Source organism: Pteropus medius, unplaced genomic scaffold (genome assembly GCF_902729225.1).
Source record: "Pteropus medius unplaced genomic scaffold, Ma_sr-lr_union100, whole genome shotgun sequence".
NCBI classification, from domain to species: Eukaryota; Metazoa; Chordata; class Mammalia; order Chiroptera; family Pteropodidae; genus Pteropus; species Pteropus medius.
The window spans coordinates 9434420-9506508 of NW_024344241.1; the positions used below are offsets into that span (position 1 = coordinate 9434420).

Genomic DNA, 72089 nt, shown 5'->3' on the forward strand with positions numbered 1-72089 from the left:
AGCCTGAGGCCTAAGGAGACCCTGCTAGGTCCTAAGAAGGGAACGATGAACATGCTCAAGCCTCCAGTGATAAGCCAAAGGCAGTTTTTCTTTATTTTCTTTCTCAGTTTCTTCCTTTTCTGGGCAATAAAAAGGAAAGGGAAGAGGAACTTCCCTCTGAAGTCTTGGTGATTTCTTGTTAAGTACATATATAAATACAAACATGTTGAAAGCACATTCTTAATAAAATTATTAATAACTCAGGGTCAGGATGGGAGGAGTCATCTAGTGTGGGATCCCAGAGTTTGATTCTTAGTGTGTTCCCTATTTTTATGACTAGATGCTGGTGTGCAGAGCAGCTTTCGTGACCAGCTCTGGTTGTGTAACACGAACTGTGTTTCCCTGGGTGCCCAAATACCTGAGCTCAACACACCTTTGATGTTGCAGACGTGACTCCCTTGAAGGTTAAGGATTTCTCTAAAAGAAAATTTAAAAATAAAACACAGCTGTGTACATGCTCATACACACACATGCATACCAACCACTAGAAATTATAGGTTGTATCTATGTACGAATAACATGAAATAGCCCCAGAAGATGGAAGTGGGGTTCCCTGCTGAGAAAGAAAAAATCAGCGCCCAGTAAATTTAAAAAGCTACTAGTGGGAAATCATCCTCAGGGGAAAGAATAAATGCTGTTGAGGACACGTCAGGATACCTGAGGTTAATGAAGATACTCTGAAAAACATTTTTGAAGTCAAAGAATTCTCTTGGGCAGAGAGAATATATGAACAGGGTAGTCTGTCTATGACCCAAGAAAGGTAACTTTAGAGAGCAAGCATGAGCCTTGCTTAGCCCAGGGAAAAACTGGAGGATGGTAGGGTGTGCTGTGAAAACAACATATGGAACATCCCCCCTGCCCAAGACTTTCAGCTTCATGTCCATGTTCATAGGACAATACCTAATGACTAATCTAGCCTCCCTAAAATCTTTTTAACTAATTCAAAAGATATTTTACTTTATTTCATATTTATTCAGATATAATTGACACACAACATTGTGTAAGTTTAAGGTATACAATATGTTGACTTCCAAAATTTTGATAATGAAAGAGAGGTAGCCTGGCTAGGGGATAAAATTAACCTTCATAAAGCTAATGTTTCACCTTCCACAATAAATTAAGAAATTGGACATTTGAATTCTACCTTGCCATGAGTCTGGCTCCTGGGAGTCTGTTCTGAGTGCATGGATAAACTTGAAGCTTGGCCATACCCAGGATTGGCGGCCCTAGGTCTGGCAGTCCCCTTAAATCTAACCTTGACATCGCAGAGCTCACACACCACTATTATAGAGCAGGAAGATGCATGAACCATGGAAGGAACCATGGCGTTAGAAGCAAGATTCCAGATAGCATCAAGGCCACTCCTACACATTCTGTCTGGCATCAAGAGTACTTGCTTCTCTCTCTCCAGCCTTCTTTAATTCCTCCCTGGCCCTTCTTCATCTCCACACTGTGACCTTGTTCAGGGTGCCATCCTCTGTCACTTGGATGGCTATAACAGCTGCCTCCTGATTAGTCCCCAGTGTGGACCCGCACATTGGCCCCCATTCTCCACTCGCATAGCAATCATGGTGCTTGCTTGCCTAGCACATTCAGCGAGCAACAGTCTCCCTGCCCCAACTCTCCCCCACTCCTCCCACCATGCACACACACCCCTATCTACAGAATGGCATCCACACTGCTTACAAAGCTCCATACTTGGGAATCATACCTGCAGGAAGCTGGCAGGGCATCTGACCTCTGAGCTTGGTTAGCTACAAGAGCTGGTATATGAAGTAAACCAGTTACTGTACAGCAGGTACTAAGTAAATAATAAACGGCTGTGATAATAACAACTTAGATGACAGAGCCTTTGCTTGTGTCTCCATCAGCTTTGTCGGCACCACTTGCCATCGCTGCCTACCCCTGCTGCTTGCTCTAGTCAGTCACATGGTGCTCGCTCGTGCTACCAGGCTAATACAAGTTCTGGGCCTCTGCTTGGACTCCCCTTCTTCACACTGTGACCAGCTAATTCCAGAACTTATGCTTCATGTGTCACATTAGGTATCACTTTTTCTGAGCTGCCTTTCTGGAACACCACATCCCTCACCCCAAAACTGGAGTAGTATTTCTTCATTTCCTTCCCTACACATAACACCAGGAACACCTATACTGTTCTTTATGACTCACTGTGTAATTGCCAATTTTCCTAACTGCCAATCCCACCAAGTGTTTCTGAAAATCAGGAGTGTATCTGTGCATCCTGCCTGAATCCCACAGCACCTGCTGTGATGAATATAAAGTAAATGTAGTGAGTACAAGTAAATGAGCAAATAACTGAATGAGGTAGAGGTAGGTGCAGGTGGCCCACTTAAGTCTCCTCCACTGTTGGCCATGACTCTCAGTTCCAGGCTAGAAAGGATGTGTGCAAAAAAATCACAGAAAAATTACCCTAAGAAAACTTCCATGACCACGTCATCTGACAAACCAAGGCCCCAGAGCAGCAGGATTGTTCCATTCCCCACCTCCAGTGTGACCCCAAACACCTGGTATGGTCGTGGACAGAGAAGGAGCTTCTATCTCTAACATCTAAGCATGGTCAATACTATCTTAACAGAAATGTCTTGGGCTTCTAGCTCTGGCACATGGGAGTATTCAGAGGTGCCTACAACTGGATTACCTGTGCTATACCCTGGCAAGCCTGCTGAGTCAGAATAAGCATTTTAATGCCCAAAACTGATCAGTGCATATCATCTCACGGCCATCAAGGCCTGTTGTCAGCAGAGGGAGGGTCCTCTTCACCCCAACACAGCTCCCAGCTCCTCCCCTGAGCCCCTTGGCAGGAGCTTCCAGGTATTAGAAACAGAAACTTAGAACACATGGCAAGCCTGCCACCTACAGTCAAAGGGCCCATGTATACCTGCCTTCAGTTCAAGCCAAACTTATCTTTGAAATAAAAAGTTAAATTTCTGTCCCTCCCTCTACCCCTTCTTTAGACAAGGAAAATTTAGGAAATTGACTTAAATTACTCTTTGAGCCAGTTTGTGTTTTTTCAAATTAAAAGCTGAATATACAATCAGAATAACTTCATTCAACAATGTGCAGCAGATGTTCACGGAGTGCCTGGGCTGCGTTACCTGTGGTAAATGCCGTAGTTCCAGGGGTGCCAGCTATTCAGTTCCCACGCTGGGGAAACATAACTCCAATATCTGAATTTCTTTCTGTTTAATTTCTCTCACTTTCCTCGGGTCAGCTGCACTACCTTCTAGAGGAAAAGAGTAGCCTCTAAAATAAAACCAGTATGATCGCTGGAGGAGCAGACTCTGCAGCTGCTTCATGACCTTCATAGGAAGAAACATGAGGTGCGACATCCACACCTCAGCTAAGGAAGAATGAATTGCACATGAAGTTAAATGTGGCTAAGTTGCCCTTTATTAACAAAAATGTGTAGCTTTTGGTAAATGCCACCACGGAGAACACAAACCATAGATAAAACACACACCAAGAGGTATATCCCAAGCTGGGGAATTTAAGAACACATGAGCAGAGTTCACACAGCACAATCATCACAAGAAGCAATTGTGATCACTAGGCAGCAACCACAACAGTAGAGCAGGGCCCTGAGACTGCTTTAAAGGCATTGAAGTTAAAGTTAAAGAAATAGCTGCAGTAGAGAAATTAAGGTAAAAATATACTCTCTTGCTAAAGAGTATAACAACACGATTATACATGTATTTAGTTTAAAATGAAAAACAAACAAATTTACAAATTACATCTGGATACTTAAAAATAAACTTTAGGTTGCTTTTCTTTTTGGCAGCACCAGACTAAACTCTGTGGTTTTGCAATATTTCAGAAACTTCAGGGACATTACAGTCTTCTGAGAAAGGCCCAGTACTTCAGAATTCCTGGTGTGGCTGTGGAAAAAGAACATTACTGGCAACAAATATTAAAAATATATTTTGATGTTCATAAATGTACACACATATTTAAGCATTCAAGCTGACATCCTAAATACTCTTTCAGTTAACATATATACATTTCTTTTTGATTGAAGGGAAAAAATGTACTTCATAGGCAAATTGTTTCAGCTGTAGATGGATAATTCTATGGTCATGTTTCCCTTTTTCATTGTGTATCTAGGGCCCGTATGAGTGTGTAGAGTCAGGTGACTTCATTCTCCCTGTTCCCCAAAGGGCTCTCCTGTGACATATCCTATAACTGCATGAGGAAACTGCTCTTTTTATTCAGGGGCTCTTTCTATATGTAGAATCAGAGAAATGGATTGCAATATCTTCTTAGGGAGAAACCGAGTATATTTTTTTCATTTCTTATGGTTCTGCATGCTTAAACAATCTGAGCTGGTATAAAGGACTGGATCACAGAGTTGCTCACAGCATACAAAGATGCCTGCTGCCCTAAGCTGCAAACTATAGATGCTCTCAGGCCTGTTGGCCCAGGCATAAATGTGAAATTTTATCCACGAGAAAGCATTATTGGAGCCCAAATCAGAAACTTTAAATAGCTCAATGATACTGATGCTTTTCTCTTTGGTTTAAAAGCAGTTATGACCAAACATTTTCAACTAAGAGGCAGACTTGATTGGAATAACAAAAAACACCTTGTCAGAAAATATTTAATGAGGTAGCTGAGATCAAATATCAAATCCACAGCATATACAAAGGTGCTTAATATGTGCTCAGGCATTTTTAAATGTATTTTTTAAATGCAAACTGCTAGAGTGCCTAATAAGTGCTCTTTCTTCCTAATTCCTAAGGGTGCATGCAAATCTTGAGAAGTGAGAAGAGACCCCTTGAAGAGTGAGAACAGCAAGAGGTTAGGAGTTAAGTGAAGCTGGAAGGAGAAAGGAAGGGTGCTCTGGGCACACAGCTTTGGCTGAAGTGGTAGTGCTCCCCCATGGAACTAAAATGTAGTCAGTACCACAGAAAACACACTTCAAATAGAACTCTGGGACGGGATGGGCTGAAAACCCAGCCTTGACCTGAGGCAGTAGGGAGCCAAGGCCTGGGGCACTTTCATTAAGGTAGAGGCAATGCTCAGAGCACCAACCCCACCACCTTCCAAAACCCTGCAACTACCCTCAGGAAGGAGTCTGGGCCTCCTGCTGCCCTGGGTTCTGAAGGAGGCTTCTGTTTTCAGCTGCTCAGCCCCCTGAGTCCTCCTCCCTGTGTACTCACAGGTACATGCTGCTTCTGAATGAGCAGCTTTTCAGATGTCAACTTTAAAGCCTTCCATGTGGAGTCCTGGACAAAGGGAAATGTGGAGACACCAATCCTGGCAGTGTGGATTTTGTCTTTTCCAGCACTGTTCATACATTCACAACATGCACAGACACATTCGCACAGAGGTGCGCGGCAGTGTGGGCAATAGGGCAGCATCCAGGCAGTGCAGCGGGCTTTGGCTAGGCAGGAGTGGGCAGAGTAGAGGGGCCTGAAGCAGGGCTGGGTGGGGTCCTGAGAAGAAGCCTGGATCCACCTTCTTCACCACCCTCCCTTTCCTGTCCTCTGAGGTGGCAGCCAGCACACCAGGAGGCCCAGCGGAAAGGCAGGCACCAGGTTGCAGTGTTAGGTCTCTGTAGTATAGTTGCTGTAGGCCAGAGGAGGCAGGGCCTGAAAGCTGCTCCCCCTCCATGCACCAGGCTGGGACTCCATGTGCCCTTGCTCTTTATATTTACCCAGAATGTTTTTGGCTTCTTCCGTATCCCGCAAAGGGCTCTCTCCATATTCTTCCTTCAGCCACTGCCGGTACTAGAGAAGTTGAAAACAAAACTCAAAATGTCACACACACACTTGCATCCATGTAGACTTTAACCTATTAATGGTACAGATTTTGCCACATGTAAACTGGGAAATAAATGAGCATTGAGCAGTCATAGCTCTGTGGTTGGCCAGTCAGTGTCAAGCGAGAGAATCGCTGCTTCTTCAACATTTTGGCCTGAGGACACGAAAACAAATCAAACCAAGAAAATGACATTTGACCCAAAGGCAAAGAAACAGAAGCTGACATGGGGCCTACTGAAGATGGTAAAGGGCAATGTCCTGTGGCCGCAGTTGGTGAACAAGGGATCAGTGATGACTTTGATGGGGATGCATGTGGGGCATCCTTGGACCAGATGCCCTCTGCGGGCCTTTCCAATTTCAAATCCCATGCTTCTAGGAGTGTACAGGAAGACTGAAGCATCTTCCCAGGGGCTAATGCCTACATCATCGAAGGCCCCTGAGCATGGTTACCTGATGGACTTCATGCTTCTCAAATTCCTGTAGCTGTCTCTGGAAGCCCAGGTTGGGGTTGGCACATGACCTCCCCGCACGCACAGTGTGCAGGGCATCTTCCCAGCCAAAGTCAGTGACGGTCATGATGTATGCGATCACCAGAGTCACACTCCTGGAGACACCGGCCAGGCTGTAGGGCCAAGAGAACGCCACATGGGCAGGGGAGGTTTAGGGTCCACAAGTCTACTTCCTGATCCATTTGGAGCAAGAGATTCTGTAGACCTTATTTTAAAAAATCTTCCTGCCTTGGATTATGAGTGGATGGCAAACCAACGTTACCTGGAAATTACTCAGAAACATACAAGCTTCTCTTTATTACACTAGAATCTGAGGCATTCTTTATCTGTTAGCCTCATTTTTTATTGATTTTCTGCTGGCTGTTGCTCCAGACACTTCAGTGTTATGATTCTCTATCACTCATGAGTTAGTCTTCAGATACTCCCCATTTCCTTGAATAGATAAAATAACTAAAGCACAGCAAAGGAACTTGAGGGGTTTGAGATCTATGCAAGAAATCCATTTATAACTTGCAGCAGTTTAGAAGGCTTTACGTTTAAAAAAATCTGGCTTTCTTAGATATGTGAGGGCCAAAAATATAACTTAAAAAACCTCTTAAATATAGAAGCCATTACCAAATATTCTGTTCTTCTTGAATAACTAAGCAGAGCACCACAGCGGGCATACTCCATGTGTGCTCTGAGATTCAGGGTCAAGGTAGATGCTCTGCAGACAATAACTGTTAATCATCTCTGGCAGGCTGAGAAAGGAGACGAATTTTAAATACATATGCAAATTAAGGTGGTCACAGAAAGGTTGTGCTGCGTCAGACTCAGAGTGCTCTACCAACGGTTTAAGATGGGGAAGTTTAGCAAATTTCTCATTTTTAGAAAAGCCTATCTTCTGATTTACACAACTGTAAGAAATATAAATTTCTAGAATATCAGACACACAGTTAAATATAAATAATAATGATGATAATAGTAATAATAATAGTAAACCATTCTCAAGTAGTGGCTCTTCCCTTAGGCTTTATAGTAGAAATAATGAGAGCTTTTAAAAAAATACACCCTCTTTAACTGCAACCCTGGAGATTCTAATTCACCAGGAGCCCTGGAAGCCCAGGCATAAGAGCTCAAAACTCCCCTTTAAATGGCTCCAACGGCAGCCTCCAAAGTGCTTTAAAGCAAAGGTAAATGATGTTACAAAACCTACAATTTGTATTTATAACATGCCCTACTCTTTTTTAAAAGTGAAATTAAAAATCAGTATTTTAAGAACTGCATAAAACTGCAGAACACCATTTTTAAAGCAATCTATCTATTGGCCCTTAGAACAAATTTCAATTTTCATGAATGACTCCTCTGGATATCACTCAATAGATTCTGTCATGGCAGGACAGCCACCAATCTTAGCAGCAACACTCCCCAGGAGACATCACTTAGCACTTCTAAAGAGTTTTCACTGCAACAGCAACCTCTTTGGGGGAACTTAAAAGATTGTTAGTTAATATCAAGCCTCATTCAAGACAGAGAGGGGAGACGTTCAGCCTACACTTTAACAGAGAGCAGAGTTCTGGCTCCAGAACATTGGCTGCTGGTTCCCTAGACAAATTAGTTATGTTATTAGGATGACTATTAGAGGTAGTAAAAATGAGAGAGCTGACACTCACTGAGAGCTTACTATGTGCCAGGTTCAGTGGTAAGAACTTTATGTGTGCAGTCCTTGGGTTATGTGTTATAACAGCTTTCTTTACATAGCATATATATACACATATGTGTGTGTGTATGTGTGTGTAGGTAGTAGGGTGTGTGTGTATATATATATATATATATATATATATATACACACACACACGTGCATGCATGCATATATATGTGTGTATATACATATACACACATACATATTTCCACACACACAAACTATGGCTGATTGAAGGTGGGTAGCTGTATAGAAACTGTTTAATTCTAAGAGTCTGTTCAGATCTTTTCAGAGCAAAGCAGTAATAAGCCAAACATACATGAATGCCTGAATCTACAAACAAAAAAGAAGTAGTCATTTAGGTGTTATAGTAATGTAATACTAAACTCCCATATATGCGATCAAATCTCTGCAGTGTTTTGAAAGACCACTGAAGTTTCAGGAATGTGCTTACAAAATATGTACTCTTTTTCAGGAAGCTGTTCTGATTAAATGTTAGAGGTAGGCTAGAAAAGGAGATTCTGTTGTCTAGTAACCTTGACAGTCTCTACAGAAATCATAACTGTGAAAATGAAAATCCTAAGTTAAAAGGAATAAAAAATTTAGATTTTCTTTCAACAAAAGCAAACAATGACTAACAAACAGGAGGGGTCAGGTGGGATGTGTTTGAGATTTAGAGGGTAGAGAAAGCTATTAGGAGATAAACTAATTAATTACACAGAAAACTACTTGATGAGAAACTAAGCTGAGCAGAATATGATAAGCATTATTAGGCAAGAGGCATACATACCAGTGTACAAGACAGCCCTCTCCCCTGAGTCGGCACTCGTGAATAAACTTAATACTTTCTTTGAAATGTCTTGATCTGGGGGTGGAAAAAAAAGAGAGAAGTGGCATTTCTCTACCCTAGACATGATGAAAAGAAAAATCCACCTGAGGTTTCTTAAGGTCTCATAGCTCCACAGCTTCCCATAGGTCACACTATGTAGGGCTGGAGTGGCTTCAGCCTTGGATACATCACACACAACACTGAGGGCAAGGGACAGCCACCCATCTTCTGGGCTTTTCAGAATTTCTCTGCAAGGAATCTCTGAAATACACGATTGCAAGTGACTGGTTGTGGTGGTGGCAGGGTGGTTTCTGCCCAGCCCCATGGTCAGAAATACTCAGCAGCCCACCAGGGACCTCACACCAATAACCTGAACACCAGCTATGGACATTCGTAGCCATTCAAGTGAAGAAGGTGCCCACATCAGGCAAGCTCCCATTGCTTTTCATTGTCTTCTACCTTTGAATGGCCTATAAAAAGCAGCAAATCATTTGAAGTTGCCCATGGACTAAATTCATCTCCCTGTAAGCTCTGATTGAGTACTGACTCTTACCAGGGACTTTGCTAAGCTGCAATAGATTCAGGGATGAAGCAATCTAAGTGCAGGTGCCCAGATAGACTAGAACAGCAGGCAATAGAGGAACTGTATAGGTGCATGCATGCACACACATTCTACGACCAAACGCAGGCATGACGTTGTCATCAGTGGAATGTCTAACCCAAAGATGCCAGACTCTCACCTGAAATATAACTACCAGAGGATTGCAAGACATGCATCTGTTAAATTTCCCAGGGACGAATGGACGAATGCTTGTAAGACATAAACTTGCAAACTGACTCAAGGCATTGCAATTCTATTCCCAAAGATTGGCTTAGTATAAAGCAGTCAAAAAAAAAAAAAAAAGATTCCTGCTGCAATCCTGAAATCTGAAGTGTTAGTAATGAAAGAGTCCCCAGAACAAGGGTATGGAGCAAAAGCCCACGGAAGTCAGGTAGCAGAGTCATGTGGAGGGATGTGAGCATTTGGGAAGATATGACCAGCAGAAACCAGGCCAGGTAAAGGTGCTACAGGTAGGAGTAAAGGTTCAGTGTTCAGCGATTCCTCTCTCTCAAGCAAAACCAGCAATCTGGAGTTTGCAGTGAACTCTTCTGATTTTAACATATCAAATGGTGGCAGAGTATGTTTTTATTTGGGGCAGCAAGGTGCCTAGTCCCTAAGAATATCCCATCTTCCATCCAGTTCTGGCCACAGAGAAGTTAAAGGGAAAGCTGTGCTATGGGGACTTCTGGAGAAGTTTTTCCTTCCTGATTAAAGGAACGCTATCTATCTCTGTTCCAGGCTTCCTGCCAGGGAACTGGAAGTGAGCACCATGCTTAGAGCTGCATCAGATGTCTTGTAACCACAGGTGACAGGTTCCTGAAGTAAAAGGGCAGTGGGGTGGAAACAGGGACATCAGGGAGCTAATGTGCAGCCCAAGAGCATCCAGCTTCAGGCTTCTTGGTCAGGGCGTTAGGTAAATAAATATCTTTATAACTTAAAATACTGTCAATCAGATATTCTGTTACTTATAGCCAAATATAATCTACCTGATATCAGCAACTAATTCAACAATTTTTAAAACACGGAGCCAATTCTTCTGGCTTAGGAGTGGTTACCAGCTGCTCATCTTCAAACTGCTTCATGGTTTATGCAGTGTGACTTATTCTTCTCTGTAGGCCAGTGCATACGGTAGACAGGTGGGGTGGGTTTGACTGTAGATCCCAGGACCAGGATAGGCAGCCCAGAACCCAGAACACACCCCTGACAGTAGGCTAGCAGCTGAGGGATGCACGTCTTTGTCCACTAGGCCAGCCACACTGCGGCATCCAAGGGTTTTGGAGAGGCCTCTCCATGCCTGTCCTTTGTGGGTCTCTTTCTGGTCAAGGAGAGCTGCATTTGAAATAAGACAGGCAGGGAAGAACACAACTACCAGAAAATAAAAAGCAAATCTAGAAAAAAATGACAATTACCTAAATAACTGAATAAATCACAGATTGCCTCAGAACACTGCAAAGGTCACCCAGTGACATAAAAGTTACCAGTGCTCCACCAGGCAGGCAGGCAGGCCTTGGTATTTTGAGGGACATGGTCAATGTTCTGGAAGTCACCAAGATCTTACAAAGGTGACAAATGAATCCCTTTTGAAACGTCCAAACGGGAACAACTTCTTATATCTGACTTTTACATCTGCACATCCCAAACCACATGCACAATGAAACGCAGGTCTTAAAACCTGTGGGATGTACCTGGGTTCAAGAGTCCGCTTTGCCACATCTCAGAATAAGAGGATATGGGCGTGGTCAGCTGGGCAACATCCAAACTTTCCAAAGCCCAGAAAAAGTGTGTGAAGGAGTTGAGGAAATAGTGAGGAGGTACCCCTACTCCACCCACTGCAAACCCTTTACTCTCTCAGCTCTCTCTGCATCAAGCACTAAGTCCAGGGCAAATTCATGGACAGTTCCTGTCCACCACTTTGTTGTGGCAAGGGCTACAAAGCCCCAGGGCAAGCATCTCTAAGAGGGCCTGCTCACAGCCCTGGCTCAGGAGCATTATCATACCAATGAGGGACGGCTCAGAGTCCTGTCATGAAACTGACTCATAAACACATTAGGCATGAGGCCAAGCCAGGCAGACATTCCTAGAAATGCCTTTTCCAAGAAAAGCCAGGAGACAGGGTGTTTGCTACTGCTTTGGTGTACTCCAAGGAGTGGGGGATTATTTCCAGGGAAGCTAATGACATAAGCCTAAGCTCTGGTCATTAAACTCCCTCCTCCACAGTGGGAAATACCCGCGACTCTGGTCCTGATATTGCTCAATCCTCCAATGTGAAGCAGAAGCACAATCTGAAGCACCATCCCACCACAAGCTGTTTCAATGAACATAGCTTCCCTATTCCTGCTCTTCATTTTGCTTCTCATTTTGTACCTTTACTTCCATACAAAGACATGTGGAATAAGTTCTGTCCTGGGAAAGCCAACTGGACTAATCCAGAAAGAAAGTGCAACCTACACGTGTGTTACAAACTCACCTGATAATGCCTGCTGCTGCTGAGAACCTTAAGGGAACACCCTGGGTCAGGCAGAAGGGCACTTCAGATGAGATGTCCTCCTTAGGGGCTCAGCCAACAGCTCAACAGCTCTGCGACTGACCCTCTTCCTCTTCTTCCTTCTTAGTTTGTGCTAGGCTTCCTCACAGACCAGCGCATCCCCAACCCTCCCTCTCTCCATCTAGAGGCCCAGAACCAGGACTAGACAGGTTTTGACCTTCGGAGAGCCCACAGAAAAGATGGTGTGTGGATCGAGCAAAGCCACACCATGCAGTGCTCATTTTTTGAGGCTGAACAATTTCTTCTTACTTGAAGACCACAGGGCTTGGTGGCTATGATCCCCACTGGGGGAAATGAGGCAGTCCTGTCCTGTTGATAAGGACTCTGACTGCATGAGCCCAGGGATCTCGCCAAGTGCCCTGAAGGGCAGCTGGGGTTACCCGCAGCCAGCCATACTGACAGCATGTCACAAGAATCAGGATACTTTTCCCTCCCCTCAACAGAGTATAAATACGTGTGTGTTTATACATGTATGCATGAAAGCAAAGGAGAAAAATTCAGAAAAGGCAAGCATCCTTAGATTTTGTTTTCTCTCAGAAAAGAATGATTGAAAAAAACAAATGGTTGAAGTGTTCTATCTGGCCCCAGGCTCTGGAAAGTAGGCTCAGATCAGAGAGCTGCTTTCTCCTGGGGCAAAATCAGTCCAGGCCCCCCAGTCCTGTCTGGTGCCCTCCAGCCAGAACACTGACTGTGAAGCCCTCACTCCACCCAGAAGCAAGTAAGAAGGAATGTTCTTCACCTTTACAGACACTGGTAGGGCTGTTTTATTAGGTCACAGCATTAAACACATAAAACTCACATTTATACTAGTGATTCTCCAACTTTTCTATTTCCTGCACTGTCAACATTTTTAAAAAATTGGGAATGTGTGTGCCATACTTTTCTTTTTAAATTATTTTCATTACATAAGTTTCAGGTATACATTATAATTTGACATCTGCATACATTACACAGTGATCACCCCCAAAATCTAGTTTCTATCCATCACCATATAATTAAGCCCTTCTTCCCCCTCTTTCACCCATCCCCAACATTCTAAACCTCTGGTAACCACTGATCTATTCTCTGTATGTATGAGTTTGTTTTGGTTTTGTTCGTTCGTTCGTTCATTGTGTTTATTGGCTTTTTAGATTCCACATGAGTGAAATCATCTGGCATTTGTTTTTCTCTTTCTAACATGTCACTTAGCATTATGCATTCAAAGTCCATCTACGTGTCACAAGTGGCAAGATTCATTTTTTTTTTTATGGCCGAGTAATATTTTATTGTATACATGTACCACATCTTCCTTATCCATTCATCCATTGATAGACACTTAATGTTGTTTCTATATCTTGGCTATTGCAAATAATGCTGCAATAAACATTGAGGTGCATTTACCTTTTGAATTAGTGTCTTCATATCTTTTGATAAATACCCAGAAGTTGAAATAGCTGGATCACATAGTTGTTTTATTCTTAATTTTCTGAAGAATTGCTATACTATTTCCATAGTGGCTGCTTCAATTTATAATCTCACCAACAGTGTGCAAGCGTTCCCTTTCCTCTACATCCTCCTCAGCATTTGCTATTTATTTTCTTTTTGATAACAGCCATTCTAACAGGTGTGAAGTGATATCTCACTGTGGTTTTGATTTGCATTTCCTAATAATTAGTGATGATGAACATCTTTTCATGTACCTGATGGCCATCTGTATGTCTTCTTTGGAAAGATGTCTATTCAGATCCTCTGCTCATTTTTCAATCAGGTTGTTTGTACCTTACTTTTCATTTTGGCAGATAAGGTTATTTAAAAAACAAACTAAAACTAACAAACAAACAAACAAAAAAACCCCAAAAAACCCTCTCTACCATCTACAACATCATTTCAGAGAGAATAGTTCAACACTAAAAAAACTTAGGAAGACATACGCTAAAACTAAAAATAGTGAGTTTTTTAAGTTAAATAAGGGAAGTTTTATGAAAAAAAACACATTTTCCATGGACTGCAAAGTCCTTAGGAGTCCTGTGTGAGCACATATGGGTGTTCTCATGTGTGTATGCACATGTATGTGCACCTCTAGAAGGGCCACTAAGGACTACCTAGCTCTGATCTTGCAAAATTGCTTTTTAAATAATGAAAATAGAGAAAAATACAAATAAGAGCAAAGGAGACATCAGCTAAACTAAAGAAATATACACAAAAAGATAGGGAGGTGGAATAAGGCAAGGAAGTTTTAATGACATTTTAAATATAAATTCTCTGTATTGCTAATGACTCTTCTCCTCACTGAAAAATCTCAAGAAATTTAGAGATCTGCTCAATTCTCTAACCACAGAATGTCAAAAAGGCTCTACTGTAACAATGTAATGCTATTGACTTCACAGCACAGACCAAATTCCCCTGGACTTGATAGAAGATTAAAAAAGATAACTACATTCTTAATGATGTCTAAATACAAAACACCAATTTAATAAATGTTAAAATAAGAAGAAATAAAAGAAGCTACTATACATCTAACTATCCACTCTCAAAATACATTAATACTCCTTACCTGAATAGACAGAAAATATAATCTTATCCTTGGAAATGCTTAGTATTCATAAAAAACACTTTTACTTATCTCACTTGGTACTATAAAAATTGTGATAGGTATTTTACAGTGAGAGAAGTAAGGTTAAATAACTTGCCTAAGAAAGCATAGAAAGGAAGCAAATGTAAATATTTCCAAAGCCTTAATTCACCAAACCACCCTACACTAGCCACTTGGGAGAACATGTAGTGTGTGCACTTGATACAAATTCTAGGATGCCTCTAATTGTGACAAATCATGCAAAATGCAGCAGCCTGGGTCTGGGGGGTTATTACAACTATGAGAACTTGAACTTTCACATTTCCTGACTTTGCAAGGCAAGGTGGTAGGGGGAACTGAGCTAAAATTTTAATGCGTTAAAATTACCTCAAACCAGGTTTATGCATATTAAGTTCCTGGAAGATAAGATGGGGGTATTTGTAAGCATAAGGCCAAGAAAGAAACCGACCTTTCTGGGGAGTTTGCAGCAACTGAATGCCAAGTGAAAGCAGTCTCAAAAGGTCATAAACCTCTAACTAAGCATAATTAGCAAGAAGAATTCCTGTTGGTATAGAAATTTGTGGGTAAAGATTTAGGATATAAAATCTCAAAATCCAAAGCTGGAAATAATTTTAAAAATCTGTAAGTTTAAAACACAAGCAATACAGTTTTCTGAAATTTATTTTGTCATTAAATGTAGGAATTCTTAGGCATCAGGAATTACAAGTGCCTAGACTAAAGAACTACTAGTTCTAATTTGGTTACCCAGAGTATATATTCCAAGTGATAGGCATGATTCCTCTCACTTTGTTAAGCAGAGCATTAAGAGTATTTATCTCCTGGCCACCCACTTTGGTTGATGATACAGAAGTGAAGGTTCATTTCAGTCTTCATAGGCTCCTAATATTTGCAGGCTACCCAAAGTGTGGTAGGTCACATAAAGAGTCAGTGTTCTGCATGCCAACATTAAGTTAATAGTCTGATTATATCATGAAAGCATATTTGCTGTTCGAAGGCATGCTATGTTTTTCAGTGAAATATTTGTAAAAGGTAAAGAGAAACTCAAGCTATTTCACGAGTTATCTCTTAACATACAAAGTACACTCAAAATTCAAACTTAACTCCATAATTTCCATATAACTTAGTACAGCAAGAAATATTTATAGAATCATGGACATTTACATGCTCAAAGCCCTACTTACACATAAGCTTTGCTATTACTAAGGGATTAAAACTAAGTTCCCCAAAGAAGGACCTATACTCATAACTAAAACAGTAGAATGTCAGTTTTTCTGTCTTTCAATGAGTTATGATCTTGACTTTGTTTTTCAACTGAAACAGAGATCATACTATTGTAGGACTTGACTCGAAAGAGCATCGATGGTGCATTCTCCACATAGTCCTATCATTAGACCCAAACATAAATGCTGTAATAATTAACTATTGGAAACTGGTTTCCCACACTTACGCTTTCATCCAGGTACAAGGAAAGGGTTAAAAAGGCAAACCATACATTTTAACAAAATCATTGTACATATTTTGGACAGATGAGAACTAATTCAAATCTTATGAGTTAGTCCTCTGGCCCCAAGGTAACTGTGTTTGTGCTAATTTTGCCAGAAGATTTGAACTGACCCACGAGACTGGAACTCAGAGAAGCGGCTGTTGCATTCTCTGTCACTCTGGTTTTTCCACGTAAGCACATCTTCCAAGTAAATGAAGCAGGCTTCCTGAGCATCAAAACTTATTTTCAACTACCTTTTCTATAACTCTCAAGATATAGTAATATACTTTTATTTTGAGTAGAGTAAAATTATACTCTTATTTTTGAAAGTACTTAGAGTTCATAGAGAATATTTTCACATACATGATCTCATCTCCAAAATTGTGAAGGCAGGCCTTTTTAGATGAAAGACTTGAAGTTTAGATGGGTTAAAATGACTTGCCTAAAGTAGATGAAACTGGTTTTATATTTGAGATATCTAATTCTAGGTCTACTGCTTACTTGTCCATATAACGCAGGACCACTCAATCAATGCCCAGTCTTCACTTGGTAAGTCAGGGTTATTGTCCTGGTAAGTGCAGTGCTTGGCTCCTAACAAAGCTGAGAAGCCCTGGGGGCAGCTCAGGTACAGGTGGTCATCTACCTTGACAACAAATATCCAGAATGTATTACAGTTTGATTATTCCAAAGAGTCAAATTTCCAATCAGGTATTGATATATTCAATGTTAGAATCTCAGTTTGAGATAACGGCAAAGCAACCAGTCTAAAAATAGCCATCAAAACACAAGCAGAAGATTGCTGTGGTCTTCAGAGAAAGGCAGTGGCTCACTTCCTTCCGTACACACCATGCCCTTCCAACCACTTCTGTTTCTTGACACGACCAGTAACCAAGGAAGTTCTCTAATGCTCTTCCCCTCCTTCCAGACCTAAGCTACTACTGTTTTCCTATTGATCTCAGAAAAATCCTTCTTCTACCACCCTCAATATTAAAGACTGACTTTTCCTGTGAAATATGGAGAGTTAGCATGGAAACACAAGCCCTGGGTAGAACATAATTGCCCCCACTTCTAACTTGGCCCTGCCCTTTCCTGGTCTAACGCTACACCACCTTGTCCTCCTGCTCAATCCCCTCATCCTTCTTCACTCCAATCTATCCTAGGTCTAGCCTCATTTTTTTCAAACAAGGAGATTCCCCCCAAATTATTGCATAAACTGTGATTTCACTGCAGCAATGAAAAATCAAGGTTGGCTAATGTTCCAATTTGACAGCTTTCAAGAGAGGAACACTAAACATAAGATTATGCGGTCTGTACTTATATAGGATTTGTAGGCAATAGAACTCAAGAACCATGAAGGATAAATCCTGACAAGCCTATGGACTCCCAAATTCACAAACGGCACCAAAGCTTATAGTTTCTCTGATGAAATGCAGTGACATGTAATTCTAGGAGGGTCACTGTGTCTGACAGCACAAGGCTAGACTGAAAAGCTGAGGTTGGGGTCTGCGAGATACACCGAATGGCTAAATATTTTACTTCTGCCCCCAGCCTCTCAGTCTGCATGGTTCAAATCCACGCTTTAGTAAAACTGTTATCTGCTCCACGTCATGATCTTTCTGGGTCATTTCTGAAAACTGAAGAGTGTGAGTGTTAAAGCTGTAACTGCTGTAGGTCTCCAGAGGCCTGACCTTCATTCTGCCAAAGCCTAATCCTATGGGTCTCTATATGCTGCTGTGATCTGGAAAAGATAGCAATTACAAATTTCAGCTGTGAGGAATAGAGGATTGGACTTTCCTAAACCAGAAAGTTCTATTCACTCAACTCAGACAGGCTTTAGAAGTATGCTGTCCCACATGGTGGCGACTAGCCATATGTGGCTATTGAGTACTTGAAATGAAGCTGATCTAAACTTGAGATGTGTTGTAAATGTAAAAAAAGAGCCTTAATATGAAGACTTAATATAAAAAAAGGATGTAAACTATCTCATTAAAAAATATTGAGCATGTGGTTGAAATGATAGTACTTTGGATATACTGGGTTAAATAAAACATATTACTAAAACTAGTGTCACCTATTTCTTTTTTATTTTTACTTTTTTTTTAAATGTGGCTCCTAGAAAATTTAAAATTACATGTATGGCTTGCATTTGTGGCTCATATTCTATTTCTGTTGGACAGTGCTGCATTACACAAAATCTAACAGCTTCTTTAAGGGTTTGCTTCTAGAGAAAGGATGAACATGCTAAAGGTTTGGTTTGAGGTATCCTTTTTAAAAATTAGATTCTCCTTTAGACATCTCATCAGTTAGAGCAGAGTAGAAGGATCGGCAAACAAGAAGCACACCTCCAGCTACAGTTCTGCCCAACTCAGCAGCATAAACTTTTGTGGGCCTCAGGGTCTCTCCTGGAAGGCAGCAGCTATGCACAGCATCAAGGGTCCCATTGCCTCCAATAACTTCACTGTCCTTTACTTATTTGACTTTACTGTCTTTAATTCATTTTTAGTATCTTCAAATAATACAGAAAAAAAAAAAAAACTTACAGGTTTTGAGATGGTGAATCCGCTGCTGGAATGCACAGGTACTTAACCCCCTGTAGAATGATAAAAAATAAAATAAAATAAAAGATGCTATCCAGTACAGAAAAATATTTAAAGGAACTATTTATTCAGATCAAAAAAATAAAAAATAAAAAGGAGAAGTTTTTTTACTCATCTTTTGTTGCCAAGGAACGAAGAAAAACTCTTTAATTAAGGTTCCTGGTTATTTTCTGTGGTCATGTGTACAAATATTCATGTTCTAGGTTGGAAACAGCTTGTAAACAGGGTACATCAAAAGAGTAAAATAATTGAGTACTTTCTGGTAAGTGTCAACAATTTTCAGAACTATCATCTCAGATGCCTGTTCATATATTCCACATTTTTTAAAATCTATTTCACTTAGAATCCAGTGTTATTAAAAACCTTAACATGATGACTAAAAACTATAACGTTGTTACAGTTTTCTATGTTAAATTTTAGTATGAGGAGAATTACAGTTTCACTGGTGCACTTGATAGGAGCTTTTATACATCGAAAACAATTTTCAGAGGAGTAAAGTTTTGTGTACTAAACTAAGTTTTTTTAAAATAATGGACAGTTCGAAAAAACAAACTTCATATAGTTCTCTAAAAAAATCTATAAAAATGTTAATGTAAATTTATGCTGCACAAAAATGCTAAATGAGTTTTATTAAAGACCTGCTTGTTTCTTCAAAAGGGCTTAAAGTATAGTTTAAAAGGTCTTCAATGTCAAGTGAAAGTACAAAATCTAGAAACCTCTGCAAAAGAATATGGCTTCATGAAAACTAAGAGGAACCATTTTTGATCCCTTCTTCTCTTGATAGCCTACTCTCATAGAGTCTTGCCACCATGTCATGAATAAGTATGTGAGTGTGTGTATGTGTACATATCAGAAAACAGAAAAAAACTGAAGAGAGTCATAAAATAACATCCAGAATTTTTTGAATTTTTTTTGTAGTTGATCATTAAAATTTTACTGTTAACTCCTATCATTAGGAATTTCTGTGCTGTATTTGCTAATGTAGTCTTGTAAGGAACATCTAAATTTGTAGCTGCCCCAAACCCTGGTACAGATCCACATTTTGATACTTCCCCACAAGTGAATCCTACTTTCCCAATACACAATCCACACAAACCACATTTCTCAATCTCCTTTGCTATTAGGGTACAAACTCAGGACCTGGTTTCATCATCTGACACACTTACATGAGCTAGATTTGGAAACAGGACATAGAAAGAGTCAGATGGGTTAAGAACACCTGCTTTGCAGGTGCAGGTGGCGGCAGTGTGGTAGCAGATCTTACTGAGCCAGTTCTGTGATGTGGTCTGGGTGTTGTTCCTGGAACCTCAGATGAAATCCTGTTTCTCCAGTTCCTCTGAGGAGACCAAAAGCTCTCAACAAACTCATTGCTGCTGAAACTGGCTCAGAGTAAAACCTGTAGTCTGTAACTAAGACATGAGTGATACAATTCCCCCTAATGTCTCCCACTATTTTGAGAGGTTGGAAAACATTTTTTTTCCTTAGTTCTTATTTACATATATATATATTTTTCCAGCTTGATTCAATCATTACATCTTCTAACGAAGGCTCCTTTGAGTCTTGAAGATGATGAATTTTACCGTTGCTTATCCATACAGAACACTTCACATAAAACCAAACAGGCTTTAATATGCCAAAGGTAAAATTTAAGGCTCAGCTGCTAGAATAAAGTGAAGCAGCAGATTCTCCCTCTTTCAAGTCTCGCTTCATCATCCCTAACTGCCTCCTTCTGTCTGTACTCATTTTTCCTGGACTCTGGGCACTGTGCTCTATCAGAAACATCAAGGCAGTTGTCTGAAGTTCTAAAGAACCTTCAAACTCAGAGAGGTATTAGAGCAGTGGTTTAAAGGGAAATAAAATGGAAAAGAAAATGATATTGTAAAAAATAAAGGCATTTCACTCCTTTCCTCCATCGAGGCCAAACAAGCTTGTTGGTATAGAGACACACACTGATCATTTCATACATCCACCATTGAAATGACTCATTGACTTTTTTCTTTTACACTTAAATGAGACTTGGCTGTGGGTCAGGGCCCAGAAGCTTGTGAAATTTTTTCCTCCCACACACTTCCTCACCTCTTTCAGATTAATACTTCCAGAGGGATATTTAGGTTTCTACCTTCCCCTCCATTGTGATCATCAGTTTGAGCAACATAAATTAATCAAGGATGCTGAGGTGGATCCCCTCTAAGATAGGATGAAAATGCCTGCCTGTCACACACACTGAGTGACAGTCACTTAATTTTAAAGTAGCAGAATCTAAAGTCAGTCCAGCCCATATATTGGGAAGAAAGAAAAAACAAAACAAAACAAAAAAACGGAGAAAAGGAAGAGAATGGTCAGAAGGGGAGGCTAAAAAGCTCTTAGCTGATTAAAAGAATTCATGATAAACGTCAACAGCGGTGCAGTTAGAAAGCACTGTGCTTCCTTTAAGAGTCCCCCAAATGGGGTCACATTCACCTTCACGGTGCCTAATGCTCAAAAGGAAAGGAGGCCAGCCCTATAGGGCAGAAAGATGGTAAAGGGTATCCCTCCCTTCCTGAGACAGAGGAGGAAGGGGCAACTTTGGTCCATGCTGGTCCCCTCACCCTCACTAGTGGGATGGGTGTGTGGCAGCTACAGCTTCCCATCTATAAAGCTTTTAAGGAAGAACAAAGTAGTTCCTGGTCACAAGTTCGGGGATCCTCTACAGTTAAGGCTGGACAGAGAAAGTATAAAACATAAGATTATGTCCTCTCAAAGATCCAACACTAACTTTCTTTGGAATGGTGCCTGTCACATAAAGGTAGGCATTCACTAAATGTTTGTTGAATGATGAGAATAAGGTGAAAAACAATTAACATGGGAACACACTATAAGAATAGTGTAATGGAAGAAAAATATTGTAAAATGCCCATGTCTTATCCTGATGATCACGGAAACAAGAAAGCTGGACTTTCAGCCATTCCATGTGAGGGCACGTTGCACAAACATGCTCCAGATATCAGTCTCCCGCCTGTCTACTCCAATGGGATGTGCTAAGAAGCATCTCACTGTGATCTACAATAAGAAGGGAACAAATTATGCAAATGCAGTATAGAAAGGAGTCAAAACTGTCAAAAATCTTCAGCTGCTCACCGCCTAAGAACATGTATTTATCTTGGCTTAGTCATTAACAAAGCACAAGAAGTATCTCTCTTGGAGGCCACAGATTGTAGAACATAAAGTACTTGAAAAAAGGCTTCAGATGCCTGCACATGTGTATAACACATGGCAGTTAATTACTAATTCAGAAAGCAGCAAGAGTGCTGGCAGCATGAAGGATCTCAACGCTACCAGAAATCTGGACGAACTTAACTTATCCTAGGATTAACGGACTGGGTCCTGCAAATGTTTTGATGTGATGTGGAATAAATTTTTCATTTAATTGGACCTAAACAACAGACCATTCTCTAGTGCTGAGGTTTGTAGAGACAGAGATGAGGGACAGAATGTTTTTAGCTAAGTTATATAAAGTATAGCAAACCTAAAGTAAAGAAAAAAAATCTGAAAAAATTCCTAAGTTATAAAAATAGCAGGAGTGTTTCCATCAGTATAGCATTTGCTATGCATTATCTACTACTTCATACTACCTCAAATATTTTTTAAAAACCCATCAAACTAAAATTGGTTACCTTCTTTTTAAAATAAAATTATTACTAAATAAATAAAAATTCAGTAATTTCTATGATGTTTCAAAAAAGTGATTACCAGAAAGCCAATTAACATTGAACTTTTAAGGAGTTAATAAATGTCAAGTTACAGGCTTCAATTTAGATAGCTGAACCAAGACAGCACTGAAATATAAAAATAACTCAGTTAAAGGAAAGAGACTCAGACTGTGCTTTAAGACCGTTGTGATTTCTATGAGGGACAAAGAGCAGTCGATTTCTTCTGACAATATGGCATTTTGAATGGCTTAACATGTTCAGCAAATTGTACCAATACTGATAAGATGAGGACCACAGGGAGGGAAAAGGTAGAGAATTAAGAAAAAGCCTCTTATATACACTGACCACACACACTAAATATTCACAATACCAAGCAACACATCAATTAGTATAACATAATGTAAAAAGAAATTAGGAAAATACAGAAGAGTTATGTGAAATCTGCCAAAGAAAGTTTTTTGGATGAAGTTTTGGTATTGAGTTTTGAAAGAAACAATAGACATCACTTGGTTGAGAAAAGAGTTTAGAAAGTATCCCAGGGGCTCTTCTTGAACAAATGGTTAAAGTTTTCTAAGTGCACATTCTCAAAAGTTCTAATATTGTTCAGTTTTCTGTTTCAAAAAGCATAGTAACCACCAAAAGTAAGTTTTTGCCTTTCTTTGGGCCTGAAACTAAAGATACACCCAAAACGGTATGTAGGCAAGGACTTAAAAGTAGGGTGAAGATTCTGATTTCAGGACTAGTAAAGAGATCAAACTCTCGCTTGTTTCAAGTACAATTTCTAAAATTCACTGTTCTTTTCTTTCTGAAACATCATTAAGTAAGAGTCTTCTTAAGAACCTAGTTGACATTCTACTTTTCGAAAGATAAGGCCCTTCAGAATCTGTTTTATCTCTCCCAGAAAAGCTAACAAAAACTAGTTATGGAATACAATTATATTCTCTGCAACAACCTATTCGAAATCTAAGAGAAAATATAAGTAGAAGAAGGTGGTGCTCGCTAAGGGTCCAGAGTCCGGAAATTTCTGCAGTGGAAGAGTTATTTTAGTTGCTAATAAAATTGACATGCTTAGAAATCTTGGTTTTTCATCTTATCCCAGTACCACTTAGCAACATAGGAGGGGACTCTTCTATAGAGATGATATATATTTTTTTGAAAATCACATTTACGAAGTATCAGGATAGCATGCCGAATTGGATTTTGCAGTTCCTAAACAGTGAACTTTTTATTAACAATGATCATCTAACACCCATTAACAAGTTGAGTGAAATAAACTGGGGACCCTATTCAGAGCTAATTTCACAATATTCCCAAAAAATGTGACTCCAAAAAAAAAAATTTAATTTAATTTAAATTTGGGCTGTTCCACACCTGACCGGGAGCAAGACCATTGCTTATACAGTAAGTCCCTCCTCTGAGGTTTTGCTTTCCAAGGTTTTAGTTACCTGTAGTAAACCACAGTCTGGAAATAGTAAATGAAAAATTCCAGAAATAAACAATTCATAAGCTTTAAATTGCGTGCCATCCTGAGTAACATGATAAAATCTTGCACTGTTCTAATCCGTCACACCTGGAACGTGAATTTTTCCTTCAACCAGCACATCTAAGCTGTAGACGCTCCCCACCCATTAGTCACTTAGTGGCCCTCTGGGTTATCAGATCAACTGTCAAGTTATCGCAGAGCTTGTATTCCAGTAACTCTTATTTTACTAACTGATGGCCCCAAAGCACAAGAGTAGTGATGCTGGCAATTAGAATATGTCAAAGAGAAGCCGTAAAGTATATGTGTATGTATAGGAAAAACTATAGTGTGTGTATGTATAAATGTATATATATTTATTTATATACACACACATACACAAGGTACTATCTGTGGTTTCAAGCATCCATTGGGAGTCTTGGAACATATACCCCTAGGATGAGGAGGGAGGGAACTACTGTACACTATCACAGAAAACAAAAGTCTCCCACTTGAGACTACTTCTGCATTTTTTTGTGGTAAAATATAGATAATATACATAAAAATATACATAACATTTTAGCCCTTTTAAATATATAGTTCAGTGGCATTAAGTATATTCACATTTGCATCTCTACCATGCATTCTCCCCAATTTTTCATCTTCCCAAATGGAAACTCTGTACCCTGTAAGCACTAACTCCCCATTCTCCCTACCCTCAGCCCCTGGTAACACCCCTTCTACTATCTGTCTCTGTGAATTTGACTACTTCTGCCCTTTTATATAAATTTAAAGGTGATTTGATCCTGAAAAAATTAGTCTGGCTCCACTCTTAAAGACCAAAGAGACAGCAAGCACTGACTTGAAATTGCTTTCAGATGTAGGCTAGGTATGAAAACCTTAGTCTCCTTTACCAAAGCCCCTTTGCATAGTGTCTCTCTCCAGAGAAAGCATAGAAAAGTTCTATCTAGTTTATGTATGTGGAAGCCAAATCCAATACCTGGCACATTCATTTGATTATTATTTCCCCTCAATTTAAGAATTTTCACATAGCCGATAACATTTTAATGGGAATAAGTAGACTACAAAAGTATATCCTCAGTAAGATTATATCTGCAGAAACTTACATGTCTGTCAACTAAGAACTAGAAGTTAGCATAAAAAACAAAAACAGATAAAGTCCAGGGGGTAAGACTGTTGGCTACCTCTCTTTTTAGCTGTTCGTATATCCTAACAAAAATCTCAAAGAAATAACTGTAGAAAATGACCACAGAGGATAACATAGCCCTTTGGTTATTAATGCTACATGACACATGGTTTTTAAGTCCAGGCTCCAAATCAAAGATGGATTCTCCTAAGGTGCCTATTTGCCTCTGGTTCTTCTTGCACCAGCTAAATTTAGGAGACACGACTACAAATAACAACTTCCAAGAACTCTGTGGTGCTTGATGGGTGGGGAGGGGTGGTAAGGTCAGAGTGGAGAGATAAGATTTAGCCCTTGGTGTGATTTTGTGAGAAAAAATGCAAATGAGAAACCTCTAACACCTGTTGACTTCTTTCAGGTTAGTCAAAAAATGACATACATTTGACTTGCCAGATCACCAGATGAGGACCCAAAAGCTTATTTTTGCTCCAGCTATTTCAATGAAAGGCTAAAGTGGGCATAGTCAGCACATCGGATTTCCTTGAGCCAACAAGGGTGGGTTATGGGAAGACAGCAAGGGAGGTTTAAGCCAGCTCCAGCCTACCACCGAAAGCCTTCTCTGTGATTTCAGTTCTGTCCGAGGACTTGCTGATATACCCAGTGTGACTCATGAAAACAAAGCCAGTTTCAGCAATGTCTCCACACGAAGTAATTGCATAGTATTACTTAATGTTAATGCTAAATGTCCATATCAAAAAATTATCATGCATGAAAACCCGATGCTTAGAAATCAGCAGGAAAAATCATCAGTAGAGATACTTCAGAGGCATTCTACAGATACCAGGTGTAAAAGATACAAAGGTAAATTTTTATCCAATCATGTGTGTTACTGCAAAACAAAACAATCAAACAAAAAAACAAACAAAAATCAGGTGCTCCTTCCTGCCTACAAAGTAAAGAAGACCCTCTCTAAAGTCTAATACTTGTCTACAACTTACCTCCTGACCTCACCTGCTGTCTCTCTGCTACTTCCCCTAGCACACCATCAGGCCTTGGCCTGTCTGAGAGTCTCTCCAAATGTCCTATACTTTCCTGCCCACCCCTCCCCAGGGTTCCTGAGGTTTCTTCTTTCTGGAATACCCTTCTCCTTCAGGATTCTTCCCAGGAGCACTTCCTCAGTAAAACTTCTCCCGATGTAACCTGCCAGCCTCTACAGAGAGCCTTCCCTGACCTCATTTCCCTCCCCTCAGAATGACTCCAGCTCTCTGTTCTAAATGTCCCCACAACACATAACACAAAGCCAGCAGGAAGGCACTAGGAAGCCAGCACAGAGGACAATAACTTCTTGGAATTGTCAGTCTTTCCCATTAGACCCCAAATTCCATCAAGGCCTAGATCCTATCTTAGTCACCTTTCTTTCTGTATCCTAGCACCTCTCTCTTCCAAGATCATCAATGAATGGTTGCTAAGAGAAGGACAGACTACATGGGAAGAGAGATCTACTTTAGAATTTTAAGCATATGGCCACCAATCCAATATGCACTTAGAACACTGTTCCCACACCAGACAGAGGCACCTACTGTTGGCTCCAGAGTCATGGTCCAGTGCAGGCAGGCCAGGTGCAAGCAGTCTTAAAGAGTGAGGCCTCCATCTTTAGTTTTCTACATGCTCTAAATGTTCTGAGCAGAATTTTATGAATGGTCTCACTAATAATGGAAAATTATAACTAAGGTGAAGGCAGGCAAAATAATCAAAAATTTTCAACTCTTGCATTAAACTGTGGACTAAATGGCACCAAGCTTCAGATCCAACGTAGGCTCCTAGAAGATGCTGGCCCAATCACTAAGTTCCATCCCAGTTATGCTCCTGGCCACCTGGCCATGAAGACCAGAGTTAGCAAACTGAGACCTGTATTTAATGGGACAAAACCATACCTGCTTATCAACATATCATCTAGACTCTAGAGTTCCTTTTACACTCTAGGGGACAGTAGTGTACAGCCACAGAAACCTTAGGGCCCACAAAGCCCAAAATATTTACTATCTAGCCCTTGATAGAAAAAATGCCAAGCCCTGGTCTAGACAGTAACATTTTGTAAAGTCATTTTGAAGACTTGGAGATCATTTTGTGTATCACATTTTCCTTCTATGTTTAAGTATCTGATATACCACACCGTTTTCTTAGAATTGCAACATTCTTAATCATCAGCGTTGCTCAGTTCTCTTCCTTTTTCTCTGCAAGAGAGAGGGACAGAGGAGTTTCCCTCTAACATGGGACTTTTTAAACAAGGAAATTAGATGTAACATGTTAAATACTAAATGCAGTTGGTAGGTGCTCAATAAATGGTAGAAGGGAAGTCTGTTGTCAGTGGCCTCGACCTCAATGGCAGTACTCAGTTATCAGCAAATATAGTGTCAAACAGACCAGGCTGCAGAATGCTGACAGCAGATGAGTCAAGAGAACCAGTGGAAAGAGCGATGCTCACTCTTCTGTTTGTTTCTTAGACCTGGACAAATACACTTGCCTGAGCCATCTTCACTTTCTTGGCAAGAAGATGACTGACTTCTTAAATACAGCTCTCTACTCAGGGAGCAAAGAGCATTGCTTGGAACATCATTTGTGGTTTCTTTTACAAAGTACTGAACAAATGAGTTCTCATACTCCCTCACTTAAGATAAAATGATGAATCTACTGCAAGGTGAGTTAATGACTTTATAGACTGCCACTTGTCTTCAGGCTTGGACACAATCCACAGCACTTAAAATTTTTCTAAATAACAATTACAATCCCTTGGGCCTAATGTCACATCCTCCATGTAGGATTAGACCTTGGAAATAGTGTTGAGAATGAAGGAAACACTGACCCAGGGCAGGGAATTGCCCTAAGAGCTGGCCAGTCCTTTGTGGGTAGGGCTAAGATGAATGACTTGCAAAGGCTAGATGTGGTAAAGGCCAATGTGTGAGCTGCACAAGAAGGGCCTCGGAGCTCAGAGCAGTGAGAAAACAGCTGCAGGTGGAAAGTAAAGAAAGCAAAGAGCAGTAACTCTCTCATTTCTACTGAATATAAGGAAGAGCGTCCCTCTACAATGCAGGTGAATGTGGGTTATTAGATTGCATTGAATTTCTACGTTTCGTGGTACATTCATATAAAGCAGGTGTGAGGTGTTCTATTTCCCAAATACAAAAGAGAATGGGATCATTTTCCCTGCTCTGCTCTGAGGATTAGCAGGTCAGTGTTCCAGGTACTTCCTTTGAAAGGGCTGCACTTCACCAAATCCTCTCTCCCTCATGGCTGACACTGAAAGCAATCTAATGGGCTATTTTTATTTTGACAGCTGTATCCTCTTGCTCTGGGCACAGAAGGAAGTCCTAGGCCACCTTGGTTAGAGCCTGTGCAAGGGGAACTCACAAGGTGAGAGAGGGATGCGGGGAGAGTGTACACAAGCGTGTGAGCACACCAGTCACCAAAGAGGCCAGAGGTTTCTCACTAGAGTCAGCAGGACCTTAAGATGACTGGTTGAAACCATTCAACCATGATGCCACTGTAAATGTAGGAACAGTAGCAAGAGAGGCTTCTATTAGAAAAGATGGGACACCTTGGTTTAAAGGAATGCAAGGTGACAAAGGAATGCAATGTGGTGATAACTGAAAGGAGAGAAATAATTTCTCAGTTTTTTTTTTTTAAAAAAAACCAAACACTTGGAAACATTATTCTTTGTTAGCTATGAGATTTTTATTTTTTTCTTCAGGGCATAGATTCAAGGCATTCTATTATGCTGTTTAAATTAACAATCATATGGAGTAGATTTGGAATTGCCTTCTGCTTGGGTGCTATGGGGTTGATCTCTTTGGCAGTGTATTTCATTAAATAGGTAAATTCAAGTCGTATCAATCTCACCATTACTAGGCCCTGATTGCTCTAAAAACTGGTACACCTGGAAATGATCTCTAAGTTGCTTTGCTTAGGAATAGTTTCTAAGATCAGAAGTCTCATGTTAAGGTCTAGGCTCTAGACAACTCACCCCATGATCATACAACGTCAAGGAAATTTCCCTTTGCAGCCATTAAAATGATAAAGGGATGGTCCAATGGCAGCTTTCCCACATATCCTTTCCTTTCTCTGGCAGCTGGCTGTGGTTCTCACCAAAGGAGACTTATAGATTACCTCCCTTTAGTTTGGGAAAAATGTGAGAAGCAATCAAGCATGTCCACAAGTTGGCTTTCAAAGGAAGGAGGCTCTAACTCAGAGTCCAGACATCTACTTCCCTTCCTTCTCCCTGAGCTGTAAGCAGCTATGGTGAGGCTAGCCTGAACTGTCACCTTGCATTCCTTTCATTTTCCCATTAGAAAAGGGCAAGAGTGAATTGAAGATGCTCTACTCCATAATGAATGTTGAAACAACACCTGTACTAGTTGTGGTGATAACTGAAAGGAGAGAAATAATTTCTCAGTTCAAACCTGGGTTTAACACTAACCTCTGCCCCAGCAAAAACAAAAATCTCCAAAACATCCCAAGAGTCAGATCACAGAGAGGAGAAAACACTTCAAAAAGCAATGTGGGCACAATCTGACCTGTTCACTTAGCCTGCACCAAGATGATGACACTAGCTAGCTGCCACTGCTTCACTCTCAGGCTTTTAAAATCAGTTTGGATCACTTCCCTTGCAGGTGTGGCAGGCACCAGGTCCACCTGCAGTCCCTATCAGCAATGAATTATTAGGAGCATCTGAAAATGACAAATTTGCTTAAACTAGTCTTCAGTAAATGAAGCTACATTTAAGTCATTTTTCTTATGGCTAAAAACAATGATGCTTCCCATAGAATCATTAACTCTGCTTTGGATCTTAGCCAACCAAACACCTGGTTGAGAAACCTCTGGCCTCTTTGGTGACTGGTGTGCTCACACGCTTGTGTACACTGTCTCCCGATCCCTCTCTCAAACATCTCGTTGCAGACTGGAAGACCATGCCAAGGAATTTGCAACCCACCCAGTCCTCCTGGGCTAGACATCCTCTGCCATGCCATCACCACCAGGGTGCCCAGAATCTCTCCCCAACCCCTGCCACTCCAACTGTTCTTTCTGACCATTACTACCTAGCAAACCTCTGTTATCCTTTAGGATGACACCAAAGTGCCAACTCCTTGGCAAAGCCTGGCACAAGGAGGATAATTGCTGAAAGCCACATGTCTTGTCTTATACACGCAGTGGTATGGGCAAGGATATTCACTCCAGCTCTATCTGTAATAGCAAAAAAAAATTAGAGCCAACCCACATGTTCAGCAGAAGGGTAATGGTCAATTATTATATATCTGTGTTAACAAATACTCTGCAACAATTCTAAAAATAAAGGAAGGTTTATATGTATGCACAGAAAAAGGTTCATTGTTAAGCAAAAGGAAGAAGTTGTAGAATAATATCCACAATATGATACCATTTAAGTAAAATTAAACATCAGTTATGTATTTCTGTATGTACATATTTAAGTGTGTAAATGTACAGATAAGGGTTTGAAAGGGCTATATCAAACTCCTAAGAATGGTAAAAAGAAGGAGGATAGGAGAAGAGGGTGGGAAGGATGAGTTTTACATTTTTATATATTTTTATTTTTTATGATGGGAGTATGTTTTTGAATGAAGAAAAGTAGAGAAGGAAAGTAAGCAGGTGGCTGAGCCATGCTCCTGGTATTGTTGTAGTGATGGGTAGATTGCATTTGAATGTTCAAGCTTGGCTGGAATGGGTTCTGTGTTTGGTAACAATGTTTCCCATGGATTCATGTGCAAATGGGTGACATCAGCCAAGCTACATCTTAGTCATCCATGGTCAGTGGATACAAAATACTCATTTTAGTCATCTTAATCTTCAGAGGCAGAAAATAGGCCCAAGACACAGATTTCAAATGTATAGGTTTTATCTTCACTATCAATTATGTTCTACTTCTGCTTGATTGTTTCAGTTAAATGAGTTTATGTTCTATTTTGGGATTCATAGAACCCCTAGTTATGTAGCTTAAAGCATTCGGCAAGATATCCTATTCAGATTGGCCGTTGTTTCCAGTATGGATGATTTCAGTTATTTTACTAGCTTTGCACAAACATCACACTGTCAAATTGCTAATGAAGTCCAGGGCCTTTGGAAAGAAATCATTGTTTGACCTGGAATGGTTTTCAGATTGACAGTTGTTTCCAGTAAGCCTCAGTCGTGTTCATCTCTCTAGGAAAGTTCCTTTGATGCTGCCCAAGTATCACTGGCATCTGCTATACCAAAAGGCTTGCAGCAGCTTTCATGTGTTGAGGTAAATTTGTTTGAAGCCAACCCCAGACTTAAATAGAAGTGACTCAAATAGAAATGATTATGGTAGGTATCGAAAACTGTCTAGTAATTGCTCTTTCTCGAATCAAGCTGTATCTGAGTTCCTTGTGTGTGGGCATTCAAGTGCAGAAGAAGGCAGCTCTATCTGACTGCTGACCACTCTGTGACAAATTCACTTGCAAATGGAGTTCTAAAGCCAGAATAGCAGCATGAATGGACTAGAAGGGCCTTGAAATCCCCTAGTCCTTCATTGATTCTAGAGAGGAAATGTTTTTTCATCTTTTAATGAAAGAGATCTATATTAACCTTTCACCTGGCTTTCTAGAACAGAGTCCCCAATCCCCAGGCTGCAGACCGGCATTAGATTTTCATAAGCGCATCAGTCCCTGGTGCAAAAAAGGTTGGGGACTGCTGTTCTAGAGCACCCTGTACTTTAGCTATGGACCTTCTCTTTAGTACTTATACTTACTGACCAGTGTCTCCACATAACTGAAGACTTCTGCCAAATCCTCTTCCTAGATTTTTCCTCTAAGTCAAGTCCCAGTTTCTTCAGCATTTCCTGCGAGCCTCTCTGTCATCCCTCCTTGCTTGACTTCCCTGTGTGATCAAATACCGAGCACATTGTGCACCAAGTGCTGTGTTCCTGAAATGGGCTTGCCTAGTTTGCATCTCTCCCAGTCCTCAAAAGAGAATATGCCAGTGGCAAAATCTGCCAGGATTGTCTGTGTGGTATAGCTGGAGAGATTGTATACATTGACACAACAGCAACCAAATAGCCAGTAAGTGCTGAAGTACATGGTGTGGATGGTAGAGGTTCTGTCTGTTTATGCAAGATCCTCATGGACTGGCCGCGGGGAGGGGTGTGTGTTTTGAGAAAGACTTTGTAAAGAGAAGTGTTAAGGCAACCTTGTAGGACTAGTATAGTTTGGTTTAGTCTGGAGCTGTGTCTCAAGAGTAGTCCATCTAGGCTGGTCAAGAAGGGGGAAATAAGCCCTAGAGCCATTGGAGATGTGTTAATTATATCAGCTAATTATAGGGTGAAGTAGGAGGTCAGCATGGTGAAGTGAAGGTGGTGCCATCTTCAGTTCTCCTCTTAGCTAAATTGAGAGTTATTCCTTCACATTCAGCAAACATTTATTGAGTAGCTACCTTGTAGCAGAAATTGGGAATAAAACACAAAGAGAAGTAAGATATGAGAAGAAGCAAAATACATAGAAATCCTTACAACAATACAGAGTTGTAAATACATAACAGAGGCAAGGATCCCTGGGGCACCCAGTAGAAAATAGCAATTATCATATGGCCTATAGGTCCTGTGACTTGAAGGTGATGGCCAGGATGGACCCATGAGTCCTGAGAGCTGAGGACTGGTATGGTCACCAGGTGGAAAAGCAGAACTGGTGGTGATGCCCCACAGGTCTGACTGTGTGGCCGCCAGAAGAGGACCACAGGCAACGAGGCTCTTTCTCTTGAGCCAGAACATGACCCCCTATGATTTGAATGTTCCCTTAGCTTTTCATGATCTGGCTATAAGATCCCTGAAATCTGAGACAACATCTCAACCAACTCTGCCCTTACCTTGAGCATGTTGCCTTGGCTGTGGCAAATATTTTAATTTATTATTCACTGTCTGTATCTTTGGTGTACTGTCTTCTATATAGGACTAAGCTTCTAATACAAACCAAAGGTAGCTGAAGGATCCTTAAGAGATCAATTAGAAAGTCACAGAAGTGTCACAGGGGATTCTTGGTTGTAATACTTTAGCAGGAGGTAATCCTGAGTAGAGGCTACAACAGCTCTATAACACAGAACATCTACTGCTAATCTGACAAGTGAGTAACTGCACAAACAACCCACATAAATGAAGCTGCATTGGATTAACCATATCATCTGGCTTCACAAATTACTCATGATTAATAAATCATTCTTGGCACAGCTCTTCTTTTACCCACCCTCCACTTCCCCGCAATGAGCTACAAATGATCAAAGATATGATTTCCCACTTTAAAATGAAGCTGAAAATTATGTGGCCCTTACTTCATCATCAGCATCTTCAGAGGGGACCCTGTGTACCAGACCCAGGCTGAGTGCTGGAGAAGACCAAAGGAATCCAAATGCAGTACCTACTGGCAGCAGGCCTGAGACCAGCTCAGGAGCCTGGACACAGGCAGTGAAGAGCTAGGTAATCAAACAGAGGTTAAGTAGCCATTTGGTATACTACAGAAGCTATCACAAAGTGTACAACATTCTTGTCCCAACAAAGAGTACAAATACAGATATTACAGAAAAAAAAAGGGAGGCAGCCCTGAGTTTGGAGGGCACTGGGAGTGTCCTTCTCAGAAGAGAGTTGGGCTGAGCTTTGAAGGGAGGGAAGGACTTGGGTGAGCAAGAGAAGGGTGAAAGAAGAAGTGCATAGACAAACATAAAGCATAGTTTATTATACTTCGAATGCCATTTAACAGCTTGGTTCTGGTTTATTTTACATTTGGGAAGCCAAAAATACTTTTGAGAGAGAGAAAAGGGTGAGTCACCAGACAGATATGTAGCAGGGGAACTAGGCCCTTCAGGAGTCCCTCAGTCTCTCAGCACCACCATCTAAGCAGATTGAACATCTTACCTTGGTGACTTTCCTCATAAATAAAGGAATAAACAAAAACAGTGATACAGACATATAGATAACAGTACGTATCAGAACCATGAACGAGTGGTGGCCAACTACAAAAATAAATAAATAAATAACAAAATTAAGTTTTGAGCCTAGACACCTCAAAAAAGAATTGCCTTTAATGTTAAAGGAAATATAAAACAGAATCACCAGGAATAAATGTCTGCCTATGAAAGCATCTTATTCTTAAAAAATAATAATTAAAAATCCCCCAATTTAAATGGTTCAAAATATAAAAGTCACAACTTAAAATGGAGAGAATATCTAAGCTAAACATAAGCTTAAAAAACCTATCTATACATACAATGCTGTGGTTTAAATATATGTGTATAAACTACATCACACATGAATCCATGGCAAACACTGTTACCAAACAATATTTTTTCTATTTAATCCTGAAACATACATTATTTAAATATTAAAATTCTTTGGGTTATTAGCCCAGCGAAGGAATGAAAATACTTTTTAAAGCATTTTCATTAATAGTGAAAAATAGTTTTGTTTCCTGCAGGTGCTCTGGTTAAATACCCAGAATGAAAAATGAAACAAACTCTGAAATTTTTACAGTAGAAAGATAGAGTTCTGTTTCTTTTTTCAGGGGAAGGAAGAATGCTTTCATTACTCAATATTACTTCCTCAGCACCTACAAACAATGTGAGCTATCTGATTTGAAAAAGCAAAATCTTTGTGACAGGAGTTTTTACTACCCCTCAAATCTGGAGCAATAAGTATATGCTGAAGACACAGCTCACAATAAGGAAACACTTGACCAAATGCAAGCAACTTCCCAACCGAGTCCTAAACATGAAAACAGACGAAGGGTTTTCCCTGCTTAAATGCTATAATTATAGTTTTGGGCTTAATTCCTTTTGAAATCATGTATGTAGCAATGATTTTCTTTTCCCTCCTGGCTCTGCCACTTGCTAGCAGCTGATGTGAGCAAGCTGTCAGGCCTGATTATGAAGGAACCAAGACAATGCCATCTGCCATGCTGGGCTCACAGAGTTTTGGGAGGATGGAACAAGACATGTGTGATCTTGTAGAGTCAGGGCTACACCAGAAGTCATGTCTTGTCACTCTCTACCAGGCTCTCCTGGTTGGAATGCCACCAACCAGATTTCCCAAATTCCCAGCCATTTCCAAAGGCCCAGACAAATGCCTGGTCACTACAAATGTCTCCAGATTCACATGGCAGAGGAGGGACCTCATTCTTTGAGCTTCCATAGCCTCTGTTCCTACTTGATTCCTAGCAGCAAGGGTAAGCACCAAGCCAGAGCTCTTTGTTCACTGGGCTATAATATTTATAAAATATTTATACTTTTAATTAATTAACATTTATAAAATAACCATAATATGTATCTTGTTTATAAACTAAGCGCTTTGCCAGGGCAGATACTGAGATTTACTCATTATCTCCAGCACCTGTCCTGGGGCCTGGCATGTAGTAGGAGCTTGAGAAATGAATAAATCATTAACTCCCTGCCTTCAAATGGAAGAACTGTCTTGACAAGAGACTCAACAGTGTGAGGAAGGCAATTGAGGCAAATAAAACAAAACAAAAATGTTGCTAATTAAAAGTAAAGAAGAATAAAACTCTGTGCTGGTGATGGTACTTTCACACACTGCCAATAGGGACATAAATGGTATAACACTTTCCAAAGCTGATGTGACGATATCTACTAATACTGCTAGCAAAATCAGAAGCATCTGTCAAGCTCTATGAGAGGACCCAAAGTAGTGAGGCACTCTGGAAAAATCTCAGGCCTGAGAAAGAAGATCCAGATTTCCATAAAGCTACCAAGAGCAGCTGTGAAATATGAGCAGTCCCTTCATGTCTCTGAACTTCAGCTTTCTTGTGCAGCTGGGATTTCTACGTCATACAAAGAGTAGTAGTCATAAAAATGGAGACAGAGCTCTTCGGATTTTAGTTTAGGACTGACCCAAGTGAGTATGTGGGTCCCCAAGTTTCTGCCAAGTTTCTAAGAGTCTTAATTCTGAAGAACTACTCTTCAGATACTCTTTGAAAGAAATAATAATTGAAGCCTCAGATCTCTTTCCCTTAGCTGACCACCTTGCCTCATGGTTCAGAGGATAAAGAAATCTGTATCATCCATTAAAGACCACCTGGCTCCACTTGATGATCAGAGGCAAGACTCAGCCATTCTACAGACCTGAGAACAGTGCCTTTCATTTTCTTCTGCCTATCAAGAAAAGTGTTAGACCCTGCTAACACTATGTTGGGAAACTCCAAAAATTACCCTAATAATGGAGAATCAGATCTAATTTGCTAAAATCAACCAAGTTCCTTAAAGTCCTTCCTAAGGAGAATCAATAAATGCATAATAACTAAATATATTTTCAGCATATTCATGAAAATTTTCATGTCAGGTGCATGTTATAGTATTGTCATTGGCCAGGTGTTACAACAGATTACACTCAAGAAGATGTAACAGGCACAAAAACTGCGTAACCTTCTATTCTGCCTATTCTAGCTATACCAGGTTGTCACAACGATCCATCCTAAGGCAGTCTCAGTTGGTAACAAGATATGGTTTGGCATCATTTCCTTGACTCTAATCCCCTCAGCTCACCAGACATGTAAGCATTCCTCTGAACAAGCACCCTGTGCAGGAGACTCATCCTATACTCCAAGGGGCAGCAGGCCTCTTTCCAGGGTCCTCCTTAATCTAGATTCCCACGACCATATTCCGCAGAATATGGTTCCATGGATGTTATCAGGTCACGTGTCACATAGCATGCATACATGCAAACTGGTTCCCTGCTCATAAAGACTGATAAATGTGTGCCTTCAACGCAAAACTTGAGAACCTTTATTATGTCAACACAAGCATGAATCTTCTAGAGGAATTTAACATGAGCATGTTAAATTCCCTAAATTTATTTATTTTTTGCAAAGCATCACATCACAGTCCTACTGTTTTGACAGTCTATCCTTTGAGAATCCTTACTAAGCCCTGACCTCTGTTCTAGAAACCATATTGAAACACAATATGACTTCCTTCTCCCACTTAGCTTCCATCATAATAAGCACAGACCTAAAGATTCTAAAATCTCTTGATAATTGATGGTAAGCATGCAGTGCTTTTAAACCTATTCGTATGTTTGCTGGAAATGATCCAAAGAAGTACCTACAGTGTACTACCTAATACACAGATAGTGATATGGCAGCAGGACTCGCAGAACTCCTATGTGTAAGTGACAGGACTGAAGCCTTTTGATATCAGATAGTAACTACCTCCCTACTTCCAGCCCAGGACCAGACTAGGGCTGCCCAGAGTTAAGTTAAGAGCCATTCAATAAACGTACATGGTTCTGAAGATCTTAGAAAATGAAGGAGGTCCCAGCTCTCTCCTCTCTCATTCCTTATCCCTGCACTCTTTATTAGGGCCCTTCATCAGAGGATCAGCTCACAGATCTGGAGAAATGAATTGAGGTTTATTTGTCGTCTATGGTTCTGTGGTACTATAATGTTTAATAGAATTACTTATTAGTCCATGTCTTCATTTGTTTTATACTAACTGAAATGTGGCAGCTCTAATGGCTAAGGAAAATAAATAAATTTAAAATAAAAGATACATTATCTACTGTTGCATAGTACGAATTTAAATAAAAACAGCTTGAATTAGGATTATTTCAAAATGACATTTAAAACTCCAACACCCGGCCCTAAAATAGAAAAACACAATACTCATCATAATCACACATGCATTATTTTCTAAAAAGAGGTAACTTAAGCTCTGTCAAGGCTAATATACAGAAATCGATTCTGCTCCTGGCCAACAACTCAGGCAGATATACCGTTTATTCGAAAGCCAAAAACACAATGACAGCTTCTACTCTGAGTCTCTGTACCAGAGAAGCGCAGTAACAATTTATTTCATTGTCTTTCATACATAAATGCAAACGGCACATAATCGAGCTTAAATGGAAAAAACAAACAAACAAACAGGAAATGACCAGCCTGAAGGAAATGAACAGCCTTTATTATTCTAGATTCTAAAATCAGAGATAATTTTGAAAGGAATGAAATGAGTTTTAAATGTCCTTAAAATCCAGAGGAAAATAAATGCAGCATCAGCTTATCCTTTGTCACTTAGCCAAAAAAGCCAAACAGATGTACAATCAGAAAAAGAACCCTTCCATCATGCCACAGACAGGGCATAGACATAAATGTGGCCTGAGTCAGCAATCACAGGAGCATACTGGTGTCAGAGAGAACACAGTCGCCTTCGTTAATGTCCTATGCACTCGAATGGAACACAAATGAAAACATGTGCGCAGCTCTCTTACCTCTAACATAGGCCTGGCACTATCGTGGACAGACAGAATGTGTGTCACCTTATTCTTGCTCAACTGCTCTGCATCTCTGGCATCTGTCATAGAAGAAAGAGGGTGGATAATTCAATATTTTCTCCAAAGTTTGGCCAGGAAAAACCACAAAATGACTTGCATATTTCTTTCTTGAAACTCCATAACTGACCATACCCAGAATAATCTAGATCTAAGAAGTTTAGGGCTATCACTTTTATGTATTTTGTAGATAATAAGTTTATTTCTGATTGACACAGCTTTTGATACAAAGTGGTCATATAAAACTTGAAAGGTATTTACATTAATTAACACTGTAATCATGATTATTGCTGTTGAGAGGAAGAGAACCTATGAGATCATTTCGTAGTTGATATTTGTTAAATTTTAGACACAATAAAACATATAACAATAAAGATGTTTAAAATATTTTTTAAAATTACCTCTTAATGATTAAGAATCTAAGTTAAAATTAAATATAAAAGGCTCACTTACCATATAAGAAATAGGAACCTGCCAGAGATTACTTTACCCTTATGTCAAAAGGAAGGATGAATAGGGTTAAAGAAGTACAAATTAGTAGTTGATAGATGGTCGGGGGGCTGGGAAGCACAGCACAGGGAATGTAGTTTGCATTAATATATTGGCTAAGTGGAAAACCAGAGGAGAGAAGGAGTAATTAGGGGATCATTTTATAAACTATATAAATGTCTAACCAATGAAACTAATGAAAACAAACCAATAAACAAACAAACAAACAAACAAATAAATGGAGGGATGAGTGCAGATGCAGACTTACAATATCTATATTCACTTTAGGGAAAAAGTAAAAGTAGAATATTCTCTAGAAATTCCAAACACAATTTTCCGTAAGTTATCAGTTGGCTGTTAAATGATCTGCAAATGAAACTAATTCCTTTCCAATGCACCCACCTGTAGAAGACAGACTGAATGAATCTCCGCAAATTGGAACCCTTCTTCTAATCTAAGAAACAGGAGTCTGGCAAGATACAAGATGTTCTTTTCCCTCTATGTCTCTGTCCTGGCCTGGGATGAGTTTTTTAAATTGATAGAGGGTAAAATGGACCAAAAGTCAAATGTTTAATTATGTTTCTGGAGCATATTTAATGATATGAGAGAATACTCAGGCTATAACATTAAGCACAGGAGAAAAACAGGTACGAAACTATAAATACAATAAAAATACAATTTGTTAAAACACATAAAGACATACATATACATGGGGGTAAAACTGCTATAAGAAATTATAATAAAGTGGTAATCTTTAAGAGAGGATATTATAAGTGTTCTCAATTTTTTTCTTTTTAAATATATTTTTGTATATATTCAACATGAGTGGTTCTAAAAGTTTCACATACTTATGAACTGTCTGGGGGACTTGTTAAAAAAGCATATTCCTGGGCTCCAACTTAGTTCAAGGTCTATGACAGGGCTGAGGAATCTGCAGTTCTAATAACCCTTGATGACTGAGCAAAAACTAAGAACTCTGTTCTAAATATTCTGCAATAAGCACGTACCACTTTTAAAGAAAGGAAAAAAAAAACTCTGAAAGTAGTATTAAAATCTTGGTTTTAAGACTCTCTTCATCACTTCAACCACTTCAAGCTTCAAATTCAGATGTGCACAGCAGTCATCTACCTCACACATACAGGGACTCAATTCCAACTGCTTTCCCCACTCAGCTATCATAAGTTGCAGCATCAGTGAGCTTTAAATTAGGCAGCAATTAAAATCATTTAGGATCCCACAGGCAACCAGTTTCCACATAGTCACCAAAATGCAATCTTCCCATCACCACCCATATGCATTTGAATTCATAAGAAGTGAAACAAGATAAAGCGGAAGCTTTCAGTGCTCACAAAAGAGTCCCCACACTCCCTGGCTCGAAGGTGGGGCAGAAAAGGTGGGAGAGCCAGAGTAGCAGTGGAGCTCTCTAAAGCAGGTTTAGGACAATCTAGGACAGAATCTTCCAGATTCTGATTCTGCTCAGGATTTAAATTTTAAAGATCAATATTTGTTTAAATACACTTTTCTTTTTTAAAAAATAGTTTTATTGGGATAATTCCCATACCGTAAAATTCACCCTTTTAAAGTGTACAATTCAAGGGTTTTTAGCATATTCAGAGTTGTTTAACCACCACCGCAATCTAACTTTAGAACATTTAAGCACTACATATACTTTTGTAACACAGATTAATATAAACGACAACAAAAAAAATGGTTTTGATGTAGGATTATACATTTGTGACTACAGAAGACTACTTGATACCACAAATGAGACATGTGACTACTGAACTCCAAAGAAAATGGTAATTACTCTTGGACAATGCTTCCTTTGCTCTGCATTCCTGTTTTACTATAGTGTTATCCACATTGATACACCAGTTTGGGATTATCCTTTTTCATACACACAGGCTCAGTCCACCTATTTGAGTGTGTGTAAAATGTTTAATCAAAGCTATTGGATGATGACTTTGGACCTTTTATTCTTTAAGACTACAAGTTATTGATGGTTCTGGATGGCTGCCTACAACCACTATGTTAACAAGCTATGAACGCAGCTGATAAGATTCTGGCCATGGGGTTATCAGCTTGCTCGCATGCATATACATAAGCCTGAAAGTTTCACACCATGTCTCTCTAAGCACAGAATCATAGAGGAGGAACTTAGTCTTTTGCTGCTCAAACCAGGGTCTGCCAAGCAGAAGCATGGCATGACCTGGAAGCATGATGAAAATGCAGATGCCCAAGCTCACTACATACTTATGCAATCACAACCTGCACTTGAATAAAAACCCCAGGGTGCCAAATGCCAGATTGTTGGGGCAAGATGGCAGCTTAAGTAAATGCTGTGCTTGCTGCTTCCCATGACCACATTAAAATTATAATTATAGAACAATCACCCTGGACAGTCATCTGAAGACTAGCTGAACAGAACTAGGCCAATTCGAGACTGGTAGAAGGGGAAAAGATGGGAAACAGCTGGCCCCAGAACCATGTGTGGTGGATGAATATCAGGAGGGCTATCTAAGCAGCAGCGGTGCCCCCTGCGAAATGAGAGGCCCCAGACTCACAAAAGGCTCCCCATCTCAGGGTTCCAGTGCCAAAAAAGGAGTCCCAACAACAGCTAGTTGTGAAAATCAGCAGGGATTGTGCCTGTTCAGGTGAGATGGAAGGCGGCTGGCAACCCAGACGTCCTCTTAAAGAATTCACACACAGACTCACTTGCTCTCAGGCACTCATTCTGAACTCTGGCAAAGGGACAGCAACTCAGGAGGTGCCAATAACAAACAGGGAAAGCCTGAGTTGTGTGGCTGCAGGGAGAAGGCTAGAGGGACAGCCATCATTGTCCCAGGTGGGTGCCATATTGCCTGTGTTGAGCCCTCCCCCACATGGCCAAATCTAAAACTGAATTAACCTGGTGAGATCCTCTTCACTCTGGTGACTCCCTAGGATCCTGCTCCACCCAAATTGCACACCAGTAAATGCGCTTATGGTGGATGAGCAACCAGCCCTGCATTGTGTACCATAGGAGGCTCTTTCAGCAGCAAACAGTAGGCCTTGGCTCATGCACCACTGGAGGCACTTCCAGTGGTAAGCAACTAGCTGCAACTCACGCTGCAGTCTTTTTAGACAACTCTCAGGGGCCTGTGGGGACAAGGTGGGCAGTGGCTGGCTTCCGTGTGCTCTGAGACTTTTGTAAGGGGTCCCAGGCTCAGCACTGGCACCAAACCTGAAACTATATTAACTTGGTAAACACCACTTGCCCCACCCTGGTAACTACCTGGACCTCACCTAACTCATATGGTAATTATATTCTTATTTTTTGTGGGACTGCCATACTCTTTTCCATAGTGACTGTACCAATTTACATTCCCGTTAGCGATGTATGAGGGTTCCTTTTTACCCTCAACCTCTCCAACACTTGTTATTACTTGTCTTATTGATAGCTATTCTAAAAGGTGTGAGGTGGTATCTCATTGTGGTCTTGACTTGTATTTCCCTACCAGCTAAAGTTGAGCATCTTTTCATATGTCTCTTGGCCATGTTTCTTGGGAGAAGTGCCTGTTCAGGTCCTCTGCCCATTTTTTAACCAAATGGCTTGATTTTTTTGTTGTTGAGTTGTATGAGTTCTTTATATGTTTTGGATATTAGGCCCTTACCAGAGGCATTGTTTGCAAATATATTCTCTCATTCAGTTGGTAGCCCCTTTGTTTTGTTGGTTTCTTTTGCTGTACAGAAGCTTTTTAATTTGACATAGTCAATATTCATTTTTGCTTTTACTTCCCTTGTCTTTGATGTCAGTCATAAAATCCCCTTTAAATCCAAAGTCCATGAGTTTAGTTCCTATGTTTTCTTCAAGGCAATTTATTGTTTCAGGTCTTATATTTAGGTCCCTGATCCATTTTGAGTTAATTTTGCTGTATGGTGACAGATAATAGTCTAGTTTCATTCGTTTACATGTAGCTTTCCAATTTTTCCCAGCACCGTTTATTGAAGAAGCTTTCCTTTCTCCATTGCATATTTTTGGCTCCTTTGTCAAAAAATTTGCTCTATACATTAACAATGAAATTTCAGAAAAAGAAATGCAACAAAAAGAATGAAATACCTAGGAATAAACTTAACACAGGATGTGTAGGACCTATACACTGAAAACTATAAGACATTATTCAAAGAAATTTGAAAAGACACAGAAATGGAAAGATATCTCATGTTCAAGGATCAGAAGAATCAACATAGTTAAAATGGTCATATTACCCAAAGCAGTATTCAGATGTAATGCAATACTCATCAAAATCCCAATGGCATTTTTTAAAGAAATTGAACAAAAAAACATCAGATTTGTATGGAATCACAAAAGACCCCAAATAGTCAAAGCAATCTTTAGAAAAAGGAACAAGACTGGAGGCATCACACTAACTGACTTCAAATTATACTACAAAGTGACAATCAAAACAGCATGGTATTGGCAGAAAAATAGATACACAGACCAGTGGAACAGAATTAAGAATTGAGGGGAAAAAAAAACCTACGTTACTTTTATAATCAGGAAAAACAGAATTTTAAAAATACTATTCACAATTCAATATAAATTGCATTAAATAAAATAGCCCCTCATTAGTAAAAATAGCTAACCATATTCTTTCCTCTCTCTTGTCATCTCTCTTGGCCCCTGGACTCTTGCTGCCTGTCTCCCTTTATCCTCTCTATCTCTGCCACCCTCCCTGCCCCTCATCCCAAGCATTACTTGGCTTTCAGAAGTAAATGTCACCTTTACACAGTGGGAGCACTGAAACAGAAACACCCAACAGATCCTTCTCTTTGCTATTGTACGTTCCCTGCCTAGCTCAGAGGAAGACCCCACCTGTCACTAGGTAGACCTTACTTTGGTAGCAGATGAGTTCCTGCAAGATGCTGTTCTAAAGGGCAAAGTAACAGCTACATGCTTCCTTAGGAAGGGGAATTAGCACTCTGGATCTTAAATATTGATACAGAAGATGGATGGGATAACCAGTCCTAAGATGTGGGAAATGCCAGAATGGCTGTGGGAAATAAGCTAGTCTAGTAAGTCAAGCAGAACTGATCCTGAATAAAATTAAGAAAACTATATTAGAAGAAGTATTAGAAATTAACACTATCAACACAAGTGCTCAAGAAAAATGGACATTTGGCTGGAAAAGACTTCTTTGGTAGTGCCTTTCTAATACTCAGAGCACCTGCTGCACTGTTGTGGACTGAAAAGGATGGCCATGCAGGATGAGAGATCAAGCGAAGGGGAGAAGGAAGGTCTCCGTTTTAAAAAGACCTAAGTCCCTCTGCTTTGACACTGAAAACTAAGCCATGTTTTGAGTCATTTCTCAAACTTTTGCCTCTCAATTTGTGAATTCTGCTGACTAATGGGCAAGAGATTCCAATCTGTCTTGCAGTTATATTTTCCACTGCAAAATTTAATGTCTTCTAGAGTTATAAATTATTATACATCATAATAACTTCTAGAGTTATAAATTAGCTGTTAGTGAGTTCAACCTTTAAGTGGATACATTTCCAATCTAGGTTGGGGGCTAAAACAGGACAATTCATACCTGTTCCCTTATCAAATCCTGGCTCTGATATTAACTGGTGGCAAGTTTTTCTGTGCCTCACTTTTCTCACCTATAACATGGAAAAATAGTAAGGGTTGTGAGAAGTGCTAAATGATACAATGTTTAGAACAATGCTGTCTGGCTTATAGTAAATGTTATCATTGCCATCATTATTATCATCATTACCAGAGTAAGTCCCAAGGCTGTGGTCTGGGCCTCAATTTCCATCATGTCTGAATGTTTCCAAATACATGCTCACTTCAAAGACATGATTCCCAGCTGTACAGAAGGCTGTACCACCTGAAACTCATCACTCAGCACCCAGGTCTCTTAGGCTAAGTTAACAGCAGACTATCACGAGTCAATGTTCAGTAATTCTACTCATCTGAACTGGGGAACCATGCTCCAATTGACAGACACAAAACAAAAGCTCTGAGACCTCAAACATGTCTCTTTGTACATCACCTGCACACACACAGTGCCTGAGCTTGTCTCCCACTTTGCAAGTTTCTGTGGAGATCTTTAAGCAATGAAGGCTTCCACCGTCCGCTAACAACCACTTCTGCACTTGTTAAGTTGTGAGGAAGCAGCTAATCCCCACCCTCTTGGCCTAGGATGGAGCTGATCTTTGAGTTTCCACTTCCTACCTTCCCTCCTTACATATGGGCAGAAACAGCTGCCAGCTACAGGAATCTTGACTAAGAGGCTCTCATCAAAGACCAGGCTTCAGAAGCTGGGTTTGTCAATGGGTTTTTCTCCAGGTGGAAAAATCACCAGGTGTTAGAAAACTGTTTGTGATTTATTGCAAAGTTAAAAAGAAGAAAAAAAAAAGCTGCAGAGCGACTTGTAAAAAATTCCACTGGAAGAAAGGGAGGAGGGAAGGGGAGGGAAAAGAAGAAAGGAAATGGCACAGAAGACCATTCAATGACTGGACTGAGGAGACCATGGCTGCTAGAACCAAGGCCTGAGTAGCAAGTGTCGATCCATACTCTGTAAAAAAAATTGAACTCTCAGAAAATTAAATTTTTTCATTAAATTTCCTTTTTATATTTCTATATTGGTTGTTGTCTTATAGTAGGCATGTATTATTTGTGATTTAAAAAGAGAAGAAAATGACTAAATGAGGCATCACACTAAAGCAGATGAGAGCTGGATTCACTTTCCAGAAGTCATGATCCTTTCACTTTGCATTTCCATACTTGCTAACTAATGTTGATGAGCGCCTATAGCACACCTGGCATGGTGTGGGTGCTTTATGAACATCTTCCCACAATAGTCCAAAGTAGGTGTGTGGTTCCTATTTCCAGATAGAGAAGATGAGGAGGACTTACCCTGGCTGACCTGCCATGTACCAGGCAGGAAGTGAGTTCTTCATCTGCACTGTCTGGCTCAGTCCTCACCACAGCCCCAGAGCTGACATTCTTCCTCTCTCACATTGAGTTTGCTTAACGTGTCTGAGGGCAAACATCTGGCTCATGGGCTGTGGGGTAACTGAATTCCAAGGCAAGCCCATCCCATTGCTTCTCTCCATTCTGCAGGACCTGCTCCCCCTGTTCTATACCTGCTCCCCACTGAGGACTAGGACACATGTCCACATCAGACTCCTAGCACAGTGCTCTGCACATCGGGCACTTGCAACAAGTTTGTGGAATGGATGAGTTAATTTACAGGCAACTATATGAACACAACACTTCCTTCCAACTTCTTGGGGATTCACCACACTATCATTCCTTTGTTTTAGATAAGCCTTACACTTGATAAATGTTTAAGAAATGTTTGGTGAGTACATGAAAAAAACATAACCACATACTAATGTCAGAATAACTGAAAGCAATAACAAAATATCAATTGTCTGAACAAAGATAGGTGTGAGTTGTTATAAAACTCTGATGGGTGAAAACTACAAAGCAAGAATCCTGGAACTGTGAAGGATTCCTATGTCACTCACTATTTAGAAAATAAATATGGATTTTAGTACAAAAAAGGAGTTTTAAATACTTCCTTAAAGTTGTGCATAATGTCCTTCTATAGGAAAGTAACCTTCTATGTGTTAGGATAAAACTCTCATAAATTGTGGGAAGAAGTATTTAATTTGGTTGGTATTTATTACAATTTTTAATTTGTAAACACTTTCACCTAGTAACTCTACTTCTAAGAATTTATTCTAAATTCTGTTCTCAAACACAAAGACATTCCCTTCTCCCCATCAAAGCAGTTAAAAATAACTAAATAACCTCTAAAGACATTTGCTCTTTTCTATATTCTAGCTCCCATCACAAAGCACTTGCTGCTTTTTGAGAACTACAAAGCTTACTGATTTAATAACTCCAGAACTATTTTTAACAGGTTCTAGTAGCAATTAGCAGCTGTTAGCTCCCTATGCTTAATTCTCTTTGAGGCAAATTAGCAGCACTAGGAGCCTTCGGGGAAATGAAGAAAAAATAAATATTATGCAGAGAAATCATAAAGACTGTTTTTATAATCAATTTGAACCTGAACTTACAAATTTAAGCAACAACCACAAAACGGGGAGGAGTGTGTTCTGGCTTGTTTGGGGTGGGAGGAGTTTCAGATGCCTATGACAAAGTTTGGCTCTTTTCAACCCAGTGTGGGCAGACTTGTTTCTACAAGTTTCCTAGGTCTATTTCATCCTATTTAAGTTTACCCTATCTCCAATGCTAAGGAACCAGTGTTTTCACTTATAAACATTCAAAGCGTCACACAGCATGAGGACCTGGCCCCTCTCTGGAAATTAACAAAAGTCTGTTTGCCACTCTGCACTTTGCTCCATGGGTTTCCACTCACCTCTGTGACCACAGAGCATTTTGAGACAGATAAGCTAAAAGTAAAAAGTTGGTATCTGACAGCAAATCAATAAATACATATTGAATAAGTCACAGAGGAATGTGTAAGAAGAAAAGTCAACACAAGATAAGAATAATCTGCCAAAGATAAAATTGCCTCTTATTTTTAACAAGTGATTAAAATAATAGGTTTCTGAACATTTATTAATAATAACTAGAAAAAGTGATAAAAGATTATCAAGAAGTTACATGGCTACTGTGCTTATTAGCTGTCTTCTTTTGATAATAATGTTCCAACATGTATGTGGAATTAAAATGAAGATCACAGGTTAAGGTGGAAACAGCAAGCTCCACATGCCTCTGTCAGTATTGGCCGAGGGGCTGGAACACGAGGAAGAGGACCTAACAAGGAGCCTGGGCATAAGTGGTGGCCATGTCCAGACCAGACTTTGTATAAACTGAGTTTATACCTCGACTCAATCATATGTGAAAAGACTAAAGCTAATCTTTTAAAAAGTAAACTTAACTTTGGGTGGAAGCAACCCAAATGTCCATCAACAGATGAATGAATAAACAAAATGTGGTATATACATAAAATGCAATAGTATTCAACCTTAAAAAGAAAGGAAATTCTGAAACATGATACAACGTGGATGAACCTTGAGGACATTAGCAGTGAAAAAAGCCAGACACAAAAGGACAAAAACTGTATGATTCCACTTATATGAGGTTCCTACCTAGAGCAGTCAAATTCATAGAGTGAGAAAGTAAAATGTTAGTTTCCAGGGGCTGGGAGAGGGGGAAATGCAGAGTTAGTCTTTAATGGGTACTATCATTAGTACTAAATTGGTACTGAAAGTACTAACTTTCAGTTGAGAAAGATGAAAGAGTTCTGGAGATGGATGGTGGTGATGGTTATACAGCAATGTGAATGTACTTAATGCCACCGAATTGTACACTTAAAAATGGCTAAAATGGCATATTTTATATTATGCATATTTTACCACAATAATACAAAAAAAAGAGATAACTCACCTTTGAAGTTGCCAATATACAGGCCAGGCAGGATCTAGGGGAGAGACACATACCAGATGTGAGCATTACAGACCTGATGCTGATAAGGTTTTGCACACAGATGCTGGGCCCTCACCAGAGTGGCTGGTGTACAGCCTAGGCTTGTCGCCTGCTACACCTACTTCCTAGAACCTCCTCAGATGGATAGCATGCACAATCAGGCATCTTTGTGTCCAGGGCTCTGGCCTGCCCATGGCCAGTAGTAACCCTGCCCAAATAGCCTATAGATGGTAGTGTGTTGGTGTCAAGCAACTTTCAGAACTTTAAAGACCAAGATCTTCCATAGAACTTCACAGATCCCATGTGTCCTTCCTCATTTCTGCCCTGCAAGTGCTCTTTGGCATCCTGAGTTAAGCCATAAAACTAAGTGCCTCCAGCAACCCCTCCAACTTTCCTGCCTGCTTTTTCCCCCATGACTCCTCCTTTCCTCACTATACCCTAGACACCCTCTACACATCCCAGGCTTCTCTCACTGCTCCAGAAAACCTACCCTCTGTTGTCCAAGGCTTTTGCAAATACTGTCCCCACTGTTAGGCAGCTTTGACTCATGCCCAAAGGAGGCCTGTCCTGATCTCAGAGTCTGGAACAGGCCCCTGTGTCACTGCCCACAGCCTGCTGTGCTCCCATTGTGGTGATCCTGTCACAGGGGCATTACTAGGTGAAGGTCTGCCTCCTCTGCTGAAATGGAAGGCTCTTTGGGCAGCAAACACATCCTGTTGCTCACTGCTGCACACTCAGCTCCTAGGTCAAGCTTAGGTCATGATTACCATTCAGTAAAGAGTTGCTAAATGAATGAATGAACTGTTTTCTTAAAAAGTTTTAAGAACATACATTTGCTCCCAAATATCTACTTCTCCTAAGGCAATAGTTCTCAAACCAGACTATCTATCAGAATCATCAAAATCTGTTAAAAATTCAAATTTCTACACAAGCCCCACCCCCTATATGGAATGATTGAGTAGATCTGACATGAGACCTAGGGACTGTATTTTTCACAAGCACCCCCTACTTTGCAAAATACAAAACCAGAAACTAATTCTTGTCTTGCCAATACTTTATATGAAATCTCTGAAGTCCAAATATGGACACTGCTTTGGAAGCTACACCACGCGATATGATTTCCAAGTGCATACAACATAAGCTCTATGAATATGTAAAACAAAATCTCAAAGAAAAACTCCAGCATCCACTGCCAAGGAGTTAAAAAACAGGTCTTTCTTGAATTATAATCAGTCTTTGGGATTCTCCTAACTGGAAAGATGGAATAGATACTTAATCATTCCTGTTTTACAATATAAGAACAATGCAAGTTCATCTTGGAGATGGATCGAACTGATGTTCTCTGGCAGTTCTTGCCTGCACAGAGCTTTTTTATGTGTAATATCTCATTCTCCAAGGTCTCTCCTATCTTTATTAGGATGTGACATTAGCTACTAAAGGCCATAATCATCACATGGTTGTTTGGGTGATAGTGACAAAAAATTTCATCCTTGACCAAATTTTAGTTGGGCAACTTTGAGTCCTCTTCTCAACTAGGCCTTGTCCATAGACTGCCAGATTTAGCAAAGAATCCTCCCACCCGTGATATCCAATCAAGCTCTTCCTTCACCTGATATTTAATCAAGTTCTTCTTACAAATTTCCCCTCTACTCCCTCACCCTGCTCACTGGTTATAAATCCCCACTTGCCTGTAATATTGGGAGTTCAGTCTCTCACTTGCAGTAGTCTCTGTCTTCCTTGCCATTTTTCATAAGTGACAGAATAATTTTTCTTTTATGCCACAAATGACTCCAGATTCATTCAGTTGACAGTTATAATGGACTACAATATGGGCATGTTTGTCATATTGTATGTATTGCAAGTTACAGAATATATTACAGTGGTTGAATGGTTTGCTGAATTCATGTTACACATGGGCACTGTGCTGGGCACTTGGGATAGTGGTGTGACTGAGATAGACAGTTTTCAGGGCTCTATAGTAAGTGCCACTAAGGTATTTAAGATGTTTGGGGCTGTTAGAAAGAAGTAGATATTTTTATGTATGTTTATTTACTCTATCTTAGAAATGTCATGATAAAAATAAAGGAATGGTAAAGTCATGTGTGCAGTACAATGCCTTCATTCCTATGCTTACCTCTGTGAAGCGGACACAGGAGGCTGGGAAGGTCTGGGGAGGACCACTTTTGTATTTCTGTATGTAATTTTCTATATGGTTTGAATGTTCTAATCTTATGCATGCATTACTTCAATTTGCTTTTTGTTTAAAGTCAAGTGGTGGTATTTTGGAAAAAGATTATGTCTTATTTTTACTTTTCTTTTTTGTACTTCTACTTTCTCTACTACATATAAATTAATACATTCATATTATTTTTTTAAATAAAATAAAACAAGAGCATGAGGTTAGATCACATCTGTGCTCCACTGCTCTAGAACTATGATTTACTGATTCCTAAATCTACCCTTTGGAACTCAACTCCAGTCTGGCTTCCACTCCCTTCACTCCACTATCTAAAACAGATCATTATCTTCTCTCCCCCAATTATCAATTCCTCTTGTCCCCTGATAGTGTCACCTCTCCCAGTCATCCAGAATGAAAAATCTGGAGCCCACTCCCACCAGGGCACGTCTCTCTCCCTACCCTAGCACCCTCCCTCTGCCCAGTGAGTTATGAAGTCCAATCATAGCACCAGCTCCTTGGCTAATGGTCACCACCACAGCCCAGAACCTCAGTTCACACATGAACTAGAGAAGCAGCCACTGAACTTATTTTTTGTCCCATCAAATTAATTTTCTAAAGTCATATTCTCACTGGGTCATTTGCTAGATCAAAATGTTCAATGGCAAAACCTTTCCCAAGAAAACGAAGGCCAAAACTGAAATTCAACTGAAAATTTCAACATGACTCTCTACCTCTGAAGGATTTCCCCATTTTAATCTCCAGCCAAGCCAAATAACCCCTATTTTCCCAACAACCCTCACTGGTCCCACCTTGCAACATCACCTTTATTTGCTCCCAATATTCTCTCAAAATAGAGAAGAGGTCCTCACTGTTTGGGATCCCTCATCTCTTCAGTATGTTAAAAAATTATAAACCCTTTAATGAACAATTATTTTATTTTATAGGTTTCCTAGTCTCTGAAGCCTTTTCCTGTGTTTGGAGAATCCCCATCCCCCACGTTGGAGTCTTGGTGGGAAGCAAGCCCAGCTTTTACTACAGAAGCTGCAAATGCCAAATATTTACTCACTTCTACCTTTGTTGCTAAGGCATGGACAAGTGACTGAAGTGCAACATGTCTCCACAGCTGTTCCAGACCAGAATCCAGAGATAAGCCAGGACAGCCTACCTTACAGTAGCAACATCTGCATCTTGGGGCAGTCCCAGAAATGCTCTCACTATACCAGTTGTAGAACTAGCTCCTGGCAGGGTAGCCTAAATCTGATTCTCCAGCCTTCCTGGCTATCTGACCTATTCTACCTAAAGCAGCCACATTTGGGTTCTGTCGCTTACAACCACAGACCCTGATGCAGGCCTTTCAACCCCGAAAAAAATGCACAAATGCAAATGAGCTTCACAGACCAAGCAAGTCATAGACTAGCAAAGTCCTACTAACCCTGAAAGCATTTCCACTTGCACTCCAAGAACCAGATAGAGGTTACTCTAACAAGATTCCTCCCTCCTCTGAATTCTACTCAAGCCTGATTTAGCAATTCCTTCTACTCCTTAACAGCTCCCCAATTTATGTGCTCCTCTTGGAACTTTAGTGCAGTTCTCTTGTTCAACTTCTTAGGCTTCCTCTCTGATTTACTATAACAGCCTCCTAGAGATCTCCCCACCTCTGGACTTGTCCTTCCGAAGGATTCCTCAATCTGCCTCCAAGTGCAAAGTCGATCATGTGATATTTCAGATTAAAATCTTCTTAGGGCTCCAAGTAGCTATCAGCATGACACCCAAATTCGAGACCTCGGCAGGTGAGACCTTCAAGGACTGAGGTTGCTATGGCTTCAGCCTCTGCCCCATGCCTAGCACCTTCCCCAATTTTCCCCACATCCAAGGAGGTAAAGAGAGACACAGAGACAAAGGCGAGGTCCCCTAATACCAGCATCCAGATTTTATAGGAAACAGTCCAATTTTCAAATACTGTCAACTACCTTTAAAAAACCTTAAATATTGGGATAGATAAATAAAACACTTAAGCAGGCTGACTATGGCCCGTGGGCATCTAATTTATGACCTCTATCTGCTGCCTGCATCATATCTTTGAATATCTTTTCTCTAAACATAAATGGTTTTCCTTTGATTGGTAGGTACTCAATCAAGTAAATGATTTTTCAGTGGACAGATGAACAAATAAACATTGTGGATAAGCTGGGAGGAGGCGAAGCAAGGAAAGGATATAAAAACAATGGTGAGGATAATAAAAAACAAAGGATATAAAAAACTAACACTGGCCAAACAGAAATGCACAGTGAAGGCTGTGAGATCAAACTTTGTCCTTTTCTTCCCTGGCTGGGTTTCTGTATGGGGTCAGTGACACCAGGCCAGTAGCACTGGGGCTGCTATTGGAGGAGAACAGCATTCTAAAGGGATGCCAGGGCAGAATGCTGGCAAAGGCAGAGGTATGAATTTATTAAAATCAAGGAGCTAAATTACTAAAAATCATTTAAGATGCATTTTATATGCATTTAAAATATTTTTAAGTAATATAAAGAGAGTTATGTTATGTCAGTAAACTTTTAACTTCATTTTCCAGACCAGAAGAGTAAGCCAGAATTTCAAGAGTTGGAAATTGAAAGAAAACTGCTCAATCTCAGTTTCTGTAGTTTCTTCCATATAAAATTACAAAACAAGATCAAGGAAGGCTGGAGGATTAACCATTGGCAGGGAGAGAAATTATGGTTTTGTTTTCAAGGAGAATAATAAGCCCATCAATATTTAAACTTTTACACTAATAGGCTTCATAATTGAAACTTAAAACTCAAAAAATTTGACCTGACTTCTCCAATATTATTTTTGCTAATAATATCTAAGTACAGAAAAAGGGAAAATGAAATAAAACAAAATAATTTTCCAGCAGAGAGATGGCTTATAGAGGAAACCAGGGAAGAGGTAAGTATTCATCTGGAACAACATGGCTGACAGTTCATTGAGTCTGAACTCAAACCAGAAGAAAGAACATAGCAGGAGTGAAATCATTGCTACCTGGTAGGAAGTAAGAATAGATCGAGGAAAAAAGTTTTGTAAATGCAGTTTGGGAATGTTCTATGACTCTAAAAGAATAAGTTTAGAATTGGTCTGAATCATCTTTGGGACTCAGAAACAATTGCTCTTTTCCTCTGCAGAGAATGTTGTCTCCATTTTACACCTAGGTGGCTATTGTCATTTAGGTCTCCCATGAGGTGATAGCTCCTAGGGAGGTCTTTCCTGCCCACCAAACTCCCTAAAACCCTCTATCACAGCACACTTGTTTTATTTTCATCACACTTATCGATACCTAAAATTATTTTATTTGCTTACTTTTTGATTTATTTTGAAGCAGCGGGCATGTCTGCCTCATTCCCTGCTGTGTCCCAAAAAGCCTGCCACTGAGTCTGGAACATGCAGAGATAATCACCGAATAAAATGGTCATGAAACAGCACAAACCACAAAGGAAGATGGTCTCTGACACTCTGCTGGTCAAAAAAGATTCTTATTTTCTGTTAAAAGATTGGGAATAGATAATGGTAGGTAGACTCCTTCTGCAGGAATACTTTGAGACCGTGCTAAAGATAATCGATGGTTGATGGCTCCTCTTGATCAATATCCTTCACTCTCACACTTTACTAACACTGGCCATACAGAAATATATAAAATAAAATCCTTAGCCACCAAAAAAAGCACGTAAGCACAAAAAGATACTGCTTCTAAGGCAAGAAATATCTTGTTTACTTTTTAAACATTTCTCTTAGTATTTCATGATGCCATGGAATCTAAGACACCACCATCCAAACAGATATAAGAGAAAATTCCTGATCAAGCAGCAGTACAAGGTAATGGGGCTGCTAATTCTCCCTAGGTCAGAAAGAACTTTCTGAGTTTTGAAGCCAGGAGCGAAGGGGAGAACTTTGGTGGATTCCTTGGAGGGTTAAAAATCATAGATTTCTTAATGCCATTTGGCAATGAACTTAACAAGTATGCAGTTTATAAAAGAGAGAATCTAAGGAATACTCTTCTATGCACTTAGATGCCTTAAACATCTGTTCTTTCAATATGAAATAAAACTGTAATGTTGAGAAAATATTCAGGGGGTGGTGTAGAGAAGACAGGGAGACCATCTTCATGGAGCCATCTGTCCATCAGCTCCACAGCTGCAGCTGTACAGCTGTGCCTCTCACAGTATGCTCATCTCCCATCGAAGGATTTCTCTGTAAGCTGCCTGGGACCAATGTGGGCAGCAGGATCTTCTTGTCTTTCATATTTATTTCCCACAACAAGACCTAGGAAAGTGCTCTGACAATCGCAGGTATTCAATAACATAATTTGATGAGTGGGTGAACGAACAGATGAATGAATTATGAAGGCAGCCAAGTTAGGTGCTGCCATGTGGAAACAGCAGCATGCACCAGCACAAGGATATCTGACCTTCTAGATCCTTACCACACTAAAACAGTGCTTCTCAATCTTTTAGGACCTCTTGTGCCTTTTGAGAATGATTTAGTTTCAGATTAACGATCACACAGGCCTCAGGAGCTTCTGAGTGACAAACCCTAGACCAGTGGATGATTTTGCCCTCCATGGGACATCTGGCAATACCTGGACACATTTCTGGTTTTCATAATGGGGGACGGGGATTACTGGCATCCTGTGGTTAGAGACCTGGGATATTGCTAAACCTCCAACAATGCACGGGTCGGCCCCCGCAACAAAGAATGATACAGCCTAAGCTGTCAATACTGCAAAGGCTGAGAAACCCTAGTCTTATGCTTAGGAGGCATACTCTCCTTGCTCTTTCCCCCTTGAACTATACTCCTTTCTCAACTACACTCCTTTATCTTCCTAAGGAGAAAGAGCCATTCTAAAACAGGTGTCAACCATATCCAAGGCAGATGCCACCACTATATCTATGACGTGACATATCCAAGAACACTATTAACAGTGCAAATTTGCACTTTATGGTTTGCAAAGACGTCTTCTAATACATTCATTTGCTTCTCTCAAGAATCTAAGTAGCAACTAGGGGAGGTATCATTATACTCATTGTAGAGCAAATAAGGACACTAGATAAGCTAGTCACCATCCCTGTGAATTGAGGGTGATAAAGAAATTGAAGCTCAGAAACATTAAGTGACTTGTTCAAGATCACAGCAGGAAGCAGCGGAGTGGTAGAGAAACCTCACATCAAGCTTTCTGATAGCCCCACCACTCTTTCTTTCACAACAGTGGGCTTCTAATGAAAAAGCAATGCACCAATTGAAGTGTTTGCCTCTCATTATCATGAGGAAGTTTCCCATGAACTACTAGGACAGCATCCATTTCCACCAGGAAGAATGCTTTCAGAGAACACAGAGCAGCAAGTGAGGAAGAGGCCACCAGGCTGGGCAGCAGGATGCTGGAGGAATTGAAATAATCCTGGCAGTGGGGGCAAAGACATCAAAGCCAGAGGGTCTTCATATCCTACCCTAGAATGGTAACACTATAGCTCACTTCTGGGTCATTATTTCAGGTTGATCAAGATAAAAACATGTACATGGAGAAGCATCTGGGGCAGATTTCTCTGACATGATGCTTGGTTAGAGACTAGATTTTTGTTTTTAATGTGGTATTGTAGTACTTAAGACTAATAAGATGACAATGATAATTTTCCTTATAGACCCTCCCCCCCAAAATTTGGATATTTAGACACTGAGAGAACTTTGGGTCACTTAAGAGTTTTCAAAGGCTCCACAGAAATGTGACATTTGCATGCAATAGCCCTTTTAGGTTTAACCCTAATCCTACTAGAGACATTCACTGAACTGATCTTTTGAGCAGTATAATGAGGCACTCTGCATTATGGCTATGAATCAGATCACCTCGCTTTGGGTTCCGACTCTGCCAAATGGGTGACTTTGGGCCCATCACTTAATCTCTGTGCATCTCATCTATAAAACAGGGATGAAAATAGCAGTACCTATTTTATGGGGTTGTTGTGAGGATCATATGAGTTCTGTGTGGTAAAGTCTCAAAACATTCCCTGGCATATCATAAGCTCCTTAGTAATATAATTTCGGGTAGTTCAATCTATTTTGGAATGGCACAAAAAGCTATGAAATGATAGTTTTAGTTGGTTGCCTTTCCCTCCTATCAATGTCAAACATGAAGGAATAGAGGAGGTGCTTTTCCTATTTTGCAATTTGGAACTCTGGGGAGCTTTTTCAGGTTATTTTTCAGTGTCTTTTACTTGAGAATTCACTTGAGATGAACTGGCATCCTAGCTCAAAGTAAAAACTTCTACTATCTTCAAAATCAGTGGGAACTGGGTTCCAAATCCAGCTCTGCCACTTCCTAGCATTAGGACCTTAGTCATGCTACTTAATCTCTCCAAGACTCCATTTTCCAATCTGTTCACAGAGGATAATACAGACTGACCTTCTAAGGCTAGAGTGAGGCTTAGATTTTATAAACTGCAGGAACATGAGGTTCAAAATATAACAGATCACAACTGCTGTGTTCTCTGTTTGCTCATCATCTTCAATTGGCCAGAATACAGAAGCTTCTTTCCTTTATAGTCTCTGTGTAACATACTGTATACACCTGAGATGGGCATGACAGTGTCCCATAGGAGACTAGAATGTATGGTAAGATCCCCCATGATGGCATGAAATATAAATAAAAACTGCTATAATCAAAGCAGTCAGAATGGAATCTGCATTATCTAGTACATAAGTTTTCTTTTGTCAAGGATGATCAACTTGAGCAAGACTGAAACAAAATCTTGTCCCAGTAACCTCAGTACACACATACTGAAAATTGTTGTTAAAGGGCATTTTACATTCTTATTTATAAATATTCTTAGAAAAGCACTTTATAATAATTCCACTGATTCTGTAAATCAACTGTTCTTTTTTTACAGATGGGAAAAATATGAAGCCTAGTTTCAAGTCACACAGTAATATGTGAACAAATTGTAGTCAAGGCTTTTAATTTCTGGCTTCCAGCAATCCACTTTGCTGCTGACCTTTGAGCAATTCATTCTGACCTCAGCTTAATCATCTTTACACCAGCAAGATCCTAGGCCTGGACTGAATCACACCTACTAACCTGCTCTCCTGAAATTGCCTTGTCTTATCCTCTGGAGCCTCCACTTCTCCCCAGCTTGTGGTTTGTGTGTCTGTGCGACTGTCTGTGTGTCTGTCTCTGTCTCCCCCCTCTTTTTCCCTCTCCTCTCTCCTCCCAAGTCCTCCCTTTCTCCCTCTCTCTCTCCTCCCAAGTCCTCCCTCCCCTCCCTCTCTCTCTCTCTCTCACACACACACACACACACACACACACACACACCCACACCCACGTTGTGTAATACAATAGCCATTAGCTACAGTGGCTGAGTACTTAAATTTGGCTAATCTCAAATGAGATGTGATTTAAGTTTAAAATACAGACCAGACTTTGAAGGCTTAGTACAAAAAAAAAGTACCATTCAACAAATAATTTTATGTATTGGTTACATGCTGAAATGACAATATTCTGAATACATTTCAGTTAAATAAAATATATTACTAAAATTAATTTGACCTGTTTCTTTTTACTTTTTTAATGTACCTACTAGAAAATTTTAATTAAATATATGGCTCACATATTTCTATTTGGCAATTGCTGGTCTATACTGAAGGTTCTGTAAAGGAACTTTGTGTCATTTGCACTGTACTCTCACCCCATTCCCTAAACTAGCATAGCACCTAATAGTAAGTACACAATAAATATTTGTTGAATTAATGACATCTCTAAATTTGTCTGTACACATGTTTTTCCATCTTTACATTGGAAATAGTGGTTCTATTTACAATACAAGATGGTCAAGATAACGTCATCAAGAAATTTATTACTTTCTTTGAAAAGTAAAATTATGACATGAGTATGACTGTTTTTACAGAAAAGGCTAAAATTAATTTTGAACCCTTAGGCAATCATTTGTATTCTGAAATATGTTCTTTGAATTATAATATAAATTAAATAAATTAAACGCTGAAAAAGCTGAAGAACAAACAATTTAAGTGGAAAAACTGCAGAAAGAATCAAAGAAAAGCTGAAGTAGGACCACAGGTAATGGGAAGGCAGAGTCCACAAACTTGTGAAACTAGCTTTTATTTAAAAAACAGAAGGCTCATGGTGCTGATGGATTCCAGTACTAACCGGGACATAATGCAAGTATTTATCCGAAAGACAATCTGTTTCCAAACTTGATCACTACCCCACCACACCCTCACTCCTTACAAAAACACCCCACACACAATGAATACAATTCTGATTACCAAAAATTCTCAGGTGTGCAGACCCAAAACACACAATAGTTCTTTCATAAATTGGGTCTACAGGACACAAAAAACACAACATGGACAGGTGAAGAGTTAAGTACACAGGACTACCACTTTCTCATCTCGACTCCAACTACTCCCTACTGGACCTAACACTCCAAGAATCAAATAACTGCTGACCCCACCACTAATCAAAAGAGAAAGCCACATTGTTATATCCACCAAATATGAAAGTTGAATGTATGTGGAGCTGTGGGTAAGTAGAATTCAATGGAGGAGGACAAACAGAAGAACAAAAGCTAACCTCTGATCCAGGACCATTTCAAAGACCTGTGAACTTGTCTTCGTTGAGGGCTTTTTAAGTTTTATAAGTCTTTCCTTTAAATCAGCAGTACCAGATCACAAAATCCTTAGCCTTGTGGTTGACATGAACACACGACATCCCAGGCAATTTTCAACTGCTAGAGCTGGAATCTGGTATTTTCCAGTGACAGGAAAGACAGAAGACTATTCCACAGCCTAGGAAAGGGGGCAGGAGGTTCCGGAGAAACAAGGAGTGGGGTGGGGGGGGTAGGGGTGGAGGGGGTGCTGAACAGAGACAAAGAGAGCAAAAGGTTGCCCTTGTTGCAGAAGCCACAGAACCCAGTATATATCAGCTTTGAATCTCTTCCTTCACCCCAATCCCCCAACCCAGGTACTTAAGAACACCTTAGGACTTAGGCCTCTGTCAACTTCCCTCTCCACAGATTAAGCAAAACTTAATCTGTGCACACCGAAAAAAAAAAAATCTGGGAGAAAGAGGAAACTACAGAAGACCCTTATTACTTCAGTTTACTAATGTGGGTGGTGACGCGTCAAGAGCCCCATTTGGGAGTGAAAGGGAGGGGAGAAAAAGAAGAAACCACAGTGCTCTAAGCTCTGCCGACGTCTCGGCAGAACAACTGTCAACGCTTTTAAAGGGCACGGCTTGTTCTTAGCCGCAAAACACAGCGGCTGGCAGGGTTGGCGGCGGGAGGCTGGTTACCCGGAAGCCGGCAGGGGGCCTGGAGGGGGGCGCCTCAAAAACACAGACTTAACGGTAACGGCTCCAGATATGCCGCCCCTCCCTCCCTACGTTAAAGTCGCGGAGAATGCGACGCCAGTGAGGCAGGTGGAGGAGCGAGGACAGGGCGACCGTCAGTTGGTTTTCGTTGTCCAGCAAACACCAGCCGGAGGGAAGGCTGAAAAGTGGAGGAAAAGACAGCACAGAGGAAAGAAAGACACGTTACCTTGTTCATCCCATTCCCCATGGTGACCGAATGCGAGCTCTTAAGAACTTTGGCAATGAGGTCGCAGGCTCCCTAATGGCGTGTTGCAAACAGGAGGGGGAGGAGCAGGTGGGGCGGGAGGGGAGGAGGCGCTGGGGAGGAATTTCGTGCTCGCAGTATTAACAACAACGACAATCGGGGAGGTCCGGGCGACTAGGCTTGCTACAGGGAACCCGGCACGGACGATAGGGTTTTCCGCTTCTCCGCCGCGGACTTCCTGGCTCGAGCCGGGCAGGGCTGCGACGTCCTTGCCGGGAAATGGTCTCGCTTTGCCCGTGAACTCCCCGCGTGAGTCCCGCGCGCCCCTCCCCGGCCGGCTTCCTGGGACTTGTAGTCGGGCCCCTGGCGCCTTGCCGCGTGACCACCGCTCCTCCGCTGTCACGCGGGGAAAAGGAGCGCAGACCAGGGCTCCCCGGCAGCTGGGTACAGGGGTGGGTGAGGAACAGGGCTCCTAGGTGTCCGCGTTGAAGAGAAGGCGCGAACTACTGACGCCCAGTGGTCGGGCCGGGGGCCGAGAGCGCACGCGCCACGCGAGCCGCCTGCGCGTTCCAAAGCCGTGCGGGGGCGGGGCCGGGGCCGGGGCCGGGGCCGGGGCCGGGGTCGGGGCCGGGGCCGAGGCCAGGGGGGTCGCTCAGGCTCTCCCCGCGCCAGCGGTGGCGTGTCGGGAGGGCTCGCTCCCGGAAAGTCAGAGTCACCAAAACTCCCGCAGGCCTTTTCCCCTGGGGCGACTCGGGCAGTGGGGGCAGGGTGCTGTTACGAGCAGTCACCGCCCTGCCTTGACTCCTTCGGTGAATCAGGTGCTAATCACCGCGGCTCCGTGCCCGGGTTTTCTGAAGGCGACAGATTTAGGCTGGGGTGGGGGGATTCCTGTGGTCCTCCCCCACCCACGAAGACCGAGAAGGCTCACCCAGTGAGGAAAGGTGGGATCAGTTACTCATCTCTGGAATGACCCTACCTCCCTACTCTGGAGGAGGGAGCAGATGGCCGGATTTCAGACCTCATGCCTTGGCTTTGGACGTCTAGTGTGTTCCCTTCTTTAAATTATAAACTGGCATCTGGTAGGCACTTGGGTGTGTTGATACAATTACTTCTGGAAAGCCCCTATCTTTGCTAAGCAGTATAGTGATGTCTGCATTGTGATTCTGTCTGGAATAGAACATTTTCTAACCTGTAGCAGTTTTGAGTATTCCATCATCTTTAATAAACTCGTCACTGGAGACAGAATCCTTGCGATAGAGGTTTCTGAGTTTCATTTTTATATCCTCATCAACGCTCTGTGCATAGTAGGTGCTTAGTAAATATTTGTTAAATGAACACATGTGTCAATGTAATACAGCTGAGCTCACCCGTGCACCCATGACCTCATTTCATCTACTCCTTACTCATCAAGTTGCAAAAGCCACATTGGCTTTTTGTGTGTTCCTTGAACCTACCAGACTTCATCATGCTCTTGGGCCTTTGTGTAGGTTGTGCTCTCTACCTAGATATCTCAATCCCTAGCTCTTTGCATGTCGCCAAGTGTCACCTCAAGGAGGCTTTTCCTGAACACTCAATCTAAAGTAGATTCTCCAGTAACTATCATGTTAACTCTATTATTTTCTTCATAGCACTTAACATGATCAGACCTAATTATACTTATTTGCTTACTTTTTATCTGTCTCACTAGAAAGCAAACTCCAGAGGAAACAGACCTTGCCTGTCTTATTCACTACTATAGTCACATAGCCTGGAGCAGTACCTGGCACAAGATAGGGGTTTGGTAAATATTTGTTGAATAAATTAATGATTTCAGGGGGCTGAGGAGATAGCAGTCGGGTTCTGAGGAATGCTGACATTTTGAAAACTTGTAGACTACATCTTGGTTATTTCTCTCCTTGTATACCATATCTTCTGGGCTATGACAGGTACCAAACCTCCACATGTAAGAAGCTCCCACTCAAAGTGTACCCAAATTGTCTACTATAGGTCAAATAAGACCCAGATCAGGCATCACCCTTCCTGCCCCTGGCTTTTGGTGTGCTCCTTCCCTACCACTTTCACTTCCTTTTTTCCTTCCCTCTTCCCAGTCACCTTGGCAGTCCTTCTCTTGCCCTTTTGCTCCTCACCATCATTATTTTTCCTGCCTTACTGCTTATAGACAACACAGCTTGGTTAGAGGATTGCCTGGGGAATCCCAGACCAGCCATTGTTCCTAAGTCTCAGAGTGATCTTGGGCAAGATGCTCAACTTTTCTGAACCATTTTATTTCTCCTTAAAATAAGTATTGGACTATGAATTTTTAAAGGTCCTATCCAGCAATCAATGAACTACTCCTGTTTCCCTCCACTCTAATTGTGTCATTGTTGTAGTCAGTTTGAGAACACAACCAGTTTATAAGTTGGTATTTGCCCATAAATGACAAACATCCAATTTTTCTTCTGTCATTTGGAACATGTCCTTACTCATGCTTTTCTTGTAAACTTATTTCTCTAGCTCAGATCGTCTGCTTAACAATCTCTCCAAGGCTCCAAACCTGCCATGGCTATCTCCTAACAGTCAAGACTGGCACTCTGGCTTTCATTCAGTATGGGCCTGTAAGATCCACATGCCCAGATTCTCAGTTTCAGATTTCAGATTCTCAATTTTTCTTTCATTTTTGGTTAAATGAGAAAAGAGACCATTAACATAAGAAGCCGTGTCAGATTTTTAAAATTGTGTGTGTGGTGGGGAGGAGGGGGGCAGGTAGGATTCTCCATAAAAGGCTATCTCCCTGCACTCCCCTCCATCCTGTCCTAGAACCTAACTCCACCTCTCTCCATCATAACAGTAATTATCAATTTGTCACATCTTGCATTTCTATGACTAAAAAGGAAAAGAGAAAGTCTGATCCTATTTGGCAATATGTCCTGGTATTCTCTCTTTTCAAAGCACACAACCTCAGAGCTGAAGCTCTCATGCTGAACAGATGGCCTGCCCATTTCCAAGCTCCTTCCTTTCTTCTTTCTTTTATTCTCTGTATCTCCTGATTATGGAAAGAAGGAAGGAAACTCCTAGACAAAGCTGGCAATGCTTCACATCTAAAAAAGAATCTATTATTTGCATTCTCTCACTCATAAAATATTTTAAGGCATGATATGTCTAGTAGAATTTCACTCCATGTAAGATTTTTACTTTTACTTTTCTGCCTGCCATTTTTCTCTCTCTCAACACACCCAACACCACAAATTTTGACAACAACTCCCAAACAATTAAGCCTTCATGTGTGTACAGTGAGGAATGGTCTATCAGTTATGTGAGCCAGCTGCTCCATACACCATTAGAGTCAGCCAGATCATTAGGGGTGTTATTGATAATTTCACAGAATTGAGATAAACTTCTGCCCAAGTGAGAAGTAGTTATGTAATGTTCCTTGGCCTTTTGAACATACTATAATCCAGAGATTCTCAACCCCCAGTACTGCTGACATATGGGCTGGATAATTTTTGTTGTTGTAGGTCTGCCCTATGCATTATAGAATATTTAGCAGTATTCGTGGCCTCTACTACTGTGTCCCAGTAATACTACCTCAGTCATGACAATCAGGAATGTCCCCAGCCCTTGGAGAGCAAAATGCACCTCCTGCCACTATTACATGTACGACAGAGCCACAGGGATGAGATCTTTTAGAGATGAAATCTCTCTTTCTCTCTGTCATTCCTTCCTTCTCTTTTTCTCACTCGACAACCAGTTAAGTCTACATTAATAGATAATGTTAGTTCTCTGCAGAAGTCTTAGGCCGCACTGTCCAATAAGAACAAATTAAGAACAAGAAGTTAAAATGAGGAGCTAATCTAGCCAAAGGATGACTGAAAGTAAAAGAAAGGTAAAACCTAATGAATTGTGGAAAGAAGAAAAAAGATGGAGTCTACAACCACCAAAGCAAAAGCACGAGCATCTCCTGTTTCTCCAGAACTCTTTAGAAAGAAAGTACCGAGTTGACTGCTTCAGGCCATGCAGAGAAGCCCGACCACAAGGATGGGGCCCTCAATAATCTCAGCCTTGAAGATTTAGGTGCTGTATACTAAGGCTGATGACAACTGGCCCTGCCCTAATGAAGCTTGCAACTTTGGAAAGAAGGTATACTGACAATACACAGGCATACATGTTATGATCTGTAGGCTGACATTAGTGTCACCTTCCACCCAATTTTTAGGAACTAGGGCTCTGTCTTATTTCCCTTTGCCTAATATTTTGTTCCATAGTCTGTTCAATATCTCCATTCCTCCATTCCATTAAAAGGCCACTGATTTCCAGCCCGCCAAGCAGTCTTCTGATTATGAACTTGATTTCCTGTTCCAATTTCTACTAATGAAGTATGAGGAGCTAAAATCTCAAAGCGTAGGCATCTGGAGAATGTGGGGTCAGAGAAGAGCAAGAAGAATGGATATCTAGTTAAGTAAGCAGGGCAGAGAGATGGGGTTAGAGAATCTGGGAGGAAGCAAATGGAAAATGCTAGCAGGCATGTGGTTGGGAGTCAGCAAAGTCTGTCGCATGTAGAATTTTTGGGAGGGTTGGCAGAGGCAAAGCCAGTCTGGGAGGAATGGAGATATTGAACAGACTATAGAACAAAATATTAGGCAAAGGGAAATAAGACAGAGCCCTAGTTCCTAAAAATTGGGTGGAAGGTGACACTATTGTCAGCCTACAGGTCATAACATGTATGCCTGTGTATTGTCAGTATACTTTCTTTCCAAAGTTGCAAGCTTCATTAGGGCAGGGCCAGTTGTCATCAGCCTTAGTATACGGCACCTAAAATAGTTTGTACTATGTGGGGAAATGTTCAGTTATTTGTTGATTAAGGAGAGAAAACACAACCGGGAGGTTGTTGCATTTATCCAGGAGTAGGGTTCACCAATAATTCATCTTTTATATGCCAGATAATGAATATCGCATCTACCTGTCTTTACTTTTTTAGAGCAATGCAATTTCCATATGAGATGGCTCTGTCATCTAGGAGTGATTAAAGTCCTATTGCCCTTTGTGTTTTAAACTGATGCAGTGCACCCTGGTGAGAGAGAGGAGGTGGGGGGGCGGTAAAGGGGTAGAGAGAAAATCTTTGCACACAGTACTTTCATATATTGCTGTATTCTGCCCCTTGATTTGCAGCCATAGCTGTAGTTGGCAGAGCCCAATACTTTCTGTAGCTCTGCCCTTGACATCATGTTGTTCTTTGAACTTTGGTTAAGAAATCATTAGTGGTTTATGAACATCCATCTTGTAGGTTGGCTGTGGTTATTTTCCTTGTCTGGAATGATTTGACTTGACCTATGTACTTCCCTATTTTTGCCAAGGAAGGTCTACGAGGTAGCAAACAGGCCTTTTAAAACTTCATTGTTTAAAAAAAAAACAAAACTTTTTTTATGGTCGATGATCCCAGCTCAAAATAGCTGCCAAAATCTGAGCCACCAGTGTCTTTTTAGACTCAGTACAATAACATCTTTTTCATCTGGATCTGACAGGACTGGTATAAAATACAATTTGGCCCTTGCTTTTTTACACTAACTTACCTTAGATACGAAGAGACACACCCAGGAGCCCTTACCAGTTGCCTTCTATATAGTACCATGTTTGTGGTCTCCAAATCTTTATAAAACCCTACTCAAAGTGACCACATGGTCAGCAATCTAGTGGAGAGTGGGATAGTCCCTAAGTATCCCTTGATGGAGGATCCCATTGGTCCGTATTTACCATGCCTGCATGGCCAGCTGCTCTCTGAGAGGCACACTTCTGCTTCTTTAAATGCCTGCAAGGGCCAGGGGCAGCCCAGAATTGAAGACATAAGAGAAAATGGCAAGGGAAGTCCCAGCTCTGAGAAATGATTGGGCAAAAGTAGCCCCTCTTAGAGAACCTAATACCCAGCTACTAAATGTTCCTTTAGAGTTCTTCTCTAGTGAAGACCTTTGTGTTGGTTAGTTTTGTTTATCTTTCACCCTTTTATGTAAAGCTGAAATTAAACTAGATTTGAAGACATTTAAAAATGTCTAGGTAGGGGTCTGCAGGGAGACGGTGGTTTCCTCAGAGAATGGAATGTCCCAAGAGAAATTTCATTTGTGAGAGGGGAAGTCCATTTCATATGACATAATGGTGTCATCATTTAACACTCTGTTGGGTTTTACATTTGTTAATATTTATCATTATTTCAATTAATTATTTATCATTAAAACCCTGTGAATTATGAGAGAGCCATCATAAATAAAGTGCTTCTCAGGCTAGATGACAGACCAGGATCATTTCTTTCTTATACACAGCAGACCACTTGTATTTTTTCACTGGTCTGCAGGAGACGACCTACCCCTGTCCAGACAAGCCATCTCACCCAAAGCCACATGGCATTATTCAGACTGGTACCCTTTAAATGCCAGTTGGCTTGTACTTTTTAGCATCTTTGTCATACCCTTTATATACAGAGCTTCTCTTCAGATCCATGCAAACTATGACTAACAGAAGAACACCTGCAAAGAGGATCAAGTGATTACAGCAAAAGGTATATTCAATTCACAGGAAGTTAGGGTATATTTCTTTCACATTTCAAATACCTATTAACCTCTAAAAAAGGGCAAGAAAGTCTGAGCCCAAAGCTTGCCCTAATCCACTGATGCATAACTTTCATACTGTACAGACTTGAACAGTGTCTCAACCTAAAAACGTTTCTATTTGAGTCTCCCCACTTCTGCTCCAAAATACAAGGGAGTGCTTATGTTAACTCTCTGGTAATTAAAGTGTTATTGAAGGTGCTTTTTCTCCTACCAAAGTCACAGTTTGTCTTGAAGGCATATGAGATCTCTATCTCTACAGACAGAAAAACTGGTGACTTTTAAATGACAGTTGCCCCTCCTACTTGTCAAGGTTTTGTCTGGTAGCCCAACAGGTGAGCAGGTATGTGGATGGGTAGAAAGACAGATATATAAGACAGTGTGATATGTGGACATCTTTCCTTATTGCAATGCATTTTAAAATATGTTCAATTGAAGATGATCTTTTGCTTTAAAAATATCACTATTTTTGTTGCAGTCATAACAATTAAGCAAATGAGGCAGGAAGCTCTCTGCATTGTGGTTATTTTACTCAAGCCGTTGTATGAAGCTTCTTTTTAGTATATGTATGTGTGTTCTTTTTTCCTTGAGTAATAACCATTCTAGAACTTCTGAGTCAGTGTAATCGTTGATTCTGATTGCCAGGATTACATCTAACTATCATAGATAGGGCTGCAGAAGCAAAATGTCTAAGAAAGAGGTCAGCAGAACTACTTTGAAACAGACTATGCTCTCTTCTAGTTATCAATTAAGTGTAACAGTTTCACAGAATTAAGGTAATAATCCCTTATCCCTGTTTACCTATTCCCTATATAGTTTATGTTACCTATTCCCTATATAGTTTATGTATAGTTTATGTTGGCATCAGCCACTTTCTAGTCTTTTTAATTTTGTAGGATTTCTTATTTCTAAGATATTTGGTCACTACATAAAAGGAAGGTTCTTTGACTTCGTATGAAGCATCTATTATGTGTGGTGCCAGACTGTCCCAGTTTGCCCAGGATTTCTTTGGTTTTAAAACTGAAAGTCCTATGTCCCAGGAAGCCTGTCAATCCTGAACAATCCAGGACAGCTTGTTACTCTAGAGCGATTACAATGTTTGAGGGGAAATATGTAATTTTTAAATTAGAAAAATACTTAATTATCATTTAAGCACCTTCCTTTTTATTTAAAAATAGTTCTATGTGTGAAATGTTGAAAAGGAGCAGATGCCTCCCATTATTGGTCAGAGCCAGGCAGTTTTCACCTGCCCTGTAAACAAAGTAGGGGCTATTCTCTCCTAGAGGTTTATAGTGGGCAATTGATACTTTCCAAAAGGGAAATATTGGCTGAAGAAACTTCAATGTCAATATTTCTTTTAGAAGTAAAATACAGTTTGCTTTGTCTCCAAAGAAGTCATAGTTGAATATTCTTCCTAGAAACTATCTCATAATAACCATGAAAGCCTAATATATTTTCCTTGTAATATTAAATTGAAGAGATCACAATGCTTGAGAGTGAGTACTTATTTAAAAGGACATGGACAGTCTCCTAAACGTAGTTAGATTTTATAAAGTGGAGGGTTTGAGTATACGAATACATTAATTAATCATCTTCTTTCTCATCATAAATCCACTCACTGCCTACTGACCCTCAGCTTAGTTACTACTCTCCAGGTAACATGGTCTTGGATGTCCTTGTACACATTCCCCATCTCCAAGCATTGAGGTGGCTTTTTTATTCATTCAATCAATGTTGAAAGCTTATTATGTTCTGGGCATTGTTCCAAAAGCTGAAGATACAGAAATAAAAACAAAACTTCTCCCACACTTAACTCACATGTATTTATGTCAGTGGTAAAGAGGGACTTATACATAAATAATTTCCACGTAATGTGGTGTACTATGAGTTTGTAAGACTTGCTTTGGGAGGTTTGAGAAGGGCACTCGTAGAACTATCTCAGCTGGTTCTTCTTTTCTGTAAAAATAGGCATCCTTACATTTCTGTATTTCTAGTATGCAAGTTCATTTCAAACACACGCTCGTGTGTTTGAAGGACAATTTTGGCTATTTAGAACCAGGAACATAAGACTGACCTGTCTCAATACCACATTTTGGAACTCTTGGTTCATAAAGTATCATTTCCAGAAGGGTGGTGAAGTAGGAAATGATACATGTACTTTATTCCTAGACATAATAAGGGTGGTGCCAGAATGTGCTCTTGCTTGTAAGCCAAAAGGGCTTTTCGTGGCTTCCTACCTCTCACCATCCCCACTCACTCTCCTTGCCCTTTATGGGATTCTCACAGATTCTCACCATTTTCAAGGGAAGCTTTGAACTTTGGAGACGCTGCAAATAAATACAAATGAATACATGCATGTATATATGTGTATATATGTGTATATACATGCATGTGTGTGTGTATATACATATACACACATACACATACACATACACATACACATACACATACATATACATATACATATACATATACATATACATATACATACATAGATATACGTACATATATATTTGAGAAATATTCAGCCTCGTGAAGGGGAACCTTTTCGCTTGCATTTTTTGAAGAAAACTTGGCCTCAGGAGATAGATGGTTAGTAATGAGCTAAATCAGCAAATAAAATTTAGCATATATTGAAGAAAATTGAGCTACAAAAGTTGAAGCAATTTTGAAGATCGTAAGATTCTAGATGAGGCACTGAGGCACCAAAATATTAAATGATTTTATTAAGGCTATAGATAAGCAGGATCAGAAAATATGTGCTATTCCAGGGTTCTGCCATCATTACCTAAGCCCTTCCTCTGGGATTACTCCCACCTTCCCACTATCTAGCAACTAGAAGGTTAACCCTCAGTATAGTTTAAATCCCTCAAGACTTTAAAAACTGCTCCAATTCCAAGCTGCTTTTGTTTGGGTACATCAGAAGCCATGATATAGTAATATTTTGACTATCCATCCTGAGATGGATGGATAAGATTCTAACCAAAGGCAAGGAAGGCAACAACTACTTCAGATGGAGGAAGGTATGTGACACAAAAGCTGGCAGCAGAGGTATGTTTCAGGCTGGAAAGTAAGTGATCTTGATGGGCCTAGTGGGACCATGAGAAATTGAAGGGAGGTTAAGGCTGAGACTGGATGTCTTAAATACTACATCTCTCTGAGGATTGTTTATTAGGAAGATTAAACTGACATTAGTACTGAAGGCAGAAGAGATGGGTAACAATGAGATCCACTAGGATGCTATTTTCATAGTCTAGAAGTGAGACTGAAAAGAAGGTGATAGAGGGAACGTAGGGCAAGGGGAGCATTAGTCAATGATTAAATTGTACTACAAACATTGAACACCTACTATACACCAGATATCAGGCAAAGTCTTAAAGATACTAAAGTAAAAAAGCATGGTTTTCATCCCCGAGGAACTTGTAGTTTCATGAAGTCAGACAATTGCCATACTGTATGCTAAGCATTGGGGACAGGAGAGAGAAGTGGCTAAGGGAACTCACAGAGAAGATCTTATACCAGTATCTGAGCAGGAAACTAAATTCAGTCAGATAGTTCAGGTCATTGAAATGAGGAATTACCTCATGAAAGGTGTGTTAGGATTGAGAAAACCCAAAGTAACTGCTGACCAGCAGGAAACTACTATAGTGGGAAGCTGTTGCCATCCCTAGGCCTGAAGTGGGTAGAGGAAGAATAGATTGATTGGAGCCCACTAGAGGCTGAAGCCATGGCAGTGGGCCATGTGACTGGAGCTGTAGTTAGGGAGTGTTATGGGTTTAATCGTGTCCTCCAAAATTCATAGGTTGTAGTCCTAATCCCCAATACCTAAGAGCATGACTGTATTTGGAGATAGAGTCTTTTCAGAGATAATTAAGGTAAAATGAAGTCATTGGGGTGGACACCAACCTGACTTGTGTCCTTATAAAAAGAGGAAATTAGGACACAGACAGAGGGAAAACACAGGGAGAAGACACAAGTCAAGGAGAGAGGCCTCAGAAAAAAACAACCTTGCTGATTACTTTGTCTTGAACTTCCAGTTTCCAGAACTGTTAGACAATAATTTTCTGTTGTTTAAAGAAATAACAGATGTTATTGGCCCAGTCTGTGGTACTTTGTTACAGCAGTAGCCCTTGCAAACTAATAGAAAGAAGCTGCCACTGCCAGAAACATGACGTGATCATGGAGGCTAGGAGAAAGAGATGCTCTGGCCGATCTCACCAACTGCCCTCTGTTCTCACTCAAAAGCCAAAACCCACATGGAAGCCAGAAAAGTTGCCCAAGTGATGTATTCCATATCTGTAGTCTCCCAGCTCACTGAGAGGACAAAGAATGATAAGAGTGGATTCAGGGAGGCAGGGATTAAGACATCTCATGAAGTCTTGAGAAATCAAGAAAGCTACATGGAGGATGTGACTCTTGAATTGAATCTGGAATACTGAATTAATATAAATAAAGCACCCAGAATCCTACTTAGGCCATAATAAGAGCTATATATGGTATTGTTATTGTTTTCACTACTAAACCCCTTTTAATTATTATTTCTATTTCTTGCTAGCAATCTTGGAAGGTCAGTCTTAATGTCCCCTTTTTACAGATAAGAAAATTAGGTTCAAAGAGGTTGTTCAAATGGCTAAGCCAGCTTTCATGCTCAGGCCTGCCTGGCTCAAAAGCCACCAGTTCAGTTTGCATCCCAGAGAGTATAGTCATCAGCCAGATGGTAAAGCCTGGATAAAGGATAGTTTTGAAAGAGGATGTTATAGACACAAAGGCAAAAACATTTTGGCAACAGAGACTGTCACATGTTCGGGGATATGAAGTGGTTTACCAAGGTGGGAGTATAGAATGCAAAGAGTGGAAAGGCAAGACGTGAGTAGAAAGGAGGCAGAGCCAGATGAAAGACATTCTCATATACCATGCCAAGAAGTTTGGACACCTTCTCAAAGAATTGGGGAGTTTTGAAGGATTTTTATTTTATTTATTAAATTTATTGGGGTAACATTGGCTAATATAATTATATAGGTTTCAAGTATACAGTTTTATAATACATCTTCTTTTTTTTTTATGCCTACGGCACCTGGTCTTCCTAGGTGGTCTCCCATCCAAGTACTAACCAGGCCTGACCCTGCTTAGCTTCTGAGATCAGACGGGATTAGGCGTTTTCAGGGTGGCATGGCCGTAGACTCTATAATACATCATCTGTATATTGCATTGTGTGTTCGCCATCCAAAGTCAAATCTCCTTTCATCATCATATAGTTGATGAACATTTTGAGGGCCTTGCAGAAAATGTCATATTCTAGGTGAGACTGAGGATGGGGAAATCTTAAAAGATCTTTGCAGAAATCTAGGTGAAAAATAATAAAGGTCTTAAATAAAGATTGGCAGTGAGGATGGAGGGAAGAAGGCTGGTTGAGGGAAAGGGATAAGAAAGAATTCATAGGACTTGAAGACTAATTGAATGTTGGAAGTGGGAAGGAGAGAAATAAAAGGGTTACTCCCAAGTTCCTAGCTTGGGAAACTGCATGGATGGTGG

The 72089-nt window shown here is 40.5% G+C and overlaps 1 protein-coding gene and 1 non-coding gene across 9 annotated transcripts; both read right to left on the minus strand.

Moving 5' to 3' along the window:
• Window positions 1-3422: 3422 nt before the first annotated feature.
• Window positions 3423-60516, minus strand: DUSP22 (dual specificity phosphatase 22). Of its 8 annotated transcripts, XM_039869488.1 has the most exons (9): window positions 59968-60516; window positions 48175-48208; window positions 38214-38296; window positions 18580-18629; window positions 8800-8874; window positions 6270-6441; window positions 5714-5786; window positions 5217-5282; window positions 3423-3935 (listed from the first exon to the last, which is right to left on the minus strand). In XM_039869488.1, the coding sequence occupies exons 1-8, from the start codon at window positions 59986-59988 to the stop codon at window positions 5248-5250; spliced, it is 543 nt and encodes a 180-aa protein (XP_039725422.1). In that variant the 5' UTR covers window positions 59989-60516; the 3' UTR covers window positions 3423-3935; window positions 5217-5247. The 8 variants fall into 8 exon arrangements, 7 of the variants coding, with proteins under 7 accessions (XP_039725422.1, XP_039725419.1, XP_039725421.1 ...); XR_005654226.1 differs by having other exon boundaries at window positions 5217-5786; window positions 59968-60515; XM_039869485.1 differs by lacking the exon at window positions 5217-5282.
• An 11103-nt stretch (window positions 60517-71619) lies between these two features.
• Window positions 71620-71738, minus strand: LOC120607745 (5S ribosomal RNA). Its single transcript, XR_005654227.1, has one exon. It is a non-coding gene; the product is annotated as a 5S ribosomal RNA (ribosomal RNA).
• Window positions 71739-72089: the final 351 nt, after the last annotated feature.

What these genes read in the sequence shown, in the direction of transcription:
- DUSP22 (XM_039869484.1), bottom strand. Translation starts at nt 59,988, where the DNA reads ATGGGGAATGGGATGAACAAG. An exon ending in TGGGGAATGGGATGAACAAG is followed by an intron (nt 48,209 to 59,967) that starts GTAACGTGTCTT and finishes TCTCTCCCCTAG; the next exon opens with ATCCTGCCTGGCCTGTATAT. An exon ending in GAGGGCTGTCTTGTACACTG is followed by an intron (nt 6,442 to 8,799) that starts GTATGTATGCCT and finishes TTGGCCCTACAG; the next exon opens with CCTGGCCGGTGTCTCCAGGA.